This window comes from Coptis chinensis, chromosome 2 (assembly GCF_015680905.1).
Source record: "Coptis chinensis isolate HL-2020 chromosome 2, ASM1568090v1, whole genome shotgun sequence".
Lineage (NCBI taxonomy): Eukaryota > Viridiplantae > Streptophyta > Magnoliopsida > Ranunculales > Ranunculaceae > Coptis > Coptis chinensis.
The window spans coordinates 56563877-56635965 of record NC_141457.1 but is presented as its reverse complement, the minus strand read 5'-3'; the positions used below and the strand labels follow the sequence as shown (position 1 = coordinate 56635965).

The 72089-nt window shown below is 36.3% G+C and overlaps 1 protein-coding gene and 1 pseudogene across 1 annotated transcript; both read left to right on the top strand.

The window, feature by feature from the left end:
* Positions 1-35617: 35617 nt before the first annotated feature.
* On the top strand, positions 35618-37167 carry LOC147516754 (uncharacterized). Its single transcript, XM_086593365.1, has 3 exons — positions 35618-36110; positions 36306-36436; positions 36565-37167. Exons 1-3 carry the CDS (start codon positions 35618-35620, stop codon positions 37165-37167), a joined length of 1227 nt encoding a protein of 408 aa, XP_086449491.1.
* Positions 37168-51736: 14569 nt separating this feature from the next.
* Positions 51737-51830, top strand: LOC147516753 (small nucleolar RNA R71; annotated as a pseudogene).
* Positions 51831-72089: the final 20259 nt, after the last annotated feature.

The window sequence follows — 72089 nt, the reverse complement described above, 5'->3', positions numbered from 1 at the left end:
GGGGGGGGAGCTCATAATGGAGACAGAGAGGGGTGAGGAAAGAGAGGTGAACTACGGCGGCTTGATCCCGAAATGGGTACGTACGCAGCCTAATTGGTGCAGCCGATCAAAGATAGAGATTAAAGACAAGTAAAATTAGAAGTCACGGTATTTGGGTGCAACACAAAATATTCAGGAACTCTAACTCAAGTTTATGCAATTATAATTCATCAACATGAGATGAAGATAAACAATCAAACATATAATACTCTCATTTAGGCAAGCAAAAATGAATCATTTAAAACTATATAAATCACAAATATGAAAACAACCATCGAATCCTAATTCAGGAATGCAACTAGATCAAATATAACACGTATTCAAAAAATAATTTTTCATATCCATCCATTAAATTATATAGACTGAAACAAAACAATTAAGAATAAATAATCAACGTTCATTGTTATTATTATTTTAAACAGTGAAAAGGTTCAAAAATTAATCTCCATATACAATGACAATTAAAATAAGACTGGCTACTATATAACATGAATTTTACAAAAAATTAGGATAATATAAACCCACTTCTAATATATCACCCACAACAAGTTATATTCTCACTATAATATTTATGAACAATAAATCAAGGTATAAGTTTAAGAATACTCGAATATGCAAAAATCAATGTGAAACTAATTTAACAATATTAATCAATCATGTCATACTTTATAGGCACAAAACACACTTATAAGACAAAAATAAAAATTTGTTTGCTGTTGAAGTAAGATCATCATTATATCAAGACATCCTCTACATAAATTCCATTATTGTTTACGACTACCAATTTTCACAATTATTTTAATTAATTATTAATAAAGCAGCATTAAGAAAACAACCTACACATGCATGTCTTATTGGTGAAACAATATTATCATCATATACACACGGTAATAGTTCATCTATATACAATAGTATAAGAAAGCGTGTATACGCAAGTATACACATCTCAAAAGAAATACACGTATATTTTATTTATTTTTCTTTCTATTTCTAACTAATCACTTCTAACAAATTAATCTCTTATACTTTAAAACATTATTCATCCATTAAAATGTACGAGTGAGGCGAGATAGTTCCTCTAACACAGAAAATTAGTTCCTCACTTAGTACGTCACAAAGTCATCAGTTAATACAACTCATTCAACATAGATTAAAATATCTAATTGTTTCTTGAAGAATAACATAACACTCAAATACTAAAGTTCACAACCATGTTGTCGTACTTAATCCATAATCCATGTGAAAATGAATACTAACAATAAAACAACCTTATAGCAGCACACAATATTTTGGTAATAACCGCTAATAATTAACATATAACAAATATAACTACTCCTCATATGATAAGGAAAATGAAAAGCATTTCATATGCACTCTACACAAAAGTAACTAATATAAATATATACATTACACATACAAACAAATCAAAAAAAAAATATTGTCTCGCTTTATTTATGTATTTTTTTTTCTTTGTAAAAATAAAACGACTAGCGGAAATAGTTTTGAAAATAATACTTCCTAAACACTACCCATAAACCACGATCCGAGAATCATTTGACTCACCTAAGTCTAAGCTAACTAAATGCTATGATACCAAACTGTCACACCCTGAGTTTCGACAAAATCGGAAAAACAATATTTGTTTCTGACTCTTCGATTTTCGAGGTGTGATGCACTTTCCACTTCCAAAAACCCATCATCTATTTAATTATTTTAATAATTTGAAACCAATAAATTTTTTAAATAAACAAAAGTCCTCTTCATTATAAAAATTCACAAATATGATTAAGTTACAAATCTCCTTTGTTCAAAATTCAAAATTTAAAATTCAGAGTTTCAACAGTTTCGTTCAACAAATCAAAATAGGAACAGTGAACCATTTTTAACTATTCGACAGTACCGCAGAATAACTACAGAAGATATAAACATAGAAAAATACAAAGCAAAAACCTTTGACAGTAAAGCTATTTCTGTACACACGTGAAATAGAAAAACAAAATAACTACTCACATTAATTAAAAGCTCCACGAATCTCTCATAGTCCAAATTGTTGCACTCCAACTCTCTATCAAGCGAGTTTTTTTTATCTCCGCCTCTATTTTATTTTATTTTTATCCAAAAAACCCTATTCTCTGGAAAAATATGAATATATATACCTGAGTTTGAAACCTAAGCCCAACACAGACTCGGGCCTAGAAATCAGGCCCACATATCCCAAATCCAATCCAACAAATTTTAAATAAAAAATAATAATAAAAAATTAATAAATAAATAAATACAGATTACAAATACGGGCGTTACAATTCTGATGATGGTCAAACACATATCGATGAGTATGTCACATGTCAGAGCTTTCTGTATGTATTTGATGGGTGTATAGCTGCTTTAGATTATTTTTTTCCTAGTGGCCATTCTACAGTTAACTTAGGGTATCTTGCCAACTTTGTGAACTTGAATGAGTTGGACCGTATTAATTTTGGTGGAGCCATGTACTGTAATTTGTTGCGTGCTTTAGATAAGGCTTTTCAATAAATTGGTGCTACCATTACTCCCCAGGTTGGAGGGTTTGTCAATTTCTTAAAGGTATATGGTTATATGAGTACTTATGTGTTACAAATCCTATCCTCACATAGTACATACATCGATGAGAGGCCTAGGCTTAAAGCTTGGCACAGACCTCCTTGAGTTTGTCTAACCAGTGAGATCAGTCATAATTTAACATATGTTTGGAACCAGATTGAGATTAGCACACATGCTTCTATTGTTTGGAAACCTTGGAGGACTTCTGTGCATGTCTACGACCAACATTGTAGATATGCATTGTTCATTTCTCATAGGAGAAGGGTATTCACTTGCGGGAGTGAAAATGAGTGGTATGTAGGGGATAGATATTATAGGCAACTCACACCATGCTTTGGTATCCCACCCGATCCACCTGCCCATGTATCAGAGGTTAAAGGTGATTTACACAAATTCTTGTCGTTTAGAACCTGCATATCAATAAATATAATTTTCAAACCTGCAACAATTAAAATGAATAGTGGCAAGTTAGAGTCGAACCACACCTTGGAATGGAGAAATTAGAGCGAAGAGAATTAATGAACCAATAACTAACTAGGTACGTGAGATTTAAAACAATTTTTGGATTTTGATTTTATCAACCTAATTTAATCTAAGAATGAAAATTTGTTTATATTTTATCAACTAATTAAACTAAATTTTTCCGGTTTTCAAGAATTCAATTAATGAGAAATCCTAATGGTGAATGACTTCACCCCTATTTTTAAAGAATAGATTATTTTATATATTTTCAAACATTTACTCTCCTTTCTATTTTATAAATTTGATTAAATAAACTCCAACGCTAATTGCAAGTTTAATGGATAATTTTCAATAAATGCATTTTATGGACGCTAGTCATATTTTTTTAAAAGAATAAATCCTCAAATTCTTCAAGCATTATAGGAAGCTATCTAAGCATGACAAATCAACTCAAACAAATTAAAGTAGTATAAGTCATCAAGGATAGGCAACTAAAACGTTATTGAACAAGCTTTAATAAAAATAATAATGGTGAAGGAAACTAACAATGAGAAATACCCCAATTAGTATGGTGATAGAACTCGTGAACATTTCGTTTCAATATTATTAATTCATATGAAGAAAATAATTGGATATGTTAAATATTATACTGGAGAATAAAAATTGAAAATATAAGAAAATAAGCCTACATCTTCATGATAGGGGATTCAACTTCCACCATTAGGTTAGAGATTTTACCCCATCATGAGTTTAGAACACATAAAAAGATAAGAAGTAGATACCACCATTGCACTTGAAACTTGAATTATTGGATTGATTGTTGATCGAGAACAAGAGAAACTAATACACGCTTAAAACTCTCTCCCTTAAAACAAAAATGAACTAACTAAAGAACTAGCTTGCTGTTTTTTTCTCTCTAGTCTGGATGTCTTCAATGCCAATTCTCTTCTCTATTTATAGCTTCTACAAAGAATATCTTGATGCAAAATATCTTTACATGAAATGTAAACAATCTATGTGATATGGGAATAGAATATAAGATAAATAAATTTTGGAAATGGAATATAGAAGAGATATTATCAAGGCATGATGAGGGAAGAAAACATAAATTGGTAATCAAATAAAAGATAAAATGGAATGATATAATTTTGAATTAGGAATGAAGTGATTGGCAAGAATATGTAGGATATGGGGGAATATATATGGTGGCAAAAATATAAGGTATTAAGGAATGATTTGATATGATAAAATCAAAGGAATAAATGATTAATGGGAATGAGGATATTTAATGTGGTGAAAATGGTAAGAATATATGGTGAGAGTTGCAATTATTCTTTCTTGATTTCCTTCCATAATTATCAATTCTCTAACATTTTCTTTCATTCTTGATAGCACAATTTATTTCATGAGCTCTCACTTATTGATTCTTTAAATGATCCTCTTTGGCTCATGGGCTCGGGCTTTGATTGGGCTTTGATCAACAATTTTTTTATTTCCTACAAAAAATATTAAACCAAATTAATAAAACATATTTTGAATGTGACTTTTCCAAAGACATGCACATATATGCAAATAATCTTTTATGACAAAAAAATGTGCATAATGCCATGGAATAAAGCAAATGTATGGTTTTACGATAAAAATATGCGATTAAGCATAAATGATATTATGAAGTGCCTATAAAACTATATATAAAATATACAATTTTAGACACTTATCAAAATGCATGACCTTACAAGACGTCATCAAAAGAAACATTGATTGGAGTTAGCAATTAGTTTCTGACCTAGTTACATTGCAAACTTATGAGCAGTATTAACGTTATTGGTCTAGGATCTCTATTGGTCATTTGCTCATAGATGTGGCTCGTACATGCAACATTCATACGGTTAACATAATAGGTGTCAGAAGTGAATATCGAATTATTGGTCAGCCATCATAGTCGACATTTCAGCTGGGACCTATAGACACATTTGTTCCAGCGCTAGATCCCCCTTAAACAGAGTGGCCTTCGGTTTACAGTTTAAGTAATCCGACTGGTTAAATGATTTACCATCCTATTCCTTCTATTGATAACACTCGTGTGATACAGTTAGATCTCGACATTGTACACCTACCTCTGGTAATCAATGTTATTGCTTTGGTTCATTTTTGTACATTATAAAAATGTCATATATCATTAATAGATAATTTTTTCAGGATGAGCTACGTAGGAGGTATGAGACAAGCATTCTTGTAAGTGAGGGCATGTGCTCCTCAGTATTCGCCTATAGTGCTAAGAGAGAGACACTTCTTTTCTAAGCTCACATGGAGCAAGACGATTTGCAAATCCAAGTTAATGAGTTATAGGCTCAGCTTGATCGCACTAGGGTACATCCGAGGAGGTCATCATATGGACAGCCGGAGAGTTCAACACAAGGACAGTCGAGGGGTTTACGATAGAAGAACTGTATGTAGGGAGTGAGGACTTGATGATTTATATTATTAGTTATATGATGATTATTATTATGTTGTATGATTTAGAATTGGTCCTTTGATCATTTTGACAGGTTTTAATTGACTTCATTTGATCAATTCGATTTAGCAAATGAATTGCAATTTTTATTAATTAATAGAACGACAACTATTACATATTACCTAATATATGATTTTTTTTAAAAAAAATACCTCAAAAAGGTTCGAAAGGAGTTGGAGCTTGTTTTCTATGGTAATATGAATGATATAACAAACTATTACAAAGTTGAAGAACTGATGCAACAACTCCGATCCAAAAGTTACTAGAAAAGGAAGAAAGTTTTTGGCAACAAAAGGCGGGATTTAATTGGATTAAAGAAAGGGGCAAAAATACAAGATTCTTTCATCTCTCCATTGTTTATAGGCGAAGGAAGAATAAGATAGAAAAACTAAAAGATGGTGCAGGGAACTGGATACTGACGACAAAACGGTGGGTGCAAATGTTAATAACTATTTTCAAACTATTTTTACATCTAAAAAACCTCTTCCAAATGAAGACATTATGAAACTTTTCAAACCTTGTATCACTCCCACTGAAAATGTTAATCTCACTAAAGTCCCTACTGATGTAGAGATTTAGAACATTACGTGAAAAACATGGGAACTCTTAAGGTCCCCGGTCCAAATGGATTTCATGGGGTTTTTTCCCCAAAAGTATTGGGATATTATTAGTGAAGATATCAGTAATGCAGTCAAACATTTTTTCACCTTTGTAATCGTATCCAATTGCATAAATGAGTTTTTCATCACCTTGATACCTAAAATTCCCAACCCCGACCATATAACAAAATTTAGACCTATCAGTCTTTGTAACTTCACCTATAAGCTAGATTTGTTCACCTACATAAAATTATCATCCCCTTTAAGGTGCCTTTGTGAAAGGCAGATCTATAAGTGATTGTAAAGGTCTCTTTTCGTCATGACAATACAATTTTTGGTAAATGAGCTGAATTAGTGGAAAATGGGGGAAAATAGTGTGAAATGTGGAAATTGACTGAGCTCGAGTCTGTGCGAGTTGCCTACGTATCAAGTCCTCTAATGAGCTTTTTTTTTTTTTTTTTTTTTTTTTTTTTTTTTTTTTAATTTTTTTTTGAAGTAGCTAGGGGTTAGGCAGACCCCAACCTGTATTAATCAAAATCTCAAGTACACTTTTCCTTGCGCATCCTCCATTACAATATTAGTTAGAGCACAGTCTAAAGGAGGACGAAAAAAGAAAACAGAATCCTCATGAGTCTTACATAACTTAGACAAGTAATCAACTACCATATTTGTTTGTCTATACACATGCTTAAAATCAACCAGTTCAAACTGTTGTTTCAAAAGCTCAATAGAAGCAACAATGTTGAGATAATACCAAGGAGGTTCCTCTAGTCTAGTTATCGCTCCTACTGCACATTTAGAGTCCGAACAAACAGTGATTCGTTTAGCTCTAATACAAATTGCACCCTTCATACCCGCTTCAATAGCCAAAAGTTCTTAGGTAATGACCGATCTCTTAGTAGAACTCCTAGTATACGCCCGCTAAACTACTCCAGCTTCATCTCTGATCACACTTCCAAATCCATTGAAGTCTTCTGTGACAGAGCCATCAGTATTAACTAATAACTCTCCTGGTTTAGGCTTAAACCATTTGCACCAGATTGGGGCACGTGGAGTGAAGGAAGCTTGTATTCCCATCCTATTGAGAAGAATTCTGGCTGCCATCATGTTAGGGACCTCTTTCAACACTGTCTACAAATATATCTTCATTTCCCTCTTCACTTTTTTGCAGACTTGATCCTCAATATTCTGCTTCTGCTGAAACTTCCTCAAATTCCTTTCAACCCATATGGAATATATAGTGGCACAGACAACAACTCTAGCAATTTCAGATTCCATTATGGCATCTCTACATATCCTCATGATGTTATACCACTCGGTAGTTAATGACTTAACTTGAGTGCTCAAGCCCATCCATCTTTTCACCCTTGACTAGACACCTGTAGTATATAGACAATCAAAATATAGATACTTTGAATGCTCCCTAGAAGAGTTGCAAAAACTACAAAAAGATTGGTTAATAATTTTCTTCTTAACCAGTCTATCATGAGTAGGTAAACAATTAGCAAACAGTTGCCAACCAGTGAAGGAGTGTTTAGGTACAACTAGCTTACCCCATACCACTTTATACCATTTAACTTTTGTTCTAATCTGCTTGAGTGCCATGTATGCTGATTTGGCTGTGAATCTGCCTAAGACTGTTAGTGTCCATATAACCTGGTATTACTGTAGCATAGGGCTCAACTCAGTATCCTATATTCTCTTTTTCAGTTCACTAGAAGGCAGGCTAGTAACTATATGGTTCCATATCCCATCAGAAATAAGATCTCTAACAAGCGCATTCTCCGGTACCTGTAAGAGTTGCATTGCTTCAGGCCACTATAGTAATGGAGTGTCATGGCACCAAGGATCGTGCCATACATAAGTCTGCTCTCCTTTTGCTATCTGGTGTCTTACTAATTTCTGTGTAGCTTTCTGATGCTTTAAGACATTCCTCTAGACCCACGAGCAATCAGTTCGAATTTTCATAGTCCAGAAGTGTTGTTTTCTAACATGATGTTCAACTGACCACTTAACCCATAAAGAGTCTTCATAGCTTGCAATCTTAAATACAAGGCCACCATAGGCAGCCTTATTCCATGTCTTCAGGTCCACTATCCCCAGTCCACCTTGATATTTCCCAAGTCTAATGAGAGAATGACTAGCATGAAGCATTTTGGGTGTCATGTCCGGACCTACCCAAAGGAACCTATTGCAAATCTTACCAATGTCATTCAATGTTTTTTTGGGTAAGATATAAGTTCTAGCCCAATAAACATAAAAATAGGATAAGACTAACTGAATCAATTGTAACCTTCCTGCATGAGTGAGAGACTTATTCTTCCAATTTGAAATTCTCTTAGAAACCATTTCTGTCAAAGGAAAACATTCTTTGATCCCCATTATAGATGCAGTGAGTGGGAGCCCTAGATAAGTAATGGGGGGCTGTACCATTTGCACTTCCATAATGCCCGACAATTCCTTTGCTTCATGATAGCTCATACTTCCAGCCAGTAGTGTAGTCTTCTGTGTACTCAACTTAAGTCCTGTACACTCAGTGAATTCATCAATGGTTTTCTTCAAAGCCTTCATTATTGTTTCATCACCCTTACAGAACAGCAAGATGTCATCTGCAAAGCATATATGTGTGATATTTAATTTCTTACATTTAGGGTGGTAAGAAATTTCTTTCGCTATCACACTACGTTTCAGCATACCACCAAGCACCTCCATGACTAGGAAAAATAAGTATGGGGTTATGGGGTCCCCTTGCCTGAGCCCTCTACTACTAGCAAAGTAACCTTGAGGTGTAGCATTGACTAAGACAGAATAGTATGGTATGGTATAGCACATCTTAGTCCACTCAACAAATTTCTCCGGGAATCTAAATCTTACCAGCACTTTCTCAATAGTTTGCCAACTAACTGTGTCATATGCTTTGGTAATATCAATCTTTATAGAGTATCTTTTAGTCCCGAGAGATCTATTGTAGCTTCTGACCAGCTCATGAGCCAACAGGAGATTGTCTTGAATTGATCTGCTGGAGATGAATGCAGATTGTTGCATGGAAGTGATTTTAGACATGTAAGGCTTCATTCTATTAGTGAGTAATTTTGATACACACTTATAGATAACATTGCAACAGGCAATAGGTCTGAAATCATCAACTCTTGAATGATTTGCACATTTCGGGATAAGACTTAAGTGCGTTGAGTTAACTCCTTGATGAATAGACTTCAGGGAAAACACGAAGATAATAGTTTTGACAAACTCATCTTTCACATACTGCCAGTTCTTTTTGAAGAAGTGAGAATTAAATCCATCCAGACCTGGAGCTTTGTTATCATCCACCTCAAACAAAGCTCTCTGGATTTCTGCCTCAAAAAATTCTTGCACCATATAATCTGCCTCATATATAGTTAGAACCCTTGGAAAATGGAGACTCTCAAAGGAATACAGAGTCACAGCGAGCTGGTGAAGGTTGTCCCAACAGCCCCTTGTAATAATCAACAAAGGCTTCTGAAACTTCCTCATGACCTTCCCTTCTAACTCCAATAGCATCTTGTAATACCCATATTAGATTTCTGCCCTTTTTTTTCATGAGTATCTTATGAAAAAACTCAGTGCATTTATCCCCATATTTCATCTAATCACATTTGGTTCTATGGCTGAGATCCTCACCTTCCATAATCATAAGCTGACACAGGGCATTTCTAGCTTCCTTTTCCCATATGCATAAAAGAGCATCCATGGGATTACTTTGTTGGTCTTTCTGTATGCTTTTAAATTTTTTCCTTGCTGCTTCTGTCAGCTTAGTTAAGTCAGAGCAATAGAATTTGGCCCATCCCTTGAGTTTGCTCTTCAGTAGCTTCAGCTTCTGGGTAAGAATGTACATGGGATTGCCATACACTAATTCATTCCAGCAGGTCAGAAACATTACCAAGAATTCTAGATGAAGAATCTAGAAATTATTGAACTTGAACGGGAGACTAGCAGTAACTTTATGCATAATGGATAAGACTATTGGGGAATGATCAGAGGTACTAGGAAGGAGGCATTCAACATAAGAGTAAGAGAATGTCGCACTCCAGTAACTGTTAACCATACATCTATCAGTTTTAGACCACTTTCTGGCAAAGTTGGTCCATGTGTAGAACCCCCTAGAAGCTTTAAGATCATATAGTTCAACTTAAACAAGAGAGTCAGAAAAAGGGTCAGTCTCCCTAGGATGCACAACCGCTCCCCCCAATTCTTTCAAAGGAATACAATACATTATTGAAGTCCCCACACCACTCACCTTGTATCCCTGTATAAATATTGCAGATATCACTCCATAATCTCAGTCTATCAGCACTCGAGTTACTTGCATATACCACAATTAAAAAAAAAATGATTTCATTGTAGGCAGTAAATCCACTTTACAGTAAATAAGCTAGCCAGTTTCCATAATTTTCAACAATGAAATTATTCCAGGATCCCATTGATAAGTGCTCAAAAGTAATGATTTATAACCCTAATTATGTATATGTTAGTTTCTATTTTATATTTAAATATTCTAATATGATGCAATTTGAGTTTTTACAGGTCAAAGAACCTAAATGTGAAATATGGAGGGAAAAGAAGTCAAACAAGTCAAAAAGGAGTCACTGGGAATTACATTTAAAGGCCTAGGGCAAAAACGTCATATTTGTCTCCATAATTGCCAAGCCTAATGGGACTCTAAAAGAGGATAATAGTTGAGTTAGAAGAGTTTTAAATCTGATCTCAAAGCCTTAATTTCGACTTCATAGGAAGAGGAGATCAACATGGAAAAGAAGTTAGAGTTTCACAAGAATTAGGAAACTGAAAGCTGTCAGAAGCTACAGCTTGCGAAATAGCCTACATGGAAAAGTGGGACACGTCTCACTTTTGTTCAAACGAATTGAACTTTTACAAGATTGCTTCTAGAAAGATTACAGAGAGTTTGACACCAAATAAACATAGGATTCGGATCTCTATCCAGACGAGCATGTAAGCCAATATATAAGGCACAAAAACTTCAGTTTACATCATCTAGGAAATTTAGTGTTTGTATCTTAGATCTAGAATTAAGAGAGAAGAAAGTTCAGACCTTTTCACCATTAATAGCTATAAAGATTATTCCTTTTCATATTGTGTTCATAGCATAGTATGAGGAGCTAATGTCCCTTCTCTTGGGAGGGGAGATGAAGCCTTTTTTATATGTTTTAGTTTAGTTCTTCTTCTATCATGTTTTAGTTTAAATCCTTCATTGATTTTCTTCTTATTCATCCATTGATCTAATGCTCCTGTGGAGGTTAGGAGGTCTTAGGGTAATTCATAATTATGTAGAGCCAAATACCACAAACCCTATATTCTTTTCTTCTAGTTTTTAGTGTTATAGTGTGATGATTGGATTTTTTATGGCACCTCAATTAGTTGTATGGTTAATGCCACATGTGAATTTTCCATGGCACCTAGAATTGTATATTGAATGCCACTTAAAGCACAATTTGGTTAGATAGAAGATATCATTGGAGATTGAAGAAGTATTTGATAGAAAGATAGAAAATACGTTGAAAGCCACATATTATTATCATGGTTATGAGCGTAAGGTTTGTAAGTATGGTGAGTTTCTATTGGTGATTTATATTAAACATGATAGGTAGATCTATTAGACTAATTCTATGATTTTGGTGGATTCATCTCTTCCAAGATATTCTCTCTTTTGATTCATATTCATATATTTAATTTAGTTTAGTTTATGCATAGTTTACATCTCAAATCAAATCAACTATATATTCATCATTACTTAGCCATATCTTTTACTTGCATCCATTAGAGTAACTTAGATTAGGAATTTCTATTATCAATATTTAGTTATTTAGAGTAGGATTGATATCTTGCTAGCCACTATACTAATCAATATTTAATAGGCTAAGTGAGATTTGCAAAAGATACGTAACACAAACAACGACACAAATAATTACGTGTTTGCGTGCTTTTTCAATGGCGCCGTTGCCAACTCTAAATTGATTAGGTAATAGAATATTTAATTTAGATTACTTTAATTTAGGAATTCATATAGTTTAAATTGCATATTTAGGATAATTCAATTAGATTTGCATAGTAGAAAATATTTTCATAAAAGTGTTTGTTTGACAGAAAAGAACAGCACAGAAAACGTATTTATAAATTTCAAAAAATTCTGAAATTTTATAGAGTTGATCTGTACAGTATCAGTAATTTATTGGAAATTTTTCGAATTTTTAGTATTTGTCTTACCTAGGTAACTAACATTGTCTTTGTAGTACCCCGTTTTCAGTTTTCAGGACGCAAGCATCTGTAAAAACTGTCGAGCAGAGTTATTTACACATTATCAAAAATTCTTAATTTTTTACAGGAGTAACCTCGATTTGTTAGAAGCTTCCAGTAAAAATTTGGGTATTGTTTGACCTGTTTTGACGACTTAACTAGTTGCTTGTTTTCAGTGTGTTGCTGCAGTTTTTCAGGACCAAGGTCTTTGGAAGAACAGTCGAGAAGAAGGATTTGTAAAACTCCAAATAATCCAAAAGTTTTACACGATCATCCCTGACATGTCAGGAGACTCCAGTAAAACTTTCGTGATTTTTAGTGCTCTTTTACTTATTTATTCAATCGATTGTTTACAGTATGTGTAGAAAACTTCTTCATTGGACTCTGCAGGATTAAACAGTATAGAAGAGTAGCTTAGCAAGCTTTGATTGCTCTGAAATTTTGCAGGCTACATCCTGGACATATTAGGTAGTTGCTGTAAACATTTCTAAATTTTTGGACTTGTTTTGCTTGCTGTAACAGTAAGTACTTCTTTTCCACCGTGAATCACCTGTTAGCGGTTTTATAATTAGCATTAATAGTTAGACTCATATAGTTTAATAATATAATTTAGTTAATTAAGTGCATATTCATATAGCTTAATTGTCTAGTGCTTGAAAACTTGGTTTTGTGATTTACCTCGTAAACGTTTAATCAGAAGAGCTAATTCTTGTAACAATCTTCCAATTCTGGTTTTGGAGGAGACCACACCATCCAACTCAGGATCTGATTCTGAATCTGAAACACACACACCACTAGTAGACTTAGAAGATACACTAGAGAGAGTACCATTAGCCGCCATGGCTAATAAAAAAACTCTTAGCACTTTGTTTCAACCTATCGCGGTTCAACCACCGAACTGCATAGTGATGCTCGATAATAACAATAACTATGAGATTAAGCCCACCATTCTTAATATGTTGCCAAGATATTATGGAAAAACAAATGAAGAACTGTATAATCATCTGAGTAAGTTCTTGAGCATATTAAGTACTTTTAAAGCACCTCATCTTTCCCCTAAAGAGACTAGATTAAGGTTGTTCCCCTTGACTTTTGAGGATGCCGCACTACGTTGGTATAGATCCCTACCCTCTAATTTTATAACTACTTGGGAGCAACTATCACAAAAGTTTATAAAACAATATTACCCTTTACGTAAAACTGAAGCCATGCAATTAGCTATTTCAACCTTCAAAGGAAAACCTAATGAAGAGTTTCATACAACATGGGATAGATTTAATGATTTACTTGTCCGTTGTCCACATCATGGTTTTAACATACTTAATATAGTACATTACTTTATAAAAGGTCTTTCACCTATGAACCGTCAGTTAATTGAATCAATGAATAGAGGAAGATTTACTAGTCTTACTCCTGATGAAGCCTACACTTTTTTGCAAAACTTTTCTGAGAGTTCTAAGGACTGGGCCAATAGTAGTGACCATGAGGACATGGCACGGGTATATGGGGGGATGAGTTTTAGTAAACCAGGTATATATGAGGTTAAAAACGAAATCAATGAGAAACTTGAAGGTGCCATTGCTAGTTTATCCACAGGAATTGAAACTTTAAACAAGAAGTTTGATTCATTTACTTTAAACTCTCCAATGAATAATCAACCTCAACAAGCAATGAATGTTCTTACTATAGATCACGACTCCTCAGTTTGCTGTATGTTTGTTGCTCAAGGTACTGATGATGTTTGTGCTTTTAATACATTCAAAAGGCAGGGTTATCAAAATAATTTTAATAACAACAACAACAATAACCCAGATCTTAGAAATAACTCAAACAATTCATGGAGACAAAACATGTCTCCACAGCAAAACCAATATGGTTTTCAAGGTAATCAAGGTAACAATAGGCAACTACATGAATAATAGAGGCGCAGTAGTACATTCTCCACAGTATTACCCACAACAACAACAACAACAATAACAACCAAACGTGAACAGAGAATTAGCTATTGATCCTATGGCTAATTATCAAACCCAACCCAACACCATAGATGAAAATATGAAAGCTTTAGCCACCAAAACCGAGAATGAATTCAAAAGAATTGACCAAAAATTCGATATTATGGCTCAACAAGTAACACAACAAATTTCTCAAGTAACTCAACAGATGAGCCAACAATTAAATCAGATACTAGCTAGTCTAGCAGACAGACCCAAGGGAACTTTACCAAGTCAACCTGAACAAAACCCTAAAGGTAGAAATGTTTATCAAGTTGAAACCACCCCTTCATCCGCATCCATAGAGGGAGTTAATTCAATATCTACCCTTAGGTCAGGAAAGAAAGTAGATAACAAAGTTGACATACTTGATTCTGATGAAGTTGTTATAACAAAAGATAAGAAAAAGCCAGTTGAAACTGAGAAAACCAAAGAGCAGGTAACCGAAAAAATTCCACTAGCACCATTCCCTTCTAGGTTAAAAGATAACAAAAAGGAAGCACAATATAATGAGATCATGAATATTTTTAAAAATCTACATATCAATATTCCTTTTCTAAGTGCAATTAAACAAATACTTTCATATGCTAAATTTATAAAAGACCTAGTAAAGAAGAAAACAAATATTCCTAAGGACGCTTTTATTGCACAAAGTTGTTCATCCTTTTTACAGAATAAAGTCGTAGTAAAACATAAAGACCCCGGTAGTCTTACAGTTATGTGTAGAATAGGAGAGGACTACATTGATCAAACATTATTGGATTTAGGTGCTAGTGTGAATTTATTACCATACTCATTTTATAAACAGCTAGGGTTAAAAGACTTGAAACCAACAAAGGTTAGACTATAATTAGCTGATAGATCTATTGAGATTCCACGAGGGGTAATAGAGGATGTGATTATCAAGGTCTCTAATTTTTATTACCCCGTTGATTTTATAGTTCTTGACACTTTACCTACAAATGGAAACCAAATTCCTACCATCTTGGGTAGACCATTCTTAGCTATAGCCGAAGCTTTAATTAATTGTAGGAATGGGAACATGTCCATCACTTTCAGGAATATGAGAGTAGATATAAACATCTTTACATTATTTAGAAACCTTGACGATGATACAGAAAATATGGATGATCTATGTGCAATACACACAATAGCTAATAAAAGTTTTAGGAACACTCACTACAAAGATCCATTTTTATCATGTGTATCACAATTAGGCATGAATTATAACAAGAATAATGTTATACACCATATTAATACATTGCTAGACATTGGTCAACCTCATACAAAAATAGAAGACATTCGAGCATCTTTATGTCAAGCTACTTTTAATCGTAGATTTATCAAAGATTTAATTAAGATGACTCGCCCTCTACTAAAATGTATAGGCCACGCATATAAAAGAAGGAAGATAAAAAGAGCAAAAATTGGATTACAAACAAGTTTTAAGTCTAAGGAATCTGACTATAAAAGACTCACAAATTTTAAAAATTAATTACCTAAGCTAGTTAGGAGGGTAACCTTAAGTTTCTCCCCTCTGTGTCGGCTGGCGACATTAAACGTAGCGCTTATGGAAGGCAACCAAAGTAGTTAAATAGATAGTTTAATTAGTAGCTCATGACAAGGAAATCGAACTGAGAAAAATAAATGCGTACCTGAACCTGTGCTGAAGATATAAAGTAAAAAACTCACCGAATTCTTAAGCTTTTTATATTTCCATTCCAACTGTGAGTAGCTTTCTCCAAATCCAATTCAAACAATGATAGAGGACTAGGGAAGTTCCAATATAACCAGGAAAACTAACCCAGTTCATGCAAAGCAAAAGAGGGAGAGTGCGATAGATTTTGGAATTTGAGTTCAAATAGGAGTTAGAATTTTCCCAGCGTTAGGAAGCTGTAGGTTCACGATTATGACTAGTAGAGACGTGGAGTACTTCTGAAAGTTTTCCTATGAAGCTATATTTTGTAGCGTCTCCTACGTTCACTACATCAATACTTTATACATCTCTGTATTCTCTATCCCATCACCACAAAAGGTTCGGGAAGGAGCTTGAAGTATCAAGAGTATGAAGAATTAATCTATTTTTAGTTGTTATGGTATAGTATTAGAAAGATGGTAGAGGCTAAGTACAGTTAAGTTTATTTCTTACTGTCATGAGATTAGTTGCTTTTAATTATTTAAAATATCAATAGTTTATAAATTGAGTGATTATTTTTATAAAAAAAATAAAATAAAATAAAAAATGAATTGATAGAAGCTTTGAAGTGTATGCGTGATGCATATATGTGTTAAGTTGTGCTTTAGTAAGGTGGAATTCTTCTGTATTACGAACTAGCTCTCTATTCCGAACTAGTAAGTTAGAATCCTACATTGTTTCGGACCCCAATCCAAGTCAAAGTTTACATACAACCACTTGGGCTTAAAAACTAAAAAAAAAAAAGCCCAATCAAACAAAAACAAAAGAGACCGATCTTCTTCTTTTAGCTGCACCACGACTCCCTTATCGTTATCACCACTTCACTCCACCCATTAATAGGCACTGCAACCTCCAGTTATACCTCCAATCATTGTTATCAGCTCTTGCTAATCGGCAAGAGCTACCGCCGGTTAGTTCACAATCGATCAGTGTTTAATTTTTAAATTGTGTAAACTACTTTCCCAAATAGTAGCGATTCCCCAATTTGTGGATAATTCTCTTCATGACGTAGTGAATTCAGTTCTCATTTGATAAGGAAAAGAACAACAAAAATTAGAAAAGAGAGTTGAGTTGTCAAAGTTCTCAATTGAATTCAATATAGATTGGGTTTCTGTTTTCGTTTGCTGTTGTCAGGCGGTATTGGTTGTGAGGAAGGAATGGTGCCTTATTAATATTTGTTACGCTTGAAAGATTTAGGAGAAAGAAGGTTCTGAACTGAGCGATTTTATACAGAGCCAATGTTTAAATTTTCAGTCTCGTCCCTGTGGTTTTGTTGTGTCCTCTTACCCCCGTGTCAGACAGTAATACCCTAGCTCAAGGACAAGTTTGCAAACAGTTGCACATGGCAACTAAACGAAAGATTCATGCAGAACTCTATTATGGAGAATCCTGTAATAACAATGCCATGAACGGATGTTTTTTAAACAAAAATGCGAAAATCGCCGTTGGGATTGTATCTTTTATTCTAAGGGGACAAATGTCATGAAGATATTGTTTGACATTTTTATGATTGTCGAATCGATTATGAGGAGGCGAGTGGGAAAATGGAATTGAATTGGGATAATGAATCTAAGCCTATTTTCATAACTAATTTTCTAGTAGAGAAATTTGAACTCTCGCAGTTCCGTATGTTCTTAATAACTATTTTAGATCACTCGTGTACTTAATTGTCTAATATGGCTTTATCACTCTTATTCTTAGGCAAGAAACAAATCTTGTATTCCGTGCAACAATGAAACTATTGATTTAAGTTATTATTATTATTATTATTATTATTATTATTATTATTATTATTATTATTATTATTCATTATTTTATTTTTATTTTTATTTTCCAGTCATGTTATTTGTACATGTGACTCATATATTCCACTCTAGCACCTTTTTGGAGATGTATAACTCTACGGATTGAACACATGACAAATATTTAGTCGTTGTAGTAATTATTGATCCTTATGAATCATCGCTCTTATTTGTTTTGTTAAGGATATAAATTCTACAAATTTTAGCTAATGTGATTTTGCACGCATTTAAGGTAATATCCCTCCTTATCTAATCATTTAAATTATGGTAAGCTTTCAGTTATTTTATTTAGCCATTGAGGACAATGCCTAATTTAGTTAAGGGGTGAGAATAAAAATTTTGCAATATTTTAATTACAATATTTAGAAATTTTATATGTGAATTATGATGATTTTAGGTGAAAAGTATATTTTTATAGTTTAAATTGGCTAATGAAATTGGAAATTATAAGTTATGACCAAGATTAGTAAGACTTTTAGACTAAGTTTCTATTACTAGAAATAGATCTCACTGATAAAAGTCTTAGTCTAGAGTAAGTTCATATAATACACCACTAGAGGAATTTCAAATGAAAGAGCAACTTACTAGAGGATTAGTACAGAGACTTGACCTGTGAGACTTGAGCCTTTCAATTTTAAATTTCTTGGAGAGTCTTTACGTAAATCTGAGTCCAAGTTGACTCAACCATTTTTCTATGCTTAAATTCGTTGTGTAGTCTCATTTATTTTTGATTTGGTCAATCACGAGGTGGCATCAACTGGGGAGATAACCATTCGGTATTGTAGTATATTCAAAGCGGAATATCATACTAATAAGTCAAGTAGTGAACCAATCATCCTTTATCCCACCTAGTAGGATTATCATATTAACCACTTTTGAGCCTTATATATTAAACCTTTTATTCTTAAACCAATTATCTTAAAACCAACTCCAGATAAGGAGTATATCCCATATTATCAGCCTTACCCATATTTCTGAGGATTTCTAAAGAACTAAAGAGAAAGCTAGAACAAAGAAGATTTTGAAGGAAATTTTACCAAAGTCAAATGAAGAAAATCATTCCTTTTGCTTAAAGAAAAAAAAATAAAAAAAAAAAGAAAAGAGAAAAAGAAAGAAAAGAAATATAAATAATTGAGCAGAAGTAGTGATAGAGTTCAAGTGTTGTAGTCTACAAGTGAAGAAAATTTCCAAGAAGGTTAAAAGCAAAAAGTCTTTAGTATATTCTCAAAAAAATTTGAATCATTTTTACCCTTTTCTTGTTAACCTGTCCTAAGCCCCATTTTAATACCCAGACTTATCACTAAAGTATGATATGAAGTGTATAATAGGTGAGAGGATGCTAAAGTGAAGTACCCGACACTTCAAATGTGATTAACATTCTTTCCATGAGACTTTATTTATATATTTGAAAATTTCTGTCTTTTTGACTAAATATGTGGGATGTTCTATTTTTTACTCATTTCCCTGCATATGGAGGTAAAATAGAAAACTTATCTGAGAGAGATTTTCTTGTGAGTGTATGAAATGGTGAGATTTGAAGTCAAAATACTAATCCAAAGGTGAGGTAGAAATTACGTTGCTTGGAAAAGAGAAAGAAATCAAAATGGTTAAAAATGAATAAGCTCTAGTTACGATGATTAGTCAGTCTTTTCTATCTTTATGAATAGAACTTTAGCCTAATATTTTATGATCATGGGTGTGATAAGTAATAACTTTTTGATTTAGACATTTTAACTGAAAAAGTTACTTTATCTAGATTTCACCATAGTTCATATGTAAAATTGATTTTGTGGGTATATCAACTGAAAACCTTCACGAGGCTATAACTCGTCCTTTAAGGGCAACTTAAAGGTTTAAGGCCTTGTTGCATATAGTAAATGCAACCGCGATACCTGCGAAAGTTAGTTAGTTTATTATTTAATTAGTACTGTTAGTTGATAAGTGCTCAAAAAGTGCAATTCAACCCTCGATTATGCCTCTTGTTTAGCCATATTAGTGGACTAATAGTGTTTATAAGTTATGTTTTATGATTCTACAGGTGAAAAAGAGAGTTTTGTGGAATATTAGAGAAAGAAGGGTAAAATGGAGCAATTCGGAGCACTATGGATCACATGGGAAGCCCATGGACAATCATGGAGAAAGGCAAGGAATTGAAGCTATTAAAGATGCGACTTAGACCTATTTTAAAGCCTATTTGGAACCCCAAGGCCAAAGGATTCATTTCTTGGACCAAAGCCCGCAAAAAAGAATAAAAGGATAAAGCAAAAGAAGGAAAATAGAGTCTCGCGTCTGAGACGCGACTATCGTGCATCCAGACGCGACCCTCGTGTCTGAGACGCATGGATCTTGCGTCCAGATGCATGAAAGGACACTGTAGCCAATTCCTTCCCAGTTTTGGAGACGAAGTTGGACTCTGAAAGAAGTTGATTTGTATTAGGAAACAAATGGCGGTTTGGAATACTTCTAGAACTCATTGTAACCCCTATAAATAGAGGACCTAAGTGCCTCATGTAATTTGCCAATTCACTTATACTCTTGTCTCCAGAACTTGAGGCAGAGATAGATTAATAATAAAAGATTCGGTTTTAACTAGTCGAGTCTTAATAAGTTAGTCTTTCTAGTCTTATGTTCTTCGACTCTTCTTCTTCTCGTTCTTCGTGTTCTTCCTTCTTTATGGAAGGCTAATCTTCTCTTTCAAGGGAGGAGATGAAGCCGATGTTTAAGGTTTAATGATTCTTTTGGTTTATGGTGTTCTTCAATCAGGTTTGTTCATGATGTTTTTAGTTATTAGTTCCATTGCCCACACCAGGAGATAGAAGTATAGATTAAGGTTTTTATTTATTGCAATCGAATATCATGCTAGTTTAGGGTTTTATTTATTGCAATTAAATATTTGCTAGTGACATGCTTTTATTTATTGCAATTGAATATAATGCTAGAATAGGGTTTTATTTATTGTAATTGAATATTATACTATTATTCTCTACTTTTCTTCTAGTTATGTAGTGTTTTAGAGTAAGGGAAGTATTCCTTGTGTTTACCTTAGATGGTGATTCATTGAATAGCTGCCCAAGCTCACATAAAAGGAAAGAAGATATTAATAGCATAAACATAGGAACAACCTTAAGTAGAGTTATTCGTTAACGATGTTTCGTCCAAGAGGGCATCGACACTCGCTCGATTGCCTAATTGTAGTCTACTTGTGAGAACAACCATGAAGCAAAATGTCATTGAATAAAAAGTATTGGTGGATTCTAATATCTTGAATTCCCTCTCTTATAAATTCTCAATAGTTTAGTTAGTTTAGTTTAGTTTAGCATTAGAATCTAATATCTACAATCATAGTTTTTAATCCCTCAAACCCCCTTTCCAGTCCTATCCTTCATATAAACATACACTTAAAAGTGGAACGATACCCTACTCATCCTTTACTCATTGAGGGATAATTAGGTTTTGATACGTTTCTATTTGTTCAACGACCATTATCTATCTACATCATCCATATACCATCCAATCAACACAAAAAGGAGGCAAGGTCAAATGGCGCCGCGGCTGGGGATATAATTAATTGTAGGCCTAAAAGCGTGTCAAATGGCGCTGCTGCCGTTTTAAGTTGTTTATGTTTAACGTTTTCTTTCAAGATTAGAACTTTGGATCTTGAGGTAATTTTAGCCACATCATCCATCCTTTTAAGAAAGAAAGAAGCTTGAAGGACATCTCGAAGACAAGATCTACCATCCAGGTTAGTCGAATCTTCATTCTTTTTATTTCATTCTTAGTATAGTTGCATCATAGTTTAGTTTTATTGCTTTCTAGTATAATTGCATTTAGGACCTTTTCAACAATTGAAGTTGTAAGCTAACACAGCGAAACATCAAACTCTAGTGTTTATTGTCTGAATCTCGACAAACGGACTATCGTCTGTGGGTCGTGGTACTTAAGCAATCCAAGTGATTCACCATAACCCTAAAAGAGACAACTTTAGACAACGGGGGAGATACTAGCTGCAAAGCCCAACCCAGTTGAAGGAAAATAGTTTTGCATATTAGTATAATTTAGAATTATTGCATATTAGTTTAATTGCATTCAAGCATAGTAGGATAGTTTTTTGTCATCTTTGCAAAGCATTTTCTAGTGTATGCCCCGTCGTCCCAATCGTCGTCCGGTAAGAATATAACAGTTGACAAGGTTTAACAACTGATTCACAAGAATACTAAACGAGATTGATACAATGGCCACACGCAATGATGTAGGTGTTATGGACACCAATAATCCTGAAGCTATCCCACCCATGCAAGCATAACAGAGGAAGAAGTTCAGTGATTTCTATTCGCCAATCATTGGAGACCCACCCAGCAGTACTGTTTTTCCAGAGACAGAATCTAACCAGTTTGAACTTAGAGCATCAGTAATCTCTATGCTTCCAAAGTTCAATGGTTCAGACAATGTTCAGCCATATGTTCACATGAACAAATTTCTATCAGTCCTCAAAACTTTCAAGAACTAGAATATCAAAGATGAGAGTATAAAGTTGATTCTTTTTACGCTCTCACTCGAAGGTAAAGCCTTCAAATGGTTAACTGCACAGCCGATCAATTCAATCAACAACTGGGAGAAGTTGAGAACAAAGTTTATGAACAAGTTCTACCCACCCCAGAAGACTGATGCCATGCAGCAAGCTATCATCAATTTCAAAGGAAAGATGACTGAAGAATATCACTGTAGTTGGGAGCGATTCAACAATCTACTAGTCTCGTGTCCACATCATGGATACGACAAGAGCACACTAGCTCATTTTTTCTATCGAGGACTCTCGATGATGAACAAGCAGATGATACCATCAATGCACAAAGGCAAGTTTACATCAATGGATGGAGAGGAAGGTTACAACTTTCTCGAGAATTTAGTTGAAGAAACACAACAATGGACTACTAGCAATGAGGATGTCGCTAGCATGGAAGGGGAGCCAAAGCAATTTGGTTACCAAGCATATGAACAATCAGATCAAGAACTGAAGTCTACATTGGCTAGCCTGGCCACCAGCATTGAAACTCTGAGTAAGAAATTCAACCAGTTCTCCATGAATCCCTCCAACATCAACAAGTCTCAAGCTAAATCTCTCCAAGTCATGCAAGCTAGCCGATACTGCGAAGTCTGTTCGGACACTTCTCATGCAACTCTAGAATGTCCTGGTTACTATCAACATGCATCAGTTGGAGAGTACAATATAAACTCATTTCAGAGGCCCAACCAAGGTGGTAATAACTTTCAAGTCAATTATTGGAGACAGAATGCTGGACCCCTAGGTTCCCAAGATCAAAGTTATATTCCACAGACAAGTCAAGCTTCATAGTTGGTTCCTCAACAACAATTATACTCTCAACGGAATCCCAATACAAGTGGAGAATTAGTGCCTGATCCTAGGAGGAATTATGCCGCACCTGCCAACCTGGAGAATGCAATTACTTTGCTATCACAGAAAAATTAGAAGTTTGAAAGTGTTCTAGAGCTTCTTGCACAGTCTCAACTCAATCTCCAGCAATCTTAGGCAAGTCAATGTTCTAGAATGGAGTCTCTAGAGGCTAAGGTAGACCAACTAACTACTGCATAGTTTGTAAAGACACAAGCCACTCAACCTAACTTATTGGAACCGATATCAAGGAGCGAAGATGTATGCCACATTGGGACAACTTTTAGTACTGATCACCTCCATGATCATGTCAGCTCAGTTACTACTCTCAGATCAGGATTGAAGATAGACAACAAGGTTGACTTACCTTCTCATGATAACATTGCTACAGAGCAATCGGTCAAGATTTCAAATGAAGTTCAAAAGGAAGTGGGGGAAATCCTTTCCACTCCCATTTGTCAAGATGACCAAGACAAGACATGTAAGAATGCCGAAGAGAAAGAAGAGCAGACACATGCTGATGTGTTTGTACCGAAGGAACCTTTTCCTATGTTTTTTGCTCAAAGAAAAAATGACAAGCAATTTTTAGAGATGAAGGAGGCAGTTGAGAAAGATAACATCAATATCCCCTTTCTCAAAGCGATCAAACAGTTGCCATCATATGCCAAATTCTTGAAGGATGCATGCAACATAAAGAGAAGTACTCATGTTCGAAAGCGGCGTTTCTAATTTGGACAAACAACATCTATTATCCATTGAAAGAAGCTCGGTCAAGCTCAAAGATCTAGGAAGTCCTACAATATCATGCAAGATAGGAGAAAAATTCACAAGTAATGCTCTTTTAGACCTTGGTGCTAGTGTTAATCTCTTGCCATATCATGTGTACTAAGCGTTGGGCCTGGAGAACCTAAAGCCTACAAAAGTCAAATTGAAGTTAGCTGACCGTTCAACCAAGATTCCCAGAGGCATAATTAAGGATGTTCTTGTTCAAGTAGCCAATTTCTACTATCTAGTGGATTTCATTGTGATAGACACCCAGGAGGCCTTTAATAAAATTCTAATTATTCTAGGCCGACCTTTCCTCGCTACAGCAAAAGCTTTGATAAATTGTCACAATGGTGAAATGAAGATCAACTTTGGTAAGATGTCCATGGACATAAATATCTTTCACCTGTTGCATAAGGATTGTGATGACGCCGAAGGTGGAGATGTGTACTTCCTTGATAGCATGATACAAGAATTCGTCCCATTCGAAGATATAATTGAAAGTGCTCAATCTACAGAAAACTATGATGAACCTGAGAACCCCACCACGGAGGCGTTTCTAGTCATGTTCTTGGAATCTCTACAGAAAATTTAGGATTTAAGTGAGCAAAATGGAAAATTGACAAAGAGAGTATCATATCTTGAGAAGATGAGCTCTACATTTCAGGATGAACAACAAATTTCTACCCAGAAAAATCAGTTGCTAGAAAATCAGCTTAAAGAAGTTTTGGAAAAATAACAGAATCTAGAAACTGAAATGAGCCTTCTGAAGCAGAAAGTGGACCATATTGATAAGAAGCATTGCACTGTTAAAGCTTCTTGTACACCATCATTGTCTGAATGAGAGAAGTATGTGAACCAGTCTACCACCCACCTTGAGCGCAGTCAGCTAGACATCCATTATCATTACTGTGGTGGTAAAAGGCACATAAGATACTATTGTCCTGTTAGAAAAAAAGATTTTCGTCAATCTTCTACACAGAGGAACCACAATGCTTATCACACAATCATTAGACCTGAAATAGTTCAAGCTAGAGAAGCAACTTCACCAACAATCTTTCCAACATATCAAGGAGTATTTTTGACGACCCACAAGGTGAGACCTCCTCGTCCTCCAAACATTCCTCAGATTTAGGTAAAAAAATCTGATCTCCTCACTTTAAATTGATAATGCATGATATATAGTCTTAGGGATCTGACTTAAAAGACCTAACAAAAAAAAAATCTTGGTAAAAGGGAATGTTCTTATTTTTGGAATTAATTTTGATATTCAGCATCAATGGTAACATCTTCCCTTTTTCTCATTCATTTTATTTACTTAATTTCGATATACTGAGGACAATGCATATGTTAAGTTGGGGGAAGGTGTACTTGAGAAATGAATTTCAAAAATTAGTTTTCAAAAACAAAAATATTTTTATTTCTATATCAGTAGCATGAGAAAAATAAATTTTAATGATGAGTTTGGGATATATATTCTATACTGCTTAGTGTTGAGTTTGATAGATAGTTGATATTGTTGATTTCATTACCGCTTAGACTATTTATTATGCTCAGACATAGTTCTTGTTGATAGAATTCTTTATCAAGGCACCACCATAGTACTTGGTCAGTTTTGTGTATGTTTGTTAGAAGAGAGATTTAATCCCTAGTAAACTGGAAGCATATTTTTTTAGACTTAGCCCGTGAGACTTGAGCTTTATACCCATTCTTTGGAGAGTTCTTACGAAAAATCCGAGTCTTAGTGACTCAACATCTTTCAGTTCTTTATGTCGTTATAATAGAGTCTCATTATTCATTGATTTGGTAAATCACGAAGTGACATCAAATGGGGAGATAGCCATTTTGTCTTGTAGTCTATTTGAAACAGAGTATCATACTGATAAGTCAAGTAGTGAACCCATTCAGCTTCTATCCCACCTAGTAGGACCATCATGTTAAACCTTTTTGAGCCTTACAATAAGAAATTTTCTTTTATAAAACCCTTTACCTTTTACCCAACTCCAGATAAGAAGTATAGCCAAAACCTTTATCAGCCATACCTATATGTTTCTAAGAATACGAGGGGAACAAGGAGGAAGAAAGACCACAAAAGGAAGATTACAGGGAAATATCAGAGAGATACAATGAAGACCATCATTCTGTTCAAAGTGAAAGAAGCTAGTGAAAAACAAGCATATCCAGTACTAATCAAGGATATACCACTAAGTTAAAAAAAATAAAAAAATAAAAAAATAAAAAGTTGAATAGAATGGATGGAAAAGGTAAGACAAAGGAAGAATTTTCTTTGCAATATAGAATTTAAGGAAATCTTCCAAAGAATGAAGCAAAACCTTTAGTGTTTTTCAGAAACAACCTTTGAATCCTCTTTACCTTTCCTTCATAAACCAATACCCAAGGCAAGTTACAACCCATGACTTATCACTACAGTATGGTATGAAGTCTAGAATAGGTGAGAGGATGCTAAAGTGAAGAACCCGACACTTCATATGTGATTGACATTCTTTCCATGAGACTACTTTTATTTAGAAGTCTGTTTCTCAAGGTAGTATGTGGGATGTTCGTATGTATTAATCTTTTCCCCACATACATGAGATAAAATAGTAGACCATCTTTTGAGAGATTCTTTTATGAAAGTATGACCAGTAAAGATTGAAAGTCGAGATCATCTGCCTATGGTAAACTAGGGATTCTGTTTCTTGGATAGGAGAGTATAGGAGATTGACTAAGTAAAAACATAAGCCTTGATTGAGAATTTTGTCAATTTTTACTATCTCCCATCATAATCTATGAGTCTTTGTAGCAATGTAGTTAACAATGGAGACCGTCTGTTGGAGTAAGCACCAAGTGGGTGAGGAATTTCTCTCTGAAAAATGATATCATTCTTGAATATGCTATTGATTAATTTTGTGGGTATATCATCTGAAAACCCTCACGAGATTATAACTCGTCCTTTTAAAGGAACTTAAAGGTTTAAAGCCTTGTTGCATATGGTAAATGCAATCGCGATGCCTGCAAAAGTGAGTTAGGATTTTATTTTTGTTATTAGGATGTGATTTTGATCATTTATCTATTTTTTTTTCTTATTTGCTAAGAGACTAGCAAAAGGCTAGTTGGGAGTTGTGATAAGTGCTCAAAAAGTGCAATTCAACCCTCGATTATTCTTCTTGTTTAGCCATCTTAGTGGACTAATAGTGTTTGTAAGTTATGTTTTATGATTCTACAGGTGAAAAAGAGAGTTTTGTGGAATATTAGAGAAAAAAGGGTAAAACGGAGCAATTCGGAGCATTAAGGATCACATGGGAAGCCCGTGGACAATCATAGAGAAGGCCAAGGAATTGAAGCTATTAAATAAACGACTTAGACCTATTTTAAATCCTATTTAGAAGCCCAAGGCTAAATGAGTTGTTGATTGGACCAAAGCCCGCAAAAAAGGATAGAAGGATAAAATAAAAGAAGGAAAATAGAGTCTCGCGTTTGAGACACGACTATCGTGTGTCCAGACGCATGAAACGACACTGTAACCAATTCCTTCTCAGTTTTGGAGACAAAGTTGGACTCTGAAAGAAGTTAATTTGTATTAGGAAACAAATGGCGGTTTGGAATGCTTCTAGAACTCATTGTAACCCCTATAATTAGAGGACCTAAGTACCTCATGTAATTTGCCAATTCACTTATACTCTTGTCTCCAGAACTTGTGGCAGAGAGAGATTAATAATAAAAGATTTGGTTTTAACTAGCCGAGTCATAATAAGTTAGTCTTATGTTCTTCGACTCTTCTTCTTCTCGTTCTTTGTGTTCTTCCTTCTTTATGGAAGACTAATCTTCTCCTTCAAGGGAGGAGATAAAGACGATGTTTAAGGTTTAATGATTCTTCTGGTTCATGGTGTTCTTCAATCAGGTTAGTTCTTTATGTTTTTAGTTATTAGTTACATTGCCTACACCAGGGGATGGAAGTATAGATTAAGATTTTTATTTATTGCAATCGAATATCATGCTAGTTTAGGATTTTATTTATTGAAATTGAATATTTGCTAGTGACATGGTTTTATTTATTGCAATTGAATATAATGCTAGAATAGGGTTTTATTTATTATAATTGAATATTATACTATTATTTTCTACTTTTCTTCTAGTTGTGTAGTGTTTTAGAGTAAGGGAAGTATTCCTTGTGTTTGGCTTAGATGGTGATTTATTGAATAGCTGTCCAAGCTCACATAAAAGGAAAGAAAATATTAATAGCATAAACATAGGAATAACCTTAAGTAGAGTTATTCGTTAATGATGTTTCGTCCAAGAGGGCATCGACACTCGCTCGATTGCCTAATTGTAGTCTACTTGTGAGAACAACCATGAAGCAAAATGTCATTGAATTAAAAGTATTGGTGGATTCTAATCTCTTGAATTCCCTCTCTTATAAATTCTCAATAGTTTAGTTAGTTTAGTTTAGTTTAGCATTAGAATTTAATATCTACAATCATAGTTTTTAATCCCTCAAACCCCCTTTATAGTCCTGTCCTTCATATAAATATACACTTAAAAGTGGAACGATACCCTACTTATCCTTTACTTATTGAGGGATAATTAGGTTTTGATACGCTTCTATTTGTTCAACGACCATCATCTATTTACATCATCCATATACCATCTCATACACAAATAGGAGTGAGTGTCATTAGCTTTGAACACTTCTCTAGTATAACACATATTTGCTAAGAGACTAGCAAAATACTAGTTTGGGGTTGTGATAAGTGCTCAAAAGTAATGATTTATAACCCCAATTATGTGTATGTTAGTCTCTATTTTATATTTAAATATTCTAATATGATGCAGTTTGAGTTTTTGCAGGTCAAAGAACCTAAATGTGAAATATGGAGGGAAAAGAAGTCAAAGAAGTAAAAAAGGAGTCACTGGGAATTATATCTAAAGGTCTAGGGCAAAAACATCATATTTGTCTCCATAGGTGCCAAGCCTAATGGGACTCTAAAAGAGGATAATAATTGAGTTAGAAGAGTCTTAAATATGATCTCAAAGCCTTAATTTTGACTTCATAGGAAGAGGAGATCAACATGGAAAAGAAGTCAGAGTTTCACAAGAATTAGGAAACTGAAAGCTGTCAGAAGCTGCAGCTTGCAAAATAGCCTACAGGGAAAAGTGGGACACGTCTCACTTTTGTGCAAACGAATTTAACTTTTCTAGGATTGCTTCTAGAAAGATTACAGAGAGTTTGACACGAAATAAACATAGGATTCGGATCTCTATCCAGACGAGCATGTAAGCCAATATATAAGGCACAAAAACCTCAGTTTACATCATCTAGGAAATTTAGTGTGTGTATCTTAGATCTAGAATTAAGAGAGAAGAAAGTTCAGACTTTCTCACCATTAATAGCTATAAAGATTATTCCTTTTCATATTGTGTCCATATCATAATATGAGGAGCTAATCTCCTTTCTATTGGGAGGGGAGATGAAGCCTTTTTCGTATATTTTAGTTTAGTTCTTCTTCTATCATGTTTTAGTTTAAATCCCTCTTTGAGTTTCTTATTATTCATCCATTGATCTAATGCTCCCATGGAGGTTAGGAGGTCTTAGGGTAATTCATAATTGTGTAGAGCCAAATACCACAAACCCTAGATTCTTTTCTTCTAATTTTTAGTGTTCCAGTGTGCTGATTGGATTCTTTATGGCACCTCAATTAGTTGTATGGTTAATTCCATATGTGGATTTTCCATGACACCTAGAGTTGTATATTGAATGCCACTTAAAGCATAATTTGGTTAGATAGAAGATATCATTGGAGATTGAAGAAGTATTTAATGGAAAGATAGAAAGTACATTGAAAGCCACATATTATCATCATGGTTATGAGCATAAGGTTTGTAAGTATGGTGAGTTTCTATTGGTGATTTATATTAAGCATGATAGGTAGATTTATTAGACTAATTCTATAATTTTGGTGGATTAATCTCTTCTAAGATATTCTCTCTCTTGATTCATATTCATATATTTAATTTAGTTTAGTTTATGCATAGTTTACATCTCAAATCAAATCAACTATATATTTATCATTACTTAGCCACATCTTTTACTTGCATCCATTAGAGTAACTTAGATTAGGAATTTCTATTATCAACACTTAGTTATTTAGAGTAGGATTGATACCTTGCTAGCCACTATACTAATCAATATTTAATATGCTAAGTGAGATTTGCAAAAAATGCGTAACACAAACAACGACATAAATAATTACGTATTTGCGTGCTTTTTCACCCATGATATCCAAACTCTCCCACTAGAATTGTTGTCGTAGTTGTTCACAAAAGACCATGCTGGACAACAGAGGTTGCTGATGTATTGGAACTTCTCTATCTTCACTTTAGTTTCCAACATTCCAAAATGACATAATTTATTCTCATATCTAAATTTACTCATGTACCTAGCTTTATTGATGTCATTTAGGCCGATGACATTCTATATTGCTAATTTTGACATGGTTAATGTTTGCGTTTCCCTTTCCTTTCAGAACCCTTGTTCTTATCCTTCCCTTTCTTGTTGGAGTTGCAATCCTTAGTCTGAGACCTTGTTGTCAGTTGCAGGGGGAGAAAAGCTAGTGTGACTGCATGTTGCAGTTGCTCATCATTAAAGAATTCCCTATCAAGCTCTGATAGATCATCCTCAATAACACTATCCTCAAGAGCTGTTGCTTCATATATTACCTGTTCACCATGATATTGAGGTTCTTCTTCAGTTGCTGGGACTTCAGAGTACACTACCACCTTACCTCTGTGTGTGTAGTCTTCCTCATCAAATTGTATTAACTCATATCTTCCACCACTCACAACTAGAGTGTCAGTTTCATCATTTTTAATCCCCACATAGTTATTAGCCTCCGCACTGAACTCAACAGCTCCTAAAGACTGGTCCTCAGTAGGATGGTCTCCAAAGTATCTCTCTACTCATCCAGGAGTGACTAAGCTTGTATTACTGATTGAGAGGATCTCACTGTGGCTCTATTGGGCCTGCTGCCCATTGCCTTCCATGTTACAGAGACTTGTCTCTCGAATTTCTGCAATCCTAGGCTCCAACTCTGGGTTTGCAATAACAACTTCTAGTGCCCCTATACCATTCCTTTGATTCCCTTGTTCAGTTTCAGCTTCATTTCCCTCTTGGCTGTTTACTCTTGTACCATTGAGTGACCTCTCTTCTCTGTTTGCTCTTGAATCATTTGTTTGACCATTCTGCCTTTGTACCCACACCCTACTGACCCTTCAGCATCATTTGACTGTCCATTTTCCCTTCATGTCCTCACCCTCATGGCCCTGATACCACATTGCTGTATAGTGTGCCTAAAGCAATTACACTTTTCTCAAGATTAAGGTTTCCATGGGTACTCAAGTGGTAAATCAATTTCTCGATCCCCAACCTTAATTTTTATGGTTTCTTTGTACTCATGGTTAACTGGGAATTTAATACAAAACTGAGCAAAAGACAAACTTTTCCTTTTCACAGTAGCATCATCCATAAATTTTGGTATTCCACTTAGCAAGCTAGCTAGATATGACAAACCATCAAGTGTCCACATCTCTTTTGGTACCTCCATCAACTTTACCCATATTGGTATTGTATTCTCCTTGCTTCTGTAGTTGTTAACGTCTACTGTCCAAGGCTTTATTACGAACACTCTCCCCGCAATAAAAACTGGACCTTCATCTAAGATCATCTGTCTGTCCTCTACACAGGTAAAGTTCATGTAGAACAAGTCCTTATCTGTCGTGATATCAAATTTTCCCTTTAGTTTCCATTTCTTTCCCAAGACTTTCTTTACCATTGGAAACGATAGCCGTTTGTCCATAAAATATCCCACCAAGTATTCATCCCATTGCTTTATCCCCTGTTCCACAAGATACTTTGGAACTTGAGCAACTCCATCTATGATAATAGGAGAGAACGTAGTGAAGGCTACAATAGATTCCTAATCTCCATTTCGACCAACCATGGAACTCCACCTTGATCCACCACCGTTATTCTGGCCATCAACTTGTTGTTGATTAGAATTTGTTCTCTGAGAAGGGGGGTTACTAGTAGAAGACATTTGTAACTTTGCTTACTTTTTCAGAACTCACACTGTTAATCAATGGAGGATTTACCCAAAAAGGCAAGAGAATGGAGGATTGAGAAGATAAGAATTCTTCTCCAAGCTAAAATTTAACTAAAAGCGGCAAAAAAATTAGAATATAGGATCATTGCTGTGACTTAAGTAATATCACACCATATCACCCAACCCCTGGTCCCCATTGGTCTTTTAATATCGGCAAAAAACCTCCTTTAATGAACTTGAATGAAGTTAGACATAGTTCCTCATTGGAATTGTATATTAGAATGGTAGATGGAGGAGATAGAGAACGGAGTAGATGGAAAATCGAGAGGATCCTTAGAATTCTCTACTCCTTTTCCTTGGTAATTCTCTTGTGATTTATCGCCCATAACCTTTGGTCAATGACTTTTAATGTTGGACTTTAATGAACTTAAATGAATGATAAATGAGTGCATGGCTGCTGTTACAGAATTGCTGTAACGATTGTTTTTCCATCTTTGAGCGTTACAAGACTTGGGTGAGGTCCTGATATAAGCGACCTGGCTGAGTATTTAAGCGACTTGGCTAAAGTCTTGATACGAGTGACCTGGTTGAGGTCTTCATATAGTTCTATCTTGGATAATGAGTTGTGCTGGACACGTATATAATATACATTGGTTGTGTATATTAGTCCCTTACATAGCCCCCTCTCATTAGATAGTTCCTATTCTGTGGGGCGACATGATGAGAGAGTAATTCCACACATGGGAAGGTAGTAACTGAAGGTGCAAAAGATGTTGCTTTGATAAATTCTTAGCCAATTGATCCTTTGCTGTTAGGGTATCAACTTTGCAAGAAAAGGTATGGTATGGTAAATTTTGTTGCATGTCATTTTGTATGATCTATGCAATCTGGTATAGAATAATGTAGAGTTTGTCTCCTTTGTTCCCGTGTTGTCTAACGTTATAGAAATATCTATAGTTCTCTTCGAAGTTTCCTAGTTTTTTTAGGAGTTACTTCATAAGAGATGGTATGGTATTGAATGGTAATTATGTATTTAATTGATCATGTTGGTAGGTTTTCGATTAATGAGTAATGATATGGAAATTATGCACTGAATTGACCCTAGTTTTAGGTCGTCAATTAGTGAGATAATGGAATGGTATGGTGATTCTGCATTGATTCTCTCTTAGCTATAAATTCCTAATGGTATAGTATGGTAGTTCTACGCTGAACTGATTTTAGAAGTATAGGTCCTCAGTTGGTGAGAAAATGGTATGGCAGTTCTGTGCCTAACTAATCTTAGAAATATAGGTCCTCAGTTGGTGAGAAAATGGAATGGTAATTCTGTGCTGAAATAATCCTAGAGATTTAGGTCTTCAGTTGGTGACAAAATGGTATGGTAATTCTGCACTTAATTGATCCTCATTGAGGTCCTCAATTAGTGAGAAATTGTATGGTGAACTATTATGTCTGAGTAGTACTGAATTTGGAGACTGCAATTTGGAGATAATAGTTTGGAGATCGTAATTTGGAGATTAGCCTTGAATTGGCGTGACTGTAGTTAGCCCCAATTTATTTTTGAAGTTTAATTGACTTGTAAAATGCAAGCTAGAACCAAAAAGTTAGTACAAACTAATGGTGGTAATTATGGAGATGTATAAAGCATTAAGCTCAAATAATAACCGAATTGAACATACTTAGAACAAAATAATTGGTAATTTCGTCAATAAATTGAGCATTAATTGAGCTCAAAAGGTTGGGTTGTATCTGCGCAGATGGCGATAACTAGCCCCATCTTGAAGTGTAATCGACCTGCAGTAGGTCGAGCTGTAGATATAGAAATTAGTAGTATAATCAAGGTCGATAGTTTTAGTTGAAGACTTACATATTGGGGAGGGGGCTGGTCAATATGTGGATGACTTGAAAGGTGGCACTAAAAATGCCAACTGTCAAATGTCAAATGCCAATATGAGTCATTGAAAATGTAAGTTATACGATCGATTCAGTTCAGAATGAATCTGTTCAAAAAAATTTCTGAAAATGGTCCAAGTTGCGCGAGTGTACTGATATGATATAAGACCAGCTATGGAGTTTCTCCTTTATAAGAAAACCATAATTCGTTGCTATTAGAAACAATTAGTTCTTGTCATCGAAAAAAATAACATTAAGCTTTTGAGTTTTAATTGCGTCCTTAGTATAAGAGTTGGTTACTCCTCCTGAAATTGACTTGGAGTAACAGTGTCCGTTCAAGCTCTAGTGAACTGATGACCTGCTAAAAATTGACCTTCTACTAAAAAGGATTGAAATTAGTAGAAAACAGTTTTAGTATTTGAGGCATTGTGCTCAAATCATAGATGTATTGAGTATGCACAGAAGCATGGTTGTTACAACTATTTTAGCTCCAACTAGGGAACTAATATCCATTTCCTTGCTCAGGTGATGTAATAGTATAACCCCCAGTTTGTAATTTAAGTAACCTGTATGCAAACTTGATGTGAACAGTTTTCGATCACTCATGTTTGTGGACTGTCAAGAATTATGCAGGAGGTCGATCACTCGCATATGTGAAAGCTGTCGTGGGCAAATATTGTCAACCCGATATTCCAGCCCAAATATCGTAAATAACTCGAGATATCGACATGATTGTCGATATCTTGCGTATAAGTTCATGTATTACAGGAACAAGCGGGAATAAGGAATGAGAAAAATGGGAATGGACACGCGTCAGGATAGGATTGGAGTCCACTATAGCTGAAGGACTATATAAAGCGATGATCAGGAGAAAGAAGATTCATTCGATTCATTCCAGAAAAACTTGTAAAACCAGAGCAATAGAGAGAGAGTTTGAGCGACTTTGTAACTGCCATTACTGATTAATCCAAAAGCTTAAATTTTACTTCTTCTTGATCCTTAATTCAGTCCAAACCTATTCAATTCATAACTGGTCTTAGAAGAAGAACTTGATCACTACATTGGCACCGTCCGTGATTCAAAGACAAGAAAGGCTGCTTCTTTTCTTTTTCTTTGAAGATCGAATCCATTTGTAGACATTTGGGATAAAGAATAATTGGTTGTGTTCAAGGAAATTCTATGAGATCAGTGAAATGTTCATTTTCTTGTCAAGATGCCTCCAAAGCGTGCTACAACAAGTAAAACGATGATGATTAATGAAGAAAGCACTTCTCAAGTAGCGTCCAAGAATGAGGAACACAGAACAAGGCGATCGGTAAGTAGGTTGGTGGAAGAAGTAGAAAAGATACATGAAGAAGAGGTTTCTTTAAAAGTCTTGTTGAGAAAGTTTGAAGAATTGGAGAAGCAGAACAAAGTTTTAATGGCTGAAAAACAAAGCTGTGAGAGAAGAGAATGAGAAACGTGCAGTAGAAGCTATGTACGAGAAAGATGGCGATGAATCGAGTCCAGGCACTCCAGTGGTGAGGAAGAGCCATCACGAGGAAGTGAGAAAAAGCCATCTCGAAGAGGTGCAATTAGTGGCGAAATCGACACCAAAAGTGGTGCAAGAGGAAGAGGTAAAAGCACCAATCACGAAAGAAATGGTGCAGAGGCAATTTGGGGACCAGTTACGGGAAAAGGTATTAGCCTCGATTCGTAAATTGGCCGACGATGTAAGTAGAAACCCGTTGGAAAAGGAAGTAGTAGAAAGGGAGCCATTACCTCCAAAATTCAAAAATCCAAAGTTCACCCAATATGATAGGGCCACTGACCCCATGGACCATCTCTTCAGCTATCGACACCAATTCTCGATATATCATGGAATGGAGTATTGGGATGTCGTGCTATGCCAGTCATTTTCTTTGAGCCTAATAGGCAAAGCACTGAAGTGGTTCTATACAATACCTGAGGGGACCATTTCTTATTTTCGTGAGATCGAATAGAGATTCCTCACCAATTATGGTTACCATAGGGTGAAGCCAAAATAGGTGTCGGTCCTATTCCAATTGAAACAAGGAAAGAAAAAGTCGTTGAAGGATTTATTGGCCAGGTTCAAGGCCAAAACTCAGTCAGTCGAGAGGCTTGACGAGTCTGAAATGACAACTGTCATGGCTTTCTAAACAGGTGTGATACCTGGATCATATCTGCACAAATATCTCTTACGAAAGGAAGTTAAAAGTCTACAAGACTTGTATGACAAAGCTGATAGAGATATTAGAGTGGAAGAGGGGATAAATGCAGCCACTATGCAAACTGTATTACAAGTGTCAGAGATAGGAAAGAAGGACAGAGATAATGGCGATCGACATGAGAGTCGAGACTCCTCTAGGTCAGACAACAAAAGACCTCAGGAGCATTATACAAATCGGATAATCAACCCCAGCAAAGAAGGAAATTTGAGAGGGCACTGAAAGAAGAGCTAGATCCCAGTAATTTTATCGCCATCAATACCACACCTGAAGATATTTTAAGGAGGGTAGTGAAAGAAGATTTTCTGATATGGCCAAAATACATTCTGAGGGAAATAAAGGGCAGACCTTATTGCAATTTTCACAACGTCGAGAATCATGAGACAAATAGATGTTTGCAGTTGCTGAAAAAGATAGATAGGTTGATGAAGGAGGGTAAGTTGCGAGAGTTTAGAGCTGATGGAAGACCCGCAGAAACTGCAACCATACACGAGAAACCCCTTGGAGTAATAAATATGATCTACAAAGGGGAGATATCACAGAAGAAAATCATTAGAGATAAAATAAGAAAGATTTCAATGGTAAAAGAAGTGCTCGAGGTCAATGTCGAACCTATTCCAGTAAATCAGAGTCTGGTATCGGCTAATATTCCAGGAGCAATTATATTCGTACCAGATGACTTGTCTAAGGTGATGTTGCCACATGATAATGCATTATTAATCACTTTGCATATCTCTGGGTATGATGTGCAAAAGATTCTGGTGGATTGTGGTAGTTTTGTGAACATTTTATTCTAGAAGGCGTTCACAAGCATCGGTCTCGATGAGACTCATCTAAAGCCCCCACAATTCAGTCTGTATGGGTTTAATGGAAGCTTTACCAAGCCCGTTGGAGAGATAAAATTGCTAGTTCGAGCGGGACCTCAGATAGTGATGACGAAATTCGTGGTCATAAAACATCACTCCGATCACAATGCAATACTCAGAAGAAAGTGGATACATGATATATGTGTTGTCCCAAGTACATTCTACTAGGTAATCATATTTCCCACAGTGTATGGCTTGCATGAAATTAGGGGGGGATCAGTCAGAGTAAAAAAATTGTAATTTTGTCACTGTAAAGGGGATGATGAAAGGAAAAAGCCAAGACACTGGGGGCGTCTTGGAAAGTTCTAGTTAGCAGTTACAGCAAGCTTTACCTGCCGATACCGATATGCATATATTATAACCCGTAAAAATGAATAGTCTTACTCACAAATAAAGCGATGAACTCTAAACGCAAGTAAAACTATAAACTGAACTGTTACTAGATTTATCAAAGATATTTGTTTTCTACTATCGAATCTATTGACGTAGAGTTGGAATAGAAGATTCGTTCTACTCCTAGTCCTTTAGCATTCAAGTTTTCTACAATTGACGAGTCTATCCAAAGTCTAATGAGAGTAATGGTTGAATTTATATTACGATGTGAATTCAAATAACAAGCTACAAATAACGAAATGACAAAATGGTAAGAGTTGAATCTAGATAAAGAAATAGGGGAATTTGATTCCACCTTGAATCCAACTTAATAAACTAGCATAGAATTGTTGTAAACCAATTCTAACGTTCTTCTACCGAAGAACGTTAGAATTGGTCGTTCTAATCCCTAATTATACATGACATTTCTACCAATTCATAACTAGCATATGACGTTGTCCATCCATTCTCATGGCGAATCAACGACCTTCTAGAGTGGAATAGATTCTTACAACGATTCTATACTACACAATCAAGTTTTTATCAAGGCTTCATCAAACCCCTCTAATGGAGGTTTAACCTTGATTCATCAAACTATCATTTCCCATTGAATTAAAACTAGACATAATATAAAGATTTGAACTTTACTAATTTTAACTAACAATACTTTAAATCTAATTAATAACTAAGAATTGAATAACAACAAGAATTGAAATTAGATCTACAAATTTAAATGACAAAAATCGAAATGAAGAACTACTATTTTATTTATCTAATCAATGAAGAACAATCATTCCAATAACAAATCTAAAACAATGTATGAAACTAATTAATTAACTAATTGAAATTCCAAAAAAAAACTAGATCTACAAGTTATTTTAATGGCTACTTTCTATTTTAAGCTATCTAACTATATCTTTCTTAAGAGCTAAGTCTTGTTTTATGTAAAGAAGGAGACCAGATCCACAATTTCGTGCATGGGCTGAGGAGCTATGTTTTGGGCCGGAAAATCGAGCCCAAAGCCCACTTTCTTCAGTCCACAGAGCCCGTTTCAGCTGGCTTTGACTTCAATAGACCTTTCATCCACTTTTACTCTTCTGATTGGGTCAAGGCTTAGACCATTGGAAAGCTCTTTCTGAGCCGGTCGTTTTGACGTAATGTAGGCCCAAATCCGAGGCCTGAGTCTAAAGATTGGTCTTCGGAAGTTCTACTGACTCATTGTTTCTGCCCGTGTTGACTTTTCAATTTTTAACCGGGCTTCATAAAGGCCTTGTCTCCTTGAATCTTGGCCTTTAATCACAGAACTTCTTAGCAACCAACCCTTGCTCCTTTATCTCGCCAAAGTGGCACATTTCTTTACATAATTGACTTCAATGTCTGAAATTCATAAAAACACGTAATTAGCATTAACTCTTATTTATTACTCGCATAATTGGTCTAAAAGTATTATTGTTAAGGGATTAAAACTACAGTTTTGGGCTCTTATCAAACCACCCCCAAACAGAATTTTGCTTGTCCTTAACCAAATATGAGAAATTAGAATAAGTGACCAAAAATGGAGTTCTAACTAATCTCGTTTCGCCTAGTGCGATTGCATTGACCGTATGCAACAAGGCCTTAAACCACTAGGAATTCCCTAGTGGACAAGTTATAGCCTCGTGAGAGTTTTCCAGTGAAGGTACTCACAAACTTCATCTATACTACAACGACTCAGAAATAATACTATTGTTTCCTTATCTATGTCTCAATTATCTATACATCTCACTTGCAATGAATACAGAATAATAAAGTCGAAACCTAAGCTAATATATGCATAATAATCTATCATCAACGAATAAACATATATACAATGAGTAATACTATGAGATGAACTAGCAGGTCCGTTTATGAAAACTTGGAATAGCGTCCTTAAGTAGGTCCTCACATAAATGTCAAGACAAAAACCACTCTGATTTTTCCGCTCAAGTTTTAGCTACTCCAAATTAGTGCGGTGGGCACACTTTACCTTACAAACTCAATGACACACAAGGAAGCCGGAGTCGATCAAACACATCTGCCACTTACTATCACATTAACCTATTCCTAATTGAGCTAAAGGTCTTTATTAGGTGTTGCGGGGATTAGGAGATGGTTTAAGAAGGAAGAAAATGGATATTCAAAGAGAACAAGTCTGAGATAATAGAGTCTTCATATTATGTAACTAGAGAAAACCTTATTCTTTACTTTCGATTCTACACTTTGTTTCCATCCTTAGCCATATTTTTTTTCCCTTTTTCTTTGGCTTTTGACCCATTGATTCTACTTTTGGAGTTCTAACTCTTTATTTCCTTTATATATATATATATATATATATATATATATATATATATTTTTTTTTTATTTTTTTTATTTTTATTTATTTATTTATGTTTTATTTGGATGGAAACTTACTTTTCTCTTCTGAAGCGACAAACGAATTCTTGATTTCAAAGGTTCTTCTCTTCCCTAGTCTTCATCTCTATTCTCAAACTTATTCAAAGAATTGGGTAGGTTGATTTTTTTTATTTTGTTTTGTTTTGTAACAGGGTAAAGGATTTGAGGTTTATGAAAGGCTAAAGAAAGGCTCAGAGGGGCGACTAGCGGAAAATAATTCATAGGTTGGAATTTCTGGCTATATCGATCCAAATAGGGCCTAAATTCTCGCTTAGGATATGGTATAGTGATCAAGCAAGTGGACGTGTAATTTCTCTATCCGGATTTTACTTCTCCCTTGTGTCATTTCTCAAATTTGTCACTCATATAAGGCCTTAGGCTATATTCTCACAGGATTTGTAGAATAAGTACTCTAGCCTAGATTTCAAAAACTCACTGCCAACAATCATAGATACTCATGTAACATATTTATAGATAGATGCAAGGATTATTACCTACATATTAGCCTAAGTTTCTAAAACTATTCTAATGCAAAAGCTACGTGAGACTTCTAGATTATTGAGAGCATAGAGAAAGAAAACAATACCAATATTTCTAAGTGTATAGCATACTTTTTATTTATATTCTTTTAAAATTTTTGAATTTTTAAGCTAGAAAACAAGTGCATATTATACATATCTATATCCTAACTGATGCCTTAATTACACGTGTTTCTATGCCCCCCAAATAAGAAACATGCTTTGTCCTCAAAGTATTTTAAATAAAGAGTGTAGGAAAATACCATTGAAACGCGTGAAATTCCAGAACATCTGCAAAACAAGGTTATAACATACTAATATAGAAAAGAAAACTGACGCAACTCTATAAGAGTTCCGCCCGTAATGGGGTTAATGAGAAACAAATTTGCTTGGGACATAAGTAGACACTAACTAAAACTAACACTTACATTTTCCTCCTTACATCCTAAAAAATAAAATCCTAACTCACTTTCCCAGGCATCGCGATTGCATTTACCATATGCAACAAGGTTTTAAACCTTTAAGTTCCCCAAAAAGGACGAGTTATAGTCTCGTGATGGTTTTCAGGTGATATACCCACAAAATCAATCAACAGCATGTTCAAGAATGATAGTATTTTTCAGAGAGAGAAATTCCTTACCCACTTAGTGCTTACTCCAACAGACGGTATCCATTGCTAACTACATTGGTGCAAAGACTCATAGATTATGATGGGAGATAGTAAAAATTGACAAAATTCTCAATCAAGGCTTATGTTTGTACTTAGTCAATCTCCTATACTCTCCTATCCAAGAAACGGAATCCCTAGTTTACCTTTAGACAGAAAATCTCGACTTTCAATCCTCACCGGTCATACTCTCAACAAAGAATCTCTTAGAAGATGGTCTACTATTTTACCTCATGTATGTGGGGAAAAGAATAATGCATACGAACATCCCACATACTACCTTGAAAAACAGACTTCTGAATGAAAGTAGTCTCATGGAAAGAATGTCAATCACATATGAAGTGTCGGGTCCTTTGATAAAACATAAAATGTTAGTTTACCTACGAAATGAACGATGAAACTCAAAAAGTAAGTAAACTAAAACTATCTTATGTGCCTAAGATTTATCAAAGATTTCTACTCTCAATTCTATGAGATATAGTGGAGTAGATGATTCGTTCCACTCCTAGTCCTTCCGCATGCTGTGCTCTCTACGTATAATTACTCTTAACCAAAGTCTAATGAGAGATTTACGAAATGGCAACTAGACTATGATGCAATTACTCACAAGATGCAACTAGTCGACTATTAGAACAACTATGGGAATGCTACGTCGATTCTATGATAAGGAATTGAGGGGGATTGATTCTACCTTAACTCGACTTAATCCTACTAACCATTAATCGTAAGTAATCCGAATTAAAGCGCCCATAGAGAATAACTGGTTACTCCTAATCCCTAATTACACATGGCATTTCTACCAATTCATAACTAGCATGTGAACGATTACACCCATTCTCATGGTGAACTAATCATTTCTACAGTGGAAAGAAAATTACGACGACTCAACGATAATCAGGATCAAGCTTTCATCAAGGCTTCTCAATCCCCTCAAATGGAGGTTTAGCCAAGAATCATCACGCTATCATTCCCAATGGAATTCAAACAAGACATGATATAAAGATTTGAACTTACTTGTTTAAACTCAATTCAAAACTACTCATGCAATAATTGAATTAAACTGATACTGACAAATAATTGAAACTACGAATTGAAACTAAGCAATCAATGGAAATGAAACTAGATTATGGAGAAAACTATTTTATTAATCTAATGAATAATAAAACAATGATTCAAATACTAAATTAATAATCTAATTAATCTAGGTCTAGCTATCTACGTAATAAGGGAATTTAGATCTAAACAATTGTAAATGACAAGAATTGAAATTGACAAACTAGCTATTTTATTAATCAAACTAACTAAGAACAATGATTCTAAGAGTTTAATCTAAAACAAGAATTGAATTGAAGCTAAACTAAATTAAAAACAATTAAATCTAGATCTAGAATTATCTATAGTTTTAGGTCTAACTAGCTACCATTAACAAAGAGTCAAGCTTTTGTTTTTATACTCTCAGATCCAAAAATCGTGCATGGGCTTGGAGCCATGTTTTGGGCCAGAGAATCAGGCCCAAAACCCAATTCTTTCAGTCCAAAAAGGCCTCTTCAGCTGCAGTTGGCTTCAACAGAATTTTCGTCCACTTCTGCTCCTCTGATTGGATCAACGCTTAGACCATTGGAAAGCTCTTTCCGAGGCAGTCGTTTTGACATAAGGTAGGACCCATTTCGAGGTCTGAGTCCAAAGATACGGCCTTTGGAAGTTCTGCTGAGTTTGATGCTGTTTCTGCCCGCGTCGACTTTTCAGCTTTTGACCGGGCTTTTAGAAAGGCTTTGTCTTCTTGAATCTTGGCCTTTAATCATGGAACTCCTTAGTAACCGACCTTTGCTCCTTTATCTCGCTAAAGTGGCACATTTCTACACATAATGGACTTTGAAGCTTGAAATGCATAAAAACACGTAATCAGTGTTAACTCTTAATTATTACTCACATAATTGGTCTAAAAGTATGACTGTTACAGGGTTAAAACTACAGTTTTGAGCTCTTATCAAACCACCCCCAAACAGCATTTTGCTTGTCCTCAAGCAAATATGAGAAATTAGAATAAGTGACCAAAAATGGAGTTCTAACTACTCTCGTTTCGCCAAGTGCGATTGCATTGACCATATGCAACAAGGCCTTAAACCACTAGGAATTCCCTAGTGGACGAGTTATAGCCTCGTGAGAGTTTTCCAGTGAAGGTACTCACAAACTTCATCTATATTACAACGACTAAGAAATAAAACTATTGTTTCCTTATTCATGCTCTAAATTAACTATACCTCTCACTAGCAATGCATATAGAGTAATCAAGTCTAAACCTAAGCTAATATATGCATAATAATCAATCATCTACAATAAACATATATACAATGAGTAATACTATGAAATGCCTAGCAGGTTCGTTTCTGAAACTCGGGATAGCGTCCTTAAGTAGGTTCTCACAATAATAGTCAAGATACAACACTCTGATTTTTTCCACTCAAGTTTCGCTACTCCAGTGTGCAGTGGGCACACTTTACCTTATAATCTCAATGACAACAAGGAAGCCGGAGTCGATCAAACACATCTGCCACTTATTATCACACTAACCTATTCCTAATTGAGCTAGAGGTCTTTATTAGGTGTTGCGGGGATTAAGAGATGGTTTAAGAAAGAAGGAAATGGATATTCAAAAAGGACAAGTCTGAGATAATAGAATCTTCATATTATGTAACTAGAGAAAACCTTGTTATTTACTTTTGCTTCTACACTTTGTTCCATCCTTAGCCATATTTTTTTCTTTTTCTTTGGCTTTTGACTCCTTTTATTCTATTTTTTGGAGTTTTTATTTTATTTCTATTTCTATTTTTCTTTTCTTTAGATGGAAACTTCTTTTCTTATTTTCTGAAGCAATTAACTAACTTTTGTTTATACAGGTTTTTTCTCTTCTTCTTTCTTCCTCATTCTATTCTCAGACTTATCTAGATTGGGTAGGCTGATTTTTTTTATTTTGTTTTTGTAACAGGGTAAAGGATTTGTGGTTTATGAAAGGCTAAAGAAGAGCATCAGAGGGGTGACTAGCGGAAAATAATTCATAGGTTTGAATTTCTGGCTATATCGATCCAAAGAGGGCCTAAATTCTCGCTTAGGATATGGCATAGTGATCAAGCAAGTGGACATGTGATTTCTCTATCCGGATTTTACTTCTCCCTTGTGTCATTTCTCAAATGTTTCGCTCATATAAGGCTTTAGGCTATATTCTCACAGGATTTGAAGAATAAGTACTCTAGCCTAGATTTCAGAAACTTACTGCTAACAATCATAGATACTCATGTAATATATTTATAGATAGATGCAAAGATTATTACCTACATATTAACCTAAGTTTCTAAAAATTATTCTAATGCAAAAGCTACGTGAGACTTCTAGATTATTAAGAGCATAGAGAAGGAAAACAATACCAATATTCCTAAGTGTATAGCATGAACTTATTTATTTATATTTTTGAATTTTTGAAATTTTAACTAGAAAACAAATGCATATTATACCTATCTATATCCTAACAGATGCCTTAATTACACGTGTTTCTATGCCCCCAAACAAGAATCATGCTTTGTCCTCAAAGCATTTAAATAAAGAGGGTAGGAAGAATACCATTGAAGCGCGTGAAATTCAGGAACATCTGCAAAACAAGGTTAGAACGTACTAATATAGGAAATAAAAACTGACGCAACTCTATAAAAGTTCCACCCATTATGGGGTTGACAAGAATCAAATTGCTTGGGACATAAGCAGACACTAACTAGAATTAAAACTTACCTTATCTCCCGCTTTATTCATCATCCTCCTCATCCTCTTCTTCTATAAAGAAGTGAGGTTCCTTCGCGTCCTACCATGCCATGATAATTTGCCAGGCTTCCCGCCATTTATCATCTATTATTGCTAATCTATTAAGCGCCACTTGGTCTGACGGGGTGTATGGTGCAACCTGATGAGGTTGTATCCTCCACCCTTGCCAAGTCATTGCACGGAAAGATCGAATAATACTATTGGTGGGTCACACAGTGTCGACCGTAATCCAATCCGTGAAACGTGTACAAAAAATAGGAAAGAATCATAGCATAATACGAGAAATTAGAACAGACATAAGAAGGTACTTATGCCTCATGCTATGGGCTCGTGCTAAACTAGACATCAAGATTCTGGGAAGGTCATGGCACATACGTCCCGTGGCTAAAGCAAGGAAGACGCTGCAAGTGGCATCATTCACAGAAGAAAAATGCCATTCCCCTAAAATGTTTAGTATGATCTAAAACATAACAGTTCCTATGCTCATAGACAGGCTACCAAAGGCGACGTTATAGTCCCCTTGGTCCTCGATACGGAAAATGCCTGCCCCATACGACTCATGCAAAAACTCATAAGTGTAGACATACATATTATCTACCCAATAGCACCATGGGTCTTGTATTTCAGCGGGCATAGCAAGTCCAAGAACAAATGCTAGCAAGAACCTGGTAATTTCCATTGGTTCATCATCAATGTTGATGGAGAACACTTGTTCTCCATCTGGTCTCTCAAAGAAAATGCAGTTATCGTAAAAATAAGATGCTAGTGTTGGAGAATAAAGTGCATTGGGTCTTACCATAAGCGGTTCCCAGCCAACGTATGTGATCGCCTCGCGAAACCAAGCACCATAAGTAGTGCTTTGGAACAAATCTTTGAAAGACTGTTCTGGTATCAATATAGGAGATGTCATCTCAAAATTACACTCTGGAATAGGTGCGAATGACTTGGCAACAACCCGCAGAAAACTGGAATTTTTCTGGTCCACGAAGTCGTATGCCGAAAGTCGCCTCCTTGAAGCTGAAAAGCGCTCGATGATTTTGAATTCCAGTGTTTGAGCCTGAAGTTGCGCTCACCTTGAAGCGAAAGTGCGCTCTGTACAAAAATTCCGACAAAAATGTAGGGCGCGAAAAGCATCCTGCAAAGAGCGCAGAAAAGCGCTCGAGGTGTCTTGAAGATCGAAAAATGAGACGAAACGTGGGAAACGTGGGAGTGAAAGGTGAGTGATGGAAGTTACGTGTAGTGTGGGTTGTGAGTGTAGAATGAATGAAGTTTATATAGGTTTTAAGTTGCTAAAACGGATCAGGAAGTTGCCAAAAGTTTTTTCACTAGTTCGAAATACTAAAATTTCCAAACCCGGAAACGGAAACAACTCATTTTCTTGATTCTAAAACAAACCTAGTATCTTTTAGGTTGAATTTAGGATAGAATCTACCTATTTTATCGAGATTTCATCCTACCATGATACTTATTCATAGATATGCCTAATCGGCCATATTCTCACTTTGACTCCGCAATAACTTCTAAAACAAGGCTCATATAAAAATCATGCTGGAATAGATAACACCACTCCCAAACAATTTGGGAAAGTGGGATCAATATTAAACAATCACGCACAATAAAAATAATGACATTATATTAAAATTGGCATTAAATGCCCTTTTACTACAAAATCCAAATTACGGAATTAAACCTTACATTAAAATAACTAACAATAATAAAACTACAAATAAAAAACATCAAACTATACTATCCCTAACCACTTCGGTACTGGTAGCAGAGGGCACACGCTCAAGAGATGGCTCCTGAGCTCCCGATGGGCCAGCACCATTCGTCTTTCGGCGACGACGCTCGTGCCTCGATGGTGTGTCCTCAGAAGGAGAATCCTCGTGAGGTGGGAATCGTGCAAGCATGTCGGCCCGGAACTGGCGCTGAGCTTCTAGCTCAGTCCTCATCTGTTCCCACCGCTCATCCTCCCGCTGGGATCGGATCTCGAAGTTATGATAGATAGTAGCCTGTCGAGTCTGGAGGTCTTCGCAGATAGTGTTGAGTGAACGTATGCCACGATGAATTACGACCATGCGTTCTGCATCTGATCAACACCTTTCCAAGGCATCAACATCAAAACAAGTCAAGTCCTCCTCATCCTCTGAGGCATTCTCATTTCCGCCATCCTCCTCATCCTCTTCCCTATCCTCAGGCAACCTCCAAACTCGTTGGACACAATCCTTATAGATACGAGGATTTCGGTGCAGGGTGAGGTAAATCCTATCAGACGCCGGAGCTGCTCTCAACTTCAGCATGATCTTGGTTATCAACACAGGGAGAGGTGCAACAGACTTCCCTACTCCCCTAATCATGTTAAGCATAAACTCCAAGATACAGAACTCGTACTTCTGCTCCTGGAGTATCCATAAAATGTGGAGGCAGTTCAGACTGATGTCGCTGACTTTCTCCTTTCCTAGGACATTCCGACCAATCCACTGAGCTGCAGCCAGCTGGTTGGTTCTAAGGGATGCCTGGCGAACACAATGCGAGCTCGCATTGTAGTTCCCTTCGGTAGCTATCACGTTCATTAACGGCTCTACTCCATTATATTGGGACTCCTGTAACGTGACATCCAAATGGATTCTAGGTGGAATGCCTAGAATCTCAGCCAACAACCCAGTAGTTACTTCCTTCCTCCTCTTCGCCACCATAACAAAAATTCTACTGCCCTCTAACTCCCTCGTGTTGTAAAACCGTCTGACTAAGTCTTCGTGGTAAAAGGCTTCGGTCGAGTACCACAAGCTATTCCAGTCTCTACTAATCATTTCGTCACCATAAAACGGCGCGAAGTGGTCACCAGTAAATGCTTGCTCCGGCAAAATTCGACATTGTTGAGCCATTGGAGTGTTTGGAATGTAGTGGGGGTTTAAATGGGATGTGGTGTTGGAATTTGAGTCGACCGAATGAAACAAACAGTGGTGGTGGCGCGGTGGTGGCACGACAGCTTGAATTTTGTAAATTTCGGTGGTTTTTGGTGATGTAAGTTGGTGGATTTGGTGGTTGTTTGGTTTTAGAGAAGATTTGAAGTGGATTTTTAATAGTTGGCGTGGGTTAGTTTGGGTTTCTTTTTAATTTATTTATTTATTTATTTTTTTAGGTTTTAAAGCTTTGGTGGTCGTTAATGGCGGTTTGGAAGTGAAGAACGCGACTGTTGGTGCAAAGGTAAAGGTAAGTCTGCGGCGGCTGGTTGCTGGTTGGGCCCAAGCCCAATTCAAAATTTTCGAATTTTTCGATTTTTCGCGCAACTTCAAACTAAAATTGCCGCTTCGTTACCAGTCCAATTTTTGCGAATGAGATATGGAAATGATCAGGAGAGAATTTCCAATCCAATGATCCATAAAACACTCTATTCCGACCATGGATGACATATAAGATAGTGGAAAATGCCTCGAAGTGCGTGCATGACATACGTTATGCGAACGAATGAACTATAATTTCATAGAATATGTCAACCCGAATTGAATTACAATTAAATGGCCTATACAACTCTAATGGGACATAAAACATTCTAGGACGGAAACACGAACACCCCACCCCCAAACAAATTTTTTACAACAAAGTTTAGAAAATTTGTTTTTTAAGTGGGTCTTTTAAAGTCAGATTCCCGAGACTTCCTAGATTACTATGTTTATTCTTTAATATATATATATATATATATATATATATATATATATATATATATATATATATATATATATATATATATATATATATATATATATATATATATATATATTTTTTTTTTATTTTTATAAATCTTGATTAATATATTTAAAAACAATAAGCAATAAGGACATAATTCACCCCATAGAGAAACATGACTCAAAAATTCGAGAAAACATGCAAGAGTGGAAAACGTGAATTATGTTAAATGTGGACTTAGGATCCGGTACTTACAGCCACACACTCCATAGGGAGGGCCCAGTTACCTTAATGGTGCACTCACCAATATCTAGAAATGAAAGGAATGCACCAAACACAACAAATTGAGTAATTTATAGTCAGATACTCGAGACTTTATCTAAACAAATGTATGAACATGCAGTTTATCATATATCAACAACCGAAATAGTTGTGGATCATTCCATAAATAAATATCACAGAAAACATATCCAAACACAATCAAGTACCAAGATTTCCTATGACGCAACCTAGTGAACTGAAAGGGAAGTCGGATAACCATATAACGTAACCTAGCATGCACCTTCTTTTTCATTTATGAACGAGAGGGTGTTCTAGTGAATAAGTGTGGAAAAATGAATGGTTGTGTAAAAAATGGTGGATATGGATAAGTTGTAGAAGGAAAGCATGTAAACAATGAGGATGTGGGTTTAGCACAAAACTCATTCATGGTGTAGGTAGGGACTGTTTCAAGTCTAAAAATGAAGGTGTCAAATGCTTGGTTCTTCTGAAGTATTTGTTTACTAGGTGGATTTAAAAAATTATGAAGCACAGAAGAAACAAAAGGATCGAGTGCAAACTCGAGATTCCTTTGAAAGGGTGGAAGGAGGGGAGTCGAGGTGGATGTTGTACAAAGTAGTTCTTGATAGGGTGAATCATCACCTGCTCTAAGAAACTCCTTGAATTCCTCATCTAGATTGGTCATATCCACATTACTATGGTAGTCCACTATATCTTTGAGAAAGTCATCTATCTCGTCCTCATCCATAATATGTGTATCGACTAGTGTAGGTATGAAAATGTTGGAGTCTGAACTTCCAAAGGAATGAAATTTGGGCATATGATTATCAGGGAACGTGTTGTTGAAATAATCTGGAGCGAAGCTCTCGATCATGCTAACCTCTCCATCCATAGACGAATCGGGTAAATGTGTCTTTGTTTTAAAACATTTACTTTAAACAAAGAAGATGGCCAAAAGACATGGACATTGAACCATCGTGCAATTAATAAGCGCATTGGCAGTTGTCAGGAAAGGACGCCCTAAGATGATTGGGACAGAGTCGTTAGCTTTACGTCAGTATTGAGGATGACAAAATCAGCCGGATAGTAGAAATCCTGAATTTTTACCAAAGACATTTTCAACCACACCCTTAGGATACTTAATAGATCGATCAGCTAATTGCAACGTCATTTTAGTGGGTTGCATATCGCCTAGACCTATTTGTCTATACAAATAAAAGCGGGAGTAAGTTAACACTAGCCCCCGTGTCTAATAACGCCGTCGTCAGTATAAGAATCTCCTAAGGTGCATTATCAGATAGGATGACCGGGGTCCTTGTACTTAACAATTCCATTATGTTCAGATAGAGTTGGGAATTGTTCTGTTAAAAAGGCGTCTTTTGGTATATTGGTCTTACGCCTAGTAGTACACAACTCCTTAAGAAGCTTAGCATGGTGTGGTAGCTTTTCAATAGCTTCGAGGAAGGAAAGGTTTATAGTTAGATTCTTGAAAACGTCCCTAATCTCCTCATAATTAGTATCCCTAGTTAACATGGCTAATTTTTGTGGAAACGGTGGTTTCTGTCTATATTTAGCAATGGTATCACCGGATGTTTAACCTTGGCTTTTCGTTTCTTAGGTTGTGTTGTAACCGGTACCTCTACGATTGGTAGGTTCTTCGGTTTTCTATTTGGGTATCTAGTAAAATAGCAGGTGTAGGGAGACTCTTGGTGGGGTAACTATAGGCATAGTTACTTTGTTATCAACCACTCTGCCGAAGCGGAGAGTGGTGATGGCCTTTAGCTCACCTACATTTTCATATTCATTACTAGTATTATCGGTTACCTCAAAGGCTGTGTTTGTTGTTTTAGGATTAGGTATTGCGTGACCTAGAAACACACCTTTGGGTTGGGCTTTATCTTGGGCCAACTGTTGGCTTAAATTATTAACGGATTGTAGAAGCTGTTGGTTAGATTGAGCCATGGTTTGGAAAATTTTTTGGCTCACTTGTATGAAGGTGTCAAGACGATCCGATTGTGTGGGTGTAGTAGTCACGGGTGGTGTGACTAGAACTATCTTGCGTGAATTATTTATGGGCGGATTTTGATAGTTATTATTTACCGGGACGATACCTCTATTAGCATTATAATTATTATAACTACCTTGACCTTGTACTTGACCTTGTCGAGGTTGCACTTGGTTGTTGTAATTATTAAAATTACCCTGACCCTGTCCTTGTCGTGGTGGAGCTTGGATAAAACTGTTCGATGGCCTAACATATTGATTATTGTACCCTGAAGGTGTGACGTGTTGGTTATTTCTCCAACCGAAGTTGGGATTTTGTCTCTAAGGGGCATTAGGTTCACTATTAATGGAACAAGCCTGTTCATAGGCTATAGGACAGTGGAAGTCGGGATGCTCAGGGCTCCAACAGAAACTACATAGATTTGAATTTACATTCATGATGGGGATAGGCTTTTGTTGAACAGAGATGGCCTCTACCTTTTTAGTGAGTGATTCGATTAAAGTTTTAAGCTCGGGATCGTGTTTAATTTCAAACATACCAACGGCCTTAACTGTATTATAAGAACTAGCGGAGCGGTGGATATTGTCACTACCCCCCCAGTTGTTATTTCGCTTAGTTTGATCCTCTAAAAATTTATAAGCCTCCGAGGCTCCTTTACTTAAGAAACTACCCCCATTCATTATGTCAAGGACTTCTTTATGGTGGTGTAGAAGTCCTTTGAAAAAGGCACGAACTAACGTGTCTTTCGCTAAGTTATGATGTGGACACTCTATAAGGAGATCAGTGAAACGATTCCAAGCCTCTGAAAATGATTCATGAGGATTTTGTCGAAATAAATGAATCTTGGAAAGCATCTCATCCGTCTTTAGGGGTGGGTAAAAATGTTCCATAAACTTGGTGAACAAGTTTAGCCCACGAGTCCATTGAAATTAGGCGTTTGGGCGAGTTAACCAAGACGCCTTTTATCCGCTAAGGTGAAAGGGAATACCCTTAGTTTAATTTGTTCCGCACCAACCGTAGGATGATGGAATGTTGTAAGGACTTGTTCAATCCTACGCATGTGTTGATAAGGTTTTTCATGGTCTAAACCATGAAAAACGGGTAACAAATTAAAAATATTTGGGGGGATTCGGAAATCCCCCACTGGGTCTGCTAGAACGATGCAAGATTTGGGACTATCGCTCAAGGCTTTATAAAAGTATGAGAGAGGAGTCTCTCCTTCGTCGGGCATTGTGTCAGGTAGAGTATGTGGAATAGTAGCTAGAGGTACAATGAGTGGTATACTAGATAGGCGTGCTTGTTGATGTTGCTGTGTAATTATGCTCGGTGTTTTTGTTCGACCAGATCTTAATCTCATACAAGGCTAAGACCAAACTTAGCTAATTACGTCAACACTCCAAACAATCGATATACTAGTATAAACCTCTAACAGGAGATCGCGAGGTGTGGAAGAAAGGAATACCGACAAGCGCCCTTGCTGCGCTTATGAATAACGTCTTGTTTCTGGCGTGTTGTGTGTATATAACTAGTTAGAAACGAAAAACTTGAAAAATCAAAGTTCGAATCAAACTTGTGGAAATCCGGTAAAATTCAGCTCGAGTAGTGGTGCTCACTTTGGGCACGGGTCGCACTTCGGTGGGTTCAAGTGTTTGAGTTGTTTGCTGGTCGAAATTTCCCTTCAAGAACTTGAACTTGGCAGTCGCTCCTTTTGCGCGCAGCGCTCTCAGGCAAATTTTTCTCGGAAGTTTTCAATGCTGAAACGAACAACCACAATATGAATCAAACAAGGGTGGGTGGGTTTAATGGGACTTTAAGAAGAGTACTTATACTACGAAAACAATGCGAAAGTGAAACTAAGATGGCAGCGGCGCCATTTGATAAAACATAAAATGTTAGTTTACCTACGAAATGAACGACGAAACTCAAAACGTAAGTAAACTAAAACTATCTTATGTGCCTAAGATTTATCAAAGATTTCTACTCTCAATCCTATGAGATATAGTGGAGTAGATGATTCGTTCCACTCCTAGTCCTTCCGCATGCTGTGCTCTCTACGTATAATTACTCTTAACCAAAGTCTAATGAGAGATTTACGAAATGGCAACTAGACTACGATGCAACTACCCACAAGATGCAACTAGTCGACTATTAGAACAACTATGGGAATGCTACGTCGATTATATGATAAGGAATTGAGGGGGATTGATTCCACCTTAACTCGACTTAATCCTACTAACGACGAATCGTCGTAATCTGAATTGAACTGCTTTGCAGAACAATCTGGTTACTCCTAATCCCTAATTACACATGTCATTTCTACCAATTCATAACTAACATGTGAACGATTACACCCATTCTCATGGTGAACTAATCATTTCTAGAGTGGAAAGGAAATTACGACGACTCAACGATAATCGGGATCAAGCTTTCATCAAGGCTTCTCAACCCCCTCAAATGGAGGTTTAGCCGAGAATTATCACGCTATCATTCCCAATGGAATTCAAACAAGACATGATATAAAGATTTGAACTTACTTGTTTAAACTCAATTCAAAACTACTCATGCAATAATTGAATTCAACTGATACTGACAAATAATTGAAACTACGAATTGAAACTAAACAATCAATGGAAATGAAACTAGATTATGGAGAAAACTATTTTATTAATCTAATGAATAATAAAACAATGATTCAAATACTAAATTAATAATCTAACTAATCTAGGTCTAGCTATCTATGTAATAAGGGAATTTAGATCTAAACAATTGTAAATGACAAGAATCGAAATTGATAAACTAGCTATTTTATTAATCAAACTAATTAAGAATAATGATTCTAAGAGTTTAATCTAAAACAATAATTGAATTGAAGCTAAACTAAATTAAAAACAATTAAATCTAGATCTAGAATTATCTATAGTTTTAGGTCTAACTAGCTACCATTAACAAAGAGTCAAGCTCTTGTTTTTATGCTCTCAGATCCAAAAATCATGCATGGGCTTGGAGCCATGTTTTGGGCCAGAGAATCAGGCCCAAAACCCAATTCTTTCAGTCCAAAAAGGCCTCTTCATCTGCAGTTGGCTTCAACAGACTTTTCGTCCACTTTTGCTCCTCTAATTGGATCAAGGCTTAGACCATTGGAAAGCTCTTTCCGAGCCGGTCGTTTTGACATAAGGTAGGCCCCATTCCGAGGTCTGAGTCCAAAGATACGGCCTTCGGAAGTTCTGCTGACTTTGTGTGTTGTTTCTACCCGCGTCGACTTTTTAGCTTTTGACCGGGCTTTTAGAAAGGCTTTGTCTTCTTGAATCTTGGCCTTTAATCACAGAACTCCTTAGTAACCGACCTTTGCTCCTTTATCTCGCTAAAGTGGCACATTTCTGCACATAATGGACTTTGAAGCCTGAAATGCATAAAAACACGTAATCAGTGTTAACTCTTAATTATTACTCACATAATTGGTCTAAAAGTATGACTGTTACAGGGTTAAAACTACAGTTTTGGGCTCTTATCATCCTTCACTTTAGCATCCTCTCACCTATTCTAGACTTTGTGTCATACTGTAGTGATAAGTCATGGATTGTAACTTGGCTTGGGTATTGGTTTATGAAGAAAAGGTAAAAAGGATTCTAAGGTTGTTTCTGAAAACACTAAGGGTTTTGCTTCTTTCTTTGGAAGATTTCTTCAAATTCTGTATTGCAGAGAAAATTCTTCCTTTGTCTTAGCTTTTTCATCCATTATGTTCAACTTTTTTTTTTTTTTTTTTTAACTCAGTGGTATATCCTTGATTAGTACTGGATATGCTTGTTTTCCACTAGCTTCTTTTACTTTGAACAAAATGATGGTCTTCATTGTATCTCTCTGATATTTCTTTGTAATCTTTCTTTTGTGGTCTTTCTTCCTCCTTGTGCCCCTCGTATTCTCAGAAACATATGGGTATGGCTGATAAAGATTTTGGCTATACTCCTTGTCTGGAGTTGGGTAAAGGATAAGGGGTTTTGGAAGAAAATGGCTTATTGTAAGGCTCAAAAGGGTTTAATATGATGGTCCTACTAGGTGGGATAAAAGCTGAATGGGTTCACTACTTGACTTATCAGTATGATAATCTGTTTCGAATAGACTACAAGACCTAATAGCTATCTCCCCAGTTGATGTCACTTCATGATTAACCAAATCAACGAATAATGAGACTATATTACAACGACATAAAGAACTGAAAGATGTTGTGTCACTAAGACTCGGATTTTTCTCGTAAGAACTCTCCAAAAAATGGGTATAAAGCTCAAGTCTCACAGACTAAGTCTAAAAATTCTACTTCCAGTTTACTAGGGGTTTAAATCTCTCTTCTAGCAAAAGTACACAAAACTGACCAAGTACTATGGTGGTGCCTTGATAAAGAATTCTATCAACAAGAACTATGTCCGAGCATAATAAATAGTATAAGTGGTAATGAAATCAATAATATCAACTATCTATCAAACTCAACACTAAACAGTATAGAATCTATATCCCAGACTCATAATTAAAATTCATTTTTCTCATGCTGTTGATATAGAAAAAAAAATATTTTAATTTTTGAAAACTAATTTTCGAAATTCATTTCTCAAGTACACCCTCCCCCTACTTATGCATGCATTGACATCAATGTATAAAGAAGTAAATGAAATGGATGAGAAAAAGGTAGGATATTACCATTTATGCCGAATTTTTAGGTCTTTTTATGTTAGATCCCCAAGACGTAATGTATTATCAATTTGGAGTGAGGAGATCAGATTTTCTTACCCAAATCTGACGAATGTTTGGAGGACGAAGAGGTCTCACCTTGTGGGTTGTTAAAAATACTCCTTGATATGTTGGAAAGATTACTGGTGAAGTTGCTTCTCTACCTTGAACTATTTCAGGTCTGATGATTGTGTGATAGGCCTTGTGGTTCCCCTGTGTAAAAGATTGACGAAAATCTTTCTTTCTAATAGGACAATAGTATCTGATGTGCCTTTTACCACCACAGTAATGATAATAGATGTCCGGGCCTTTCGTTTCGGTGGGGCAAGTAGACTAGTTCACATACTTCTCTCGTTCTGACAATCATGGTGTAGAAGAAGCTTCAACAGTGCAATTCTCCTTATCAATATGGTTCACTTTCTGCTTCTGAAGACTCATTTCAGTTTCTAGATTCTGCTGTTTTTCCAAAACTTCTTTAAGCTGATTATCTAGCAACTGATTTTTCTGGGTAGAAGTCTGTTGTTCATCCTGAAATGTAGAGTTAATCTTCTCAAGATATGATACTCTCTCTATCAATTTTCCATTCTGCTCACTTAATTTCTGAATTTTTTGCAGAGATTCCAAGAACATGGCTAGCAACGCCTCTGTGGTGGGGTTCTCAGGTTCATCACAGTTTTCTGTAGATTGAGCACTTTCAATTGTATCTTCGAAAGGGACGAATTCTTGTATCATACTATCAAGGAAGTACACCTCTTCACCTTCGGTGTCATCACAATCCTTATACAACAGATGAAAGATATTTATGTCCATGGACATCTTACCAAAGTTGATCTTTATTTCACCGTTGTAACAATTTATCAAAGCTTTTGCGGTAGCGAGGAAAGGTCGGCCTAGGATAATTGGAATTTTATCAAAGGCTTCCTGGGTGTCTATCACAATGAAATCCACTGGATAGTAGAAATCGGCTACTTGAACAAGAACATCCTCAACTATGCCTTTGGGAATCTTGGTAGAACGGTCAGCTAACTTCAATTTGACTTTTGTAGGCTTTAGGTTCTCCAAGCCCAACGCTTGGTACACATGATATGGCAAGAGATTAACACTAGCACCAAGGTCTAAAAGAGCATTACCTATGAATTTTTCTCCTATCTTGCATGATATTGTAAGACTTTCTGGATCTTTGAGCTTGACTAGAGCTTGCTGATGGATAATAGATGTTGTTTGTCCAGCTAGAAACGCTCTCTTTGGAACATGATTACTTCTCTTTATGTTGCATGCATCCTTCAAGAATTTGGCATATGATGGCAACTGCTTGATCGCTTTGAGAAAGGGGATATTGATGTTATCTTTCTCAAATACCTCCTTCATCTCTAAAAATTGCTTGTCCTTTTTGCTTTGAGCAAAAAATATAGGAAAAAGTGCCTTTGGTACAAACACATTAGCATGTGTCTGCTCTTCTTTCTCTTTGGCATTCTTGCATATCTTGTCTTGGTTGTCTTGACAAATGGGAGTTGAAAGGATTTCTCCCACTTCCTTTCGAGCTTCATTTGAAATCTTGACCGATTGCTCTGTAGCAATGTCATCATGAGAAGGTAAGTCAACCTTGTTATCAATCTTCAATCGACCGAGTAGTAATCGGTGACATGATCATGGAGGTGATCAGTACTAGAAGTTGTCCCAATGTGGCATACATCTTCACTCCTCAATATTGGTTCCAATAAGCTAGGTTGAGTGGCTTGTGTCTTTACAGACAAAGCAGTAGTGAGTTTGCAGACCTTAGCCTCTAGAGACTCCATTCTAGAACATTGACTTGCCTGAGATTGCTGGAGATTGAGCTGAGACTGTGTAATAAGCTCTAGAACACTTTCAAACTTCTAATTTTTCTGTGATTGCAAAGTAATTGCATTCTCCAGGTTGGCAGGTGTGGCATAATTTCTCCTAGGATCAGGCACTAACTCTCCACTTGTATTGGAATTCTACTGAGAGTATAACTATTGTTGAGGAACCAACTGTGAAGCTTGACTTGTCTGTGGAATATAACTTTGATCTTGTGAACCTGGGGGTTCATCGTTCTGTCTCCAATAATTGCCTTGAAAGTTATTACCACCTTGGTTGGGCCTCTGAAATGAGTTAATATTGTACTCTCCAACTGATGCATGTTGATAGTAAACAGGACATTCTAGAGTTGCATGAGAAGTGTCCGAACAGACTTCGCAGCATTGGCTAGCTTGCATGACTGGGAAAGATTTAGCTTGAGACTTGTTGATCTTGGAGGGATTCATGGAGAACTGATTGAATTTCTTACTCAAAATTTCAATGCTGGTGGCCAGGCTGGCCAATGTAAACTTCAGTTCTTGATCTGCTTGTTCATGTGTTTGGTAGCCAAATTGCTCTGGCTCCCCCTTCATGCTAGCGACATCCTCGTTGCTAGTAGTCCATTGTTGTGTTTCTTCAGCTAAATTCTCGAGAAAATTGTAAGCTTCCTCTCCATCCATTGATGTAAACTTGCCTTTGTGCATTGACTGTATCATCTGCTTGTTCATCATCGAGAGTCCTCGATAGAAAAAATGAGCTAGTGTGCTCTTGTCGTATCCATGATGTGGACATGAGACTAGCAAATTATTGAATTTCTCCCAGCTTTGATGATATTCTTCAGTCACCTTCCCTTTGAAATTGTTGATGGCTTGCTGTATGGCATCTGTCTTCTGGGGTGGGTAGAACTTGTTCATAAACTTTATTCTCAACTTCTCTCAGTTGTCTATTGAATTGATCAACTTCTCAGTTCATAAACTTCGCTCAACTTCTTCCTCTGTTGTGCTTGCATGGGTGGGATAGCTTCAGAATTATTTGGATTCATAACACCTCCATCATTGCTTCCGGCCATTGTTTCAATCTCGTCTAGTATTCTTGTGAGTCGGTTGTTAAACCTTGTCCACTGTTGTGTTCTTATCGGACGATGATATGGACGACGGGGCATACACTAGAAAATGCTATGCGAAAATGATTAAAAACTATCCTACTATGCTTGAATGCTATTAAACTAATATGCAACTATTCTAAATTATACTAATATGCAAAACTACTTTCCTTCAATTGGGTTGGGCTTTGCAGCTAGTATCTTGCCCGTTGTCTAAAGTTGTCTCTTCTAGGGTTATGGTGAATCACTTGGATTGCTTAAGTACCACGTCCCACAGACGATAGTCTGTTTGTCAAGATTCAGACAATAAACACTAGAGTTTGATTTTTCGCTGTGTTGGCTTACAACTTCAATTGTTGAAAAGATCCTAAATGCAATTATACTAGAAAGCAATAAAACTAAACTAATTATGATGCAACTAAACTAAGAATGAAATAAAAAGAATGAAGATTTGACTAACCTGGATGGTAGATCTTGTCTTCGAGATGTCCTTCAAGCTTCTCTCTTTCTCAAAAGAATGGATGATGCGGCTAAAATTACCTTAAGATCCAAACTTCTAATCTTGAAAGAAAATGTTAAACATAAACAACTTAAAATGGCAGCGGCGCCATTTGACACTCCTTCCAGGGCTACAATTAATTATATCCCCGGCAGCGCCATTTGACACTCGCTCCTTTTTATGTGTGTAGATGGTATATGGATGATGTAGATAGATGATGGTCGTTGAACAAATAGAAGCGTATCAAAACCTAATTATCCCTGAATAAGTAAAGGATGAGTAGGATATCATTCCACTTTTAAGTGTATGTTTATATGAAGGACATGACTGGAAAAGGAGTTTGAGGGATTAAAAACTATGATTATAGATATAGTAGATTCTAATGCTAAACTAAACTAAACTAACTAAACTTATACTAAAGCTAAGAATTAGAAATATGGAGAGAATATTAGAGAGATAGATTCAAGAGATTCAAATCCACCAATGCTTTTGATTTAATGACCTTTTGCTTCATGTTGTTCTCCAAGTAGACTAAATCAGACAATAATCGAAAGTGCCGATGCCCTCTTGGATGAAATATCGTTAACAATTAACTCTACTCAAGGTTGTTCCTATGTTTATGTTACTAGTATCTTATTTCCTTTTATGTGAGCTTGGGCAGTTATTCAATAATCACCATCTAAGGCAAACACAAGGAATACTTCCCTTACTCTAAAACAGTACACAACTAGAAGAAAAGTAGAGAATAATAGTATAATATTCAATTACAATAAATAAAACCCTATTCTAGCATTATATTCAATTGCAATAAATAAAAGCATGTCACTATCAAATATTCAATTGCAATAAATAAAACCCTAAGCTAGCATGATATTCAATTGTAATAAATAAAAACCTTAATCTATACTTCCATCCCCTGGTATGGGCAATGAAACTAATAACTAAAAACATAAAGAAATAACCTGATTGAAGAACACCATAAACCAGAAGAATCATTAAACCTTAAGCACCGGCTTCATCTCCTCCCTTGAAGGAGATGATTAGCCTTCCATATAGAAGGAAGAACACGAAGAACGAGAAGAAGAAGAGTCGAAGAACATAAGACTAGAAAGACTAATTTATTAAGACTCAGCTAGTTAAAACCGATATTTTATTATTAATCTCTCTCTGCCTCAAGTTCTGGAGACAAGAATATAAGTGAATTGGCCAATTACATGAAGCACTTAGGTCCTCTATTTATAGGAGTTACAATGAGCTCTAGAATCATTCCAAACCGTCATTTGTTTCCTAATACAAATAGACTTCTTCCAGAGTCCAACTTCATCTCCAAAACTGAGAAGGAATTGGCTACAGTGTCGATTCATGCGTCCTATCCTTTTATCCTCTTTTGCGGGCTTTGGTCCAAGCAACAAATCCTTTGGCCTTGGGCTTCCAAATAGGCTTTAAAATAGGTCCAAGTCGCATCTTTAATAGCTTCAATTCCTTGGCTTTTTCCATGATTGTCCACGGGCTTCCCATGTGATCCTTAATGCTCTGTATTGCTCTGTTTTACCCCTTTTTCTCTAATATTCTACAAAACTCTCTTTTTCACCTGTAGAATCTTAAAACTTAACTTACAAACACTATTAGTCCACTAAGATGGCTAAACAAGAGGCATAATCGAGGGTTAAATTGTACTTTTTGAGCACTTATCACCTCCTCATTTTCCTCTTCAAAGAGATAAGGTTCCTTCGCATCCTACCATGCCATGATAACTTGCCAAGCCTGCCGCTGTGTGTCATCAACTTGTGCTAACCTGTCTAATGTTACTATGTCTGATGGGGTGTAAGGAGCAACCAAATGAGGTTGCACCTGCCATCCCGGCCAAGTCATTACTCGAAATGAGCGAACCACACAATTGGTGGGTCTCATGACTTCAACCCTTTTCCAATCCATGAACTGGGTACATAATTCTGGTAGACAACTGAGCATGATGCGGCAAACCAAAACAAGCATAAGAAGATACTTATGTCACATGCTTTGAGCTCTCTTAAGACTAGATACTAATATTCGGGGAATGTCATATCGGTGACGTCCCTCAGCTAAAGCAAGGAAAACATCACCAGTGGTACTATTTGCAGAAGTAAACTGCCACTCCCCTAGAATATTCATGAGGATGAATAACATGGTGGTGCCTACATTTAGGGACAGGCTACCAAGGGCTATGTTGTAACTCCCTTGGTCTATTATACGAAATACCCCTCCCCCATAATACTCATGGAAATATGTATAGTCATAGAGGTATGAATTATCGGTCATATATCCCCACGTGTGAATAGGATCAGGTATTGGTATTCCCAAAACTAATGCTACCACATACTTATTGAATTCTAGGGGTGTGTCATCAACCGTGACGGAGAATTCTTGTTCTCCATCCTGGTTACAATAGAAATTAATATTATTAAAGAAAAATTCAGTAAGCTTAGGTGAATACGAGTCATCTTCACTTACCAGAAGATGCCTCCATCCGAACTGCATGATCCTCTCGCGGAACCAATGTCCATAAGACTCGCTCCCCAACAAGTGTTCGAAAGACTGCTCTGGTATTACTGATAAGAGCCCAAAACTGTAGTTTTAACCTCTTAATAATACTACTTTTCGACCAATTATTCGAGTAATAAATAAGAGTTAATGTTAATTACGTGCGTTTATATATTTTAGGCATGGAACTCAATTATGTGCAGAAATATGCCACTTTGGCAATATAAAGGAGCAAAGGGTTAGTTGCTAAGAAGTTCTGTGATAAAGGCCAAGATTCAAGGAGACAAAGCCTTTATGAAGCCCGGTCAAAAGCTGAAAAGTCAACACGGGCAGAAATAGTACACAAGTCAGCAGAACTTCCGAAGACCATATCTTTGGACTCAGGCCTCAGATTTGGGCCTACCTTACGTCAAAACGACTGGCTCAAAAAGAGATTTCCAATGGTCTAAGCCTTGACCCAATTAGAGGAGTAGAAGTGGACGAAAAGTCTACTGAAGTCAAAGCCAGCTGAAACGGGCTTTGTGGACTGAAGAAATTGGGCTTTGAGCTCGATTTTCCGGCCCAAAACATGAGACCTCAGCCCATGCACGAAATTGTGGATCTGGTCTCCTCATTTACATAAAACAAGACTTAGCTCTTAAGAAACATATAGTTATATAGCTTAGAATAGAAAGTAGCCATTAAAAATAGCTTGTAGATCTAGTTTTTGAATTCAAGTAGTTAAATTAATTAGTTTCATTTCTTGTTTTAGATTAATTCTTTGAATCATTGTTCTTCATTGATTAGATAAATAAAATAGTTTATTCTTGTTCATTTTGATTTTGTCATTTAAATTTGTAGATCTAATTTTAATTCTTGTTGTTATTCAATTCTTAGTTATTAATTAGATTTGAAGTATCGTTTAATCAAAATTAGTAAAGTTCAAATCTTCATATTATGTCTAGTTTTAATTCAATGGGAAATGATAGTTTGATGAATCAAGGCTAAACCTCCAGTAGAAGGGTTTGATGAAAACCTGATTGTGTAGTATAGAATCGTTGTAAGAATCTATTCCACTCTAGAAGGTCGTTGATTCGCCATGAGAATGGGTGGACGACCTCACATACTAGTTATGAATTGGTAGAAATGCCATGTATAATTAGGGATTAGAAGTCCCTTGAAAAAGGCACGAACTAAAGTGTCTTTCGCGAGGTTATGATGTGGACACTCTATAAGTAGTCCGTGCCTTTTTCAAGGGACTTCTGCACCACCATAAAGAAGTCCTTGACATAATGAATGGGGGTAGTTTCTTAAGTAAAGGAGCCTTAGAAGCTTATAAATTTTTAGAAGATCAGACTAAGCATAATAATAACTGGGGGGGGGGGGGGGGTAGTGACGATATCTCCCACAACGCTAGTTCTTCTACAACAGTAAAGGCCGCCGGTATGTTTGAGATGAAACCCGATCCGGAACTTAAAAATTTAATTGAATCTTTAACTAAAAAGGTAGAGGCTATTTCTGTTCAACAAACGCCTATCCCCATCATGAATGTCAACTCCAATCCATGTAATTTATGTTTGAGTCTAGAGCATCCCGACTCCTATTGTCCTTTCGCTTATAAGCAACAACAGTCACAAGAAGATAATGTTTGCTCGACTAATAGTTTTCCTATTCCTAACGCCCCTTGGAGACAACATCCCAACTTCAGTTGGAGAAATAATCAACAAGTAACACCTCCAAGGTTTAATAATCAAAATGTTAGGTAAGCAAACAATTATAACCAAGCTCAACCACGACAAGGACAAGGTCAGGGTAATTATAATTATAACAACCAAGCGCAACCACGACAAGGTCAAAGCACAAGGTCAGAGTAATTATAATAATTATAACAATAATAATTATAATGCTAAAAGAGGTATCATTCCGGTAAATAATAACTACCAAAATCCACCGATTAATAATCAACGTGACATAGTTCCTGTCACACAACCTAAAGCTAACACTCTTCCACAACTGGATCATTTCGATACCTTTATGCAATCTCAACAACAGATTTTACAAGCCATCCAACTTTCCTTACAACAGTTAGCTCAAGAGAAAGTGCAACCCAAAGGTGTGTTTCCAGAATAAGCAATAGCTAATCCTAAAACAACAAACACCGCCTTTGAGGTAAATGGTAATACTAGTACGGGAAATGAAAACATAGGTGAGCTAAATGCCATCTCCATTCTCCGTTCTGGGAGAGTGGTTGATAACAAAGTAACTATGCCTATAGTTACCCCACTAGTTGTCCCTACACCGCAGATTGTACTAGATACCGTAATAGAAACTGAATAGCCTACCCCTGTAGAGGTACCAGTTAAACCACAACCTAAGAAACAAAAAGCCAAGGTTAAACATCCTGTTGATCATTATGCTAAATATAGAGAGAAACCACCATTTCCCCAGAGATTAGCAATGTTAACTAAGGATACGAATTTCGATGAGATTAGGGAAGTTTTCAAAAATCTAACGATAAACCTTCCTTTTCTTGAAGTGATAAAAAAAATTACCTCACCACGCTAAGTTTCTTAAGGAGTTATGCATTACTAGGAGTAGGACAAATATTCTAAAAGACGCCTTTCTCACTAAACATGTTACAACTTTATCAGAACATAATAGAATAGTTAAGTACAAGGACCCTGGTCGTCCTACTATACAATGCACCTTAGGAGACACTCACACGACCACTGATTTATTAGACCTGGGGGTGAGTGTTAACTTACTCCCTTATTATTTATATAAACAAATAGGTCTACAAGAAATGCAACCTACAACAATGACGTTGCAATTAGCTGATAGGTCTATCAAGTATCCTAAGGGTGTAGTGGAAAACACACTGGTTAAGGTTCAAGATTTCTACTATCCTGCAGATTTTGTTATCCTCGATACAGAAGTCGCTAACGATGCTGTCCCAATCATTTTAGGAGCCTTCTTGGCTTGGCAAACGCCAACGCTTATAAATTGCCGCGATAGTTCGATGTCCTTATCTTTTGGCCATCTTTCCGCTGAGGTCAATGTATTTAAACTGATCACACAGGTTGCTGATACCAATATCGATAGAGAGGTTAGTATGATCGAGAGTTTAGCTCGTGATTATGTCAAAACCACGTTTCCAAATAATCAGATGCACAAATTCCTTTCCTTTGGACGTTCCAACTTTAATAAGGACTCCTTGGACGTGGAGGGAATTGAGGAAGATTTCCTTCAACTTTTTTGCAACTCTTCTTCGCCACCTCGAGAGTCCCCTCCTATTGATAACCATTCACCCACCTCACATCATTCCCCTTCCATCAATGTACCCCATCCTACACCTTTTCAAAGGAACACGGAGTTTTCACTTGACCCTCTTATTTCTTTTGTGTTTAATGATTTTCTAAATGCGCCTAATACGGATATAATTCCCGAAGAAAAGGCACATGACACCTACATTTTCAGAATTGAGACAGTTCCTACCTACACCATGAATGAGTTTTGTGCTAAACCCACATTCTCATTCTTTCCATTCTTTCCTTCTAATACTTATCCTTATCCACCATATCTTCCACAACCATCCATTTTTTCACACTCATTCACTTGGACAACCTCTCGTTCAAAGATGAATAAGAAGGTGCATGCTCGGTTACGTTCTAGGTCTATCAGACTTCATTTTCATTCCACTAGGTTGCGTCGTAGGAAATCTTGGTGTCTGATTATGTTTGGGGGTGCATTCCATGTTATTTATTTCTGAAAAGACCCACAACTCTTTAGGTTGTTGATATATGGAAACTGAAACTGCAGGGTATTAATATATATATATATATATATATATATATATATATATATATATCCTGTTATTTGTTAAAGTCTCACGTATCTGACTATAAATGACTCATTTGGTTGTCTGGTGTACTTCCTATCACTTCCATATACTGATAAGTGCACCATTCAGATAACCGGGCCCTCCCTATGGAGTGTGTGGCTGTAAGTACCGGACCCTAAGTCCACGGTCAGCATAATTCACGTTTTCCACTCTTGTATGTTTTATCAGTTTTTGAGTCATGTTCTTCTATGGTGTGAATTATGCATTTATTGCTTTCTTGTTTTTCTTATATTAACTTTTATTCATAAAAAAAAAATTAAAAATCGTTAAAATCACAACCATAGTAAGTTAAGAAGTCTCAGGAATCTGACTTTAAAATACCCACTTTTAAAAACAAATTTTCTCAACTCTGTGTCTAAAATTTGTTTGGGGGTAGGGTGTTCGTTCCATCCTGGATTGTTCAACTCTCCAGTTGCGTTGGTTAGACAGTTTAATTGTATTACGATTCGGGTTAACATTTTCTATTAAGTCAGATTTCATTCGTTCGCATAACTTACGTCATACACACACTTTGAGGCATTTTTCATCTTCTTATATGTCACCCACAGTCGGAATAGAGTGTTTTATGGATCATTAGATTGGAAATTCTCTCCTGATAATTTCTATATCTCATTCGCATAAATCGGATCGGTAACGAAACAGAAATTTTAGTTTAAAGTTGTGTGAAAAATCGACAAAAATTGGAAAATCAATTTGGGCTTGGGCCCAATGCACGCACGTGCGTCTCCTTCCTCCGAATCAAACAGAATCGAGATTCTTTCCATTTCCGCCATTACCAAATTTAAAAACCTAACAAAAATAAAAATAAAAAGAAACCTTAATACACCTACACCCACAATACAATTCCACATTCAATTCTTCTCCAAAAAACTCCTCCACAAATCCCAAAAATTCCCACCACCGAAAAACACCCAAAAACTCAAAGAATTTGGAAGTGCCGCACCACCCCCGCGCCACCACTACTATTTTGTTAGTGAGGGAGTCTCAAACTCCATTCCCACAGTCCAGTTAAACCCCCAAATCGTTCTAAGATATCATGTCTCAAAAATGAAGGTTGTTGCCAGAACAAGCGTTTAAGGCCGACCGCTTCGCACCGTTTTACGGTGACGAGATGATTAAGAGGGGTTGGAATCGGTTGTGGTACTCAACACATGAATTCTACCACCCCGATTTGGTTGAGTAGTTCTATAAGAAGAGAGAGTTGGGCAGTCAGAAAATGTTTATGAAAGTGGCTGGGACTAGGAGAGAATTATCGAGAGCAAAATTGGCTGAAATTTTAGGCATTATGCCCAAGACGAAACCTAGAAAACCAGTCGTGCAGGAGTCCCGATAATCTTTGGAGTTCCCTGCATTGATGAACGACACCCTTATGGAGGGTGAATATAATACGACTTCTCATTGTGCTAGACAGTCATCTCTGTGAACCAACCAACTGGCTGTAGCTCAGTGGATTGGTAAGAACGTCATTGGGAAGGAGAAAGTGAGCAACATCGGGTTCACATGTCTGCACGTTCTCTGGATATTGCAAGAAAAGAGGTATAAATTCTGTATCCTTGAGTTTTTGCTAAATATGATTAGAGGAGTTGGGAAAAGTATCGCACCATTTTCTGTTTTAATTACGAAGATAATGTTGTCTTGGGGGAATAAACTAAGAACTGAGTGGATAATGTTGAAATTGCATGCAAATGAAAGTAGTTATAAGGAGTGTATCCAAAAGACTTGGATGTTGCCGGAGGATAGAGTGGTGGATTCGGATGAGGAAGGGGAGGATATGACATGGTTGGATGAAGATGCCTTGGAGAGGTGTATGTTTGATTCAGAACACATGTCAGTGTTGCATACTAGCGGGCGTTGCGTTTACACTATTTGTGAAGATATACAAGATAGACAGATTATAGTTCGAAATAAACAAACGAACCTTAACACAAGTTTTGGAATACTCGAAAAGGGTCAGGAAGATATCTTGATTAACATGGAGAATATCCACCAGTGTCACCAGGCCCAGTATACAGTAATAAAGGTTGAGATGGAAGCACAGCGCTTGTTCCGAGTAGAGATTCTACGACGCATGCCACCCTTGGAGGGTTCTGTTTCAGATGAGTCTGAGAGGCATGAGCGTTGCCGCCAAAGAACGAATGGATCGGGCCCTTCTTCATCCCATAACTAATCTCCATCTCAGGGCCCTTCTTCAGCACATGGCTAGGTGTTTCGAATAATTTTGTGTTTCGTTGTTATCTAGTTGTTTTTATTGTTTTATTAGTCGGATATTAGTTAAGTAATTAAATTTGAATTTGGTTATTTTATGTTGTTTGAATTAAAATTTAATATAATTTGGTTATTTTCGAATTGTGCGTGGTTGTTATCATTAATCCCACCTTCCCAAATTGTTTGGGGGTGGTATTAAATAGCTTAGCATAATTCGTTTATATGTTCGTCTATTTTAGAATTTGTTTTGGATTGAAGGTTGAGAATATGACCGATATGCGCATCACTATGAATAGATATTGTGGTAGGAAGAAATCTCGATAAGTTAGGCAGTTTCTATCTTAAATTCAACCTAAAAGATATTAGGGTTGTCTTAGAATCAAGAATATGAGTTATTTCCATTTTTGGGTTTGGATATTTTATTATTTATGGCAATTGCCTTAAAGCTTTTTGGCAACTTCCCGATTCATTTTAACAATTTAAAACCTATAAAAACTGCATTCATTCTACACTCACAACCCTAACTACATCTCACATTCATCTGTCACGTTTCACTCCCACTTTACCTTATTTTTCCTTCGCACTTCGGCCTATCAGCTCCCCGAGCGCACCTGGGCCCTAAGCCTGTCAGAGAAATCCTACCCTGAGTGCGACCTGCGCCCTATTCAGCCCAAACCATTGTTACCTGCACCCAAAGTACTGGAATTCCAGTTTTCATCCAGAGCGCCACCTACGCCCATCCCAGGCTAACAGTGAGCGCACCCTGTGCCCAAGTGCCTGGACCTCGGAAATCACCAGAGCGCCACCTGCGCCCATCCCAGGCATAGCTTGAGCGCACCCTGCGCCCGACCCTTGTGGGCACAAAAAATTTCCAGTTTTCTGTGGGATTGTTCCAGGATAGTTGCGGCTGTCCCAGAAGGTAGTTTTGAGATGACAACTCCTAAAGTCATCCCCGAGCAATCTTTCGAAGACTTATTCCAAAGCACCGCCTATGGTACGTGGTTTCGCAAAGTGATCATTCTAGCAGGATGGGAGCCACTATTAGTAAGTCCTGATGAACTTTATTCTCCTGCACTTACATCTTATTTTTATGATAACTGTAAGTTCTTTGATAGGCCAGATGGAGAACAAGTGTTCTCCATCACCATCGGGGATGAACAAATGGAAATATCCAGGTTCTTGATAGCCTTTGTGCTTGGACTTGCTATGCCGGCCGCAATACAAGACTCGTGGGCCTATTTGGTAGATAATATATACATGTATAACTACGATGATTTGCATGAGCATTACGGGGCATGAATCTTTAGGATAGAGGACCAAGGGGATTATAACGTCGCCCTTGGTAGCCTGTCTATGAACGTGGGCACTGTTATGTTTTGGATTATGCTAAACATTAGAGGGGAATGGCGTTATTCTTCTGTGAATGACGAAACTTGTGATATTTTCCTTGCTTTAGCTGGGGGACGTACACTTTATGATATTCCCCAAACCTTAATGTCTAGTTTAGCCCGAGCCCATGCCAAGAGAAATGAGTACCTTCTTATGCCTATTTTAATTTGCCGTATAATGCTATGTTTCTTTCCTGTTTTTTGTACCCGTTTCACGGATTGGGTTGGGGTCAACATTGTGAGACCCACCAATTGTATTATACGATCGTTCTGTGCAATGACTTGGCAAGGGTGGAGGATACAACCTCATCAGGTTGCGCCTTACACCCCATCCGACCAAGTGGCGCTTGACAATTTAGCTATAGTAGACGATAAGTGGCGTGAAGCCTGGCAAATCACCATGGCATGGCAGGATGCGAAGGAACCTCATTTCTTCATTAAGGATGAGGAGGAACATGTTTAAATGGGAGTGCAGGTAAGTGTTAGTTTCAGTAAGTGTCTGCATATGTCCCAAGTAAATTTGTTTCTCATTAACCCCATTACGGGTGGAACTCTTATAGAGTTGCGTCAGTTTTCTTTTCTATATTAGTATGTTATAACCTTATTTTGCAGATGTTTCGGAATTTCACGTATTTCAATAGTATTTTCCTACCCTCTTTATTTAAAATACTTTGAAGACAAAGCATGCTTCTTGTTTGGGGGGGGGGGGGGGCATAGAAACACGTGTAATTAAGGCATCTGTTAGGATATAGATATGTATAATATGCACTTGTTTTCTAGCTAAAAAATTCAAAAAATTTAAAAATATAAATAAAAAGTATGCTATACACTTAGGAATATTGGTATTGTTTTCTTTCTCTATGCTCTCAATAATCTAGAAGTCTCATGTAGCTTTTGCATTAGAATAGTTTTTAGAAACTTAGGCTAATATGTAGGTAATAATCCTTGCATCTATCTATAAATATGTTACATGAGTATCTATGATTGTTGGCAGTAAGTTTCTGAAATCTAGGCTAGAGTACTTATTCTACAAATCCTGTGAGAATATAGCCTAAAGCCTTATATGAGTGAACATTTGAGAAATGACATAAGGGAGAAGTAAAATCCGGATAGAGAAATCACACGTCCACTTGTTTGATCACTATACCATATCCTAAGCGAAAATTTAGGCCCTCTTTGGATCGATATAGCCAAAAATTCCAACCTATGAATTATTTTCCGCTAGTCGCCCCTCTGAGCCTTTCTTTAGCCTTTCATAAACCACAAATCCTTTACCCTGTTACAAAACAAAACAAAATAAAAAATCAACCTACCCAATTCTTTGAATAAGTCTGAAAATAGAGATGAATAATAGAAAAGAGAAGAACTTTTGAAATCAAGAATTCGTTAGTCACTTCAGATAAGAAAAGGAAGTTTCCATCCAAATAAAAATAAATAAATAAATAAAAGAAAATAAAGAGTTAGAACTCCAAAAAAAAATAGAATCAAAAGAGTCAAAAGTCAAAGAAAAGAAAAATATGGCTAAGGATGGAAACAAAGTGTAGAAGCAAAAGGTAAAGAATAAGGTTTTCTCTAGTTACATAATATGAAGACTCTATTATCTCAGACTTGTTCTTTTTGAATATCCATTTCCTTCCTTCTTAAAACCATCTCCTAATCCCCGCAACACCTAATAAAGACCTCTAGCTCAATTAGGAGTAGGTTAGTGTGATAGTAAGTGGCAGATGTGTTTGATCGACTCCGGCTTCCTTGTGTGTCATTGAGTTTGTAAGTTAAAGTGTGCCCACTACACACTGGAGTAGTGAAACTTGAGTTGAAAAATCAGAGTGGTTTTTGTCTTGACATTTATGTGAGGACCTACTTAAGGACGATATTCCGAGTTTTCAGAAATGGACCTGCTAGTTCATCTCATAGTATTACTCATTGTAAATATGTTTATTCGTAGATGATAGATTATTATACATATATTAGTTTAGGTTTCGACTTTATTATTCTGTATTCATTGCTAGTGAGATGTATAGATAATTGAGACATAGATAAGGGAACAATAGTTTTATTTCTGAGTCATTGTAGTATAGATGAAGTTTGTGAGTACCTTCACTGGAAAACTCTCACGAGGCTATAACTCGTCCACTAGGGAATTCCTAGTGGTTTAAGGCCTTGTTGCATATGGTCAATGCAATCGCTCCCGGCGAAACGAGATTAGTTAGAACTCCATTTTTGGTCACTTATGCTAATTTCTCATATTTCCTTGAGGACAAGCAAAATGCTGTTTGGGGGTGGTTTGATAAAATCCCAAAACTGTAGTTTTAACCCCTTAATAATACTACTTTTAGACCAATTATGCGAGTAATAAATAAGAGTTAATGCTAATTACGTGTTTTTATGTATTTCAGGCATGAAATTCAATTATGTGCAGAAATGTGCCACTTTGGTGATATAAAAGAGCAAAGGGTTGGTTGTTAAGAAGTTCTGTGATAAAGGCCAAGATTCAAGGAGACAAAGCCTTTATGAAGCCCGGTCAAAAGCTGAAAAGTCAACACGGGCATAAATAGTGCACAAGTCAGCAGACCTTCCGAAGACCATATCTTTGGACTCATGCCTCGGATTTATGCCTACCTTACGTCAAAACGACCGGCTCAAAAAAAGCTTTGTAATGATCCAAGCCTTGACCAAATCAGAGGAGCAGACATGGACGAAAAATCTGCTGAAGTCAAAGCCAGCTAAAACGGGCTCTGTGGACTGAAGAAATTGGGCTTTGGGCTTGATTTTCTGGCCCAAAACATGAGACCTCAGCCCATGCACGAAATTGTGGATCTGGTCTCCTCCTTTACATAAAACAAGACTTAGCTCTTAAGAAACATATAGTTAGATAGCTTAGAATATAAAGTAGCCATTAAAAATAGCTTGTAGATCTAGTTTTTGAATTCAAGTAGTTAAATTAATTAGTTTCATTCCTTGTTTTAGATTAATTC

What these genes read in the sequence shown, in the direction of transcription:
- LOC147516754 (XM_086593365.1), top strand. Translation starts at nt 35,618, where the DNA reads ATGTACGAGAAAGATGGCGATGAATCGAGTCCAGGCACTCCAGTGGTG. An exon ending in GGGGACCATTTCTTATTTTC is followed by an intron (nt 36,111 to 36,305) that starts GTGAGATCGAAT and finishes CTTTCTAAACAG; the next exon opens with GTGTGATACCTGGATCATAT. An exon ending in ATGCAGCCACTATGCAAACT is followed by an intron (nt 36,437 to 36,564) that starts GTATTACAAGTG and finishes AATCAACCCCAG; the next exon opens with CAAAGAAGGAAATTTGAGAG.